We start from the raw sequence: 72,089 nt of genomic DNA, 5'->3' as shown, positions 1-72,089 counted from the left end.
CAAATGCAGACTTTGCAAAGAAGCTGACGAAACTGTTGATCACATACTCAGCTGCTGTAAAAAAATCACGCAGACTGATTATAAATTGCGGCACAATTCAGTAGCACAAATGATCCATTGGAATTTGTGCAAAAATTATAATATTAAAACAGCAACAAACTGGTGGGAACATCAGCCTGAAAAAGTCACCGAAAATCAGATGGTCAAGATCTTGTGGGATTTCCGTATACAAACCGACAAAATACTGGCGCATAATACACCAGACATCACACTGGTTGAGAAAAATAAGGTCACAATCATAGACATCGCAATACCAGGTGATAGCAGGGTCTCCGAGAAGGAACATGAAAAAATCGCAAGATACCAGGACTTAAAAATTGAAATTCAACGACTATGGCACAAACCAGCAGTGGTAATTCCAGTGGTAATTGGCACACTGGGTGCTATTCCAAAAGCACTGGAATTACATTTAAAACAGTTAAATATTGACAAAATCACCATCAGTCAAATGCAAAAAGCCGCACTGCTTGGATCTGCACGCATATTATGAAAATACGTTACGACGTCCTAGGCCCCTGGGTGGGGCCCGACTAGTAACCAATGCCAAATCCGGCGAAACAACTGGCCGCTGTGATACAATTGTATAATAAAAATAATACTGCATGGCCAATTTTTGGAAAAAATAAAAGATAAAGTGGACAGTGAACAAACTTGGTTATGGTTAACAACAGGTACATTAAAGAAAGAAACAGAGTCACTAATCCTGGCTGCGCAAGAACAAGCTATCCGCACAAATGCCATTAAGGCCAAAATAGAAAAATCCTCTGATGATGCCAAATGCAGAGTTTGCAAAGAAGTTGATGAAACTGTTGATCACATACTCAGCTGCTGTATAATAATAATACAATTGTATCACAGTGGCCAGTTGTTTCGCCAGATTTGGCATTGGTTACTAGTCGGGCCCCACCCAGGGGCCTAGGACGTCGTAACATATTTTCGTAATATGTGTGCATATCCAAGCAGTGCGGCTTTTTGCATTTGACTGAGGGTGATTTTGTCAATTTTTAACTGTTTTAAATGTAATTCCAGTGCTTTTGGAATAGCACCCAGTGTGCCAATTACCACTCGAATTACCACTGCTGGTTTGTGCCTTAGTCGTTGAATTTCGATTTTTAAGTCCTGGTATCTTGCGATTTTTTCATGTTCCTTCTCGGCGACCCTGCTATCACCTGGTATTGCGATGTCTATGATTGTGACCTTATTTTTCTCAACCAGTGTGATGTCTGGTGGATTATTCGCCAGTATTTTGTCAGTTTGTATACGGAAATCCCACAAGATCTTCACCATCTGATTTTCGGTGACTTTTTCAGGCTGATGTTCCCACCAGTTTGTTGCTGTTTTAATATTATAATTTTTGCACAAATTCCAATGGATCATTTGTGCTACTGAATTGTGCTGCAATTTATAATCAATCTGCACGATTTTTTTACAGCAGCTAAGTATGTGATCAACAGTTTCATCAGCTTCTTTGCAAAGTCTGCATTTGGCATCATCAGAGGATTTTTCGATTTTAGCCTTAATGGCATTGGTGCGGATAGCTTGTTCTTGCACAGCCAGGATTAGTGACTCTGTTTCTTTCTTTAATGTACCTGTTGTTAACCATAACCAAGTTATGTCCACTTTATCTTTTATTTTTTCCAGAAATTGACCATGCAGTGCTTTGTTCTGCCAACTCTCCATTCTTGATTTTATCACTTCTTTTCTGTATTCTTGTTTTGTCTGTTGGGCCTTCAGTAGATTTTTGTTCTTTACTTTGATTAATAGATGTTCTTGACTTTCTTTTAAATAATCAGCCAACCTCCCTTTTAGTTTACATGGGCCTTCATCACATCAGCATACTTCCTAAACCCCAATGCCATGTCCTCCCCATTACTATGGCAGCTGATAGGAAGCATGCATCAAAAGGAAAACCCATGCTGGAGACCCGGCTGACGGAGATTTGGAGATTTATTTGTTTGTTTGTTTGTTTGTTTTTGTTAAGCATGTATAAGATAATAGATATAAGTATATACAAGATTATGAATACATGAAATGGATATGAATAAATGGGGTTGTTAGGACAAGGAGGGTAGGCATGTTGGTGCGCTTATGCACACTCCTTACAGACCTGTTAGGAATGAGGTGAGGTCAAGAGTAGACAGTCTAAGATTAAAGTTATGGGGGTTTGGGAATGTAACAACAGAGTCAGGTAACTCATTCCAGGGATTGACCACTCTGTTGCTGATGTTGTATTGCCTGCCATCGAGTTTGGTACAGTTTACCTTAAGTTTGTATCTAGTGTGTGCTCAGGTATTGTTGAAGCTGAAGTATTCATTGACAGGTAGGACATTGTAGTAGATAATTTTATGACCAAAGGCAGTGTAATTCTAAATTGTCTAAGCCCGAAATTGCAAGTCTGGTGGCATAAGACATTCTATTGTGAGCAGTGGAGTGGAGGACTCTTCTTGGGAAATATCTTTGGTTCACTCAATTGTGTTAATGTCCGATATGCAGTGCAGGTTCCAGACAGATGAGCTGTATTTGAGAATTGGTTTAGCAAATGTTTTGTATCCCCTGGTTAATACTACAGTGTTACGAAAGAAGAAGGGATCGTTAGCGAGAGTCTTTTGTTTTATACTTATTTTTTTTCACTTAGTAAGATCTCTCTCACTGATTGCCACATGTGGCTTTGTTAAGCCACATGCTTAACAAAAACAAACAAACAAACAAATAAATAAATCTCCAAATCTCCGTCAGCCAGATCTCCAGCATGGGTTTTCCTTTTGATGCATGCTTCCTATCAGCTGATTGCCACACCACATCTATCTGCTAAGTGTGTTTTGAATAACTTCTCATATTTGATTGTCATAACTGTTGGATTTCACATGTAATTTTCTCAGCTCACGTATGGCTCTGCTCCGGTGATAGATGTCAGCACACAGGCTGTTTTCTTGCATCAGACATTTCCAAATGAAGATCTTCAAATTAAGGGGATGATCCAATTGTTGCTCTATTTTCAGTGGGTATGGATTGGGCTGATTGTCCAAAGTATTGAGAAGCGAGACAGGTTTCGACAGAACAGGCTTGCTCTATTTTCTCAGGAAGGTATTTGCTTTGACTTTGTGGAAGAGTTACCAAAAGGATCTGTTTCCACTGAAATTGTAGGCTCACTTACACACTATATCAAAGTTTACACGGTTACCATGAGGAGCAGGGCCAACGTTGTCATCATCTATTGTGAAAACCGGGAAACATCTGTATTGAGAATGCTGCCCTATATTTCAGAATTTGAATACAATGTAGTGAAGAGAAAAGACAAAATTTGGATAATGCCAGCCCAGATGGAATTCTCTTCTGCCCCTTTTCAGAGATATCAGAGCATGGACTTCATCCATGGTTCTCTGACTTTTCAAGTGTCCTCAAAGGATCTCTTAGGATTCAAGAGATTTCTTCAGATGAGAAAAGTTAGTCTCGCCGAGGAAGACAGTTTGATCAGGATATTTTGGGAAAGTGCCTTTCAATGTTCTTTCTCCAATGCCAAGTTAGAGGAGGATGCTGTGAATCAATGCACAGGTGAGGAGCAGCTGGAGACACTTCCTCAGTCAGTGTTTGACACCAGGATGACTGGACAGAGTTACAGTGTCTATAATGCTGTCCATGCTGTGGCACATGCCTTGCACGCCCTGCTTTCATCAAAATACCAACTCAAGGCAAGAGGAACTGGCTCAGACCTTAGGACATGGAATCAATATGTGTGGCAGGTAAGAGTAAGAAGTTGAATGCTCTTTGTACTTTAAGTAGGAACGATTAATACAACTAGATAGAATCTTTTGCTACTATGTTTGCTTTGCAAACCCTGCTTTCACCCCAGCACAAATGAATGTCAACCAGAAAAGTTTCCAAAGTGAGATTTTTGAATAAAAATGTGTGGCAGTTAAGAGGGGGATTAATTCCCTTTCCATGTTAAGCAGGAACTATCAGAACCATAAGATAGAATGCTCATGGAGATGCCCAGTCACCAGATCATAGTTTCTCAAAGATGCTTTTTCAAAAGGCAACTGAACTATGTTTTTTTTTTCCTCGAGGAAAATGTTTCGCTTCAGAACTGAAGAAGTTCAGAACTGAAGAAGGATGATTAGGGGACTGGAGACTAAAACCTATGAAGAATGGTTACAGGAACTGGACATGGCTAGTCTAGTGAAGAGAAGGGCCAGGGGAGACATAATAGCAGTCTTCCAATATTTGAGGGGCTGCCATAGAGAAAAGGGGGTCAAGCTATTTTCCAAGGCACCTGAAGGCCAGATAAGGAATAATGGATGGAAACTGAACAAATAGAGATTCAACCTCGCCATGGCTAATCTAGTGAAAAGAAGGACCAAGGGAGACATGATGGCAATGGTTCCAGTGTTTGAGAGGCTACCACAGAGAGGAAGGGGTCAAGCTATTTTTCAAGGCACCCGAAGGCCGAACAAGGAATAATGGATGGAAACTGAACGTGGAGAGATTCAACCTAGAAATAAGGGGAAACTGACAGTGAGAACACTCAAGCAATGGAATAGAAGTTACCTTCAGAAGTCTTTGGAGCCTCATCACTGGAAGCTTTCAAATGGAAATTGGGCTGCCATTTGTCAGAAATGGTGTAGGGTCTCCTGCTTAAGTGGAAGGTTGGACTGCAAGACCTACAAGGTCCCTTCCAACTCTGTTAACCTGTTAAATCTGTCTGTTATAATTTTCTTGGATGAAACATCTTCCTCAAAGAAAAAAAAAGTCATAGTGCAATTGCCTTTTGAAAAATCATCTTTGAGGCATCAGGTCAAACACTTTGATAAAATTTTGACCGTTATTTTCAATAGGATCACAAAACAGCAATAAGGATTGTATCAAAATATTCAACCTGATGTTTCAAAGGTGCTTTTTCAAAAGGCAACCAGATTATTATCTCCAATATAATCACACAATGTCTTATTTAAATTAAATATGTATATCAGCGAGACCAAGACTTTTGTAAATGCTATATGCTAATTAAATTAAGTTAAATTAAATTAAATCACACTGTTTGAGAAACCTGCAAAGGAAGAGAAAGGAAAACAAAGAGAGGGTGAGTGGAAAGGAGGAGAAAGGAGATATTGAGCTGAAATTGCATCTGGAACGTAGGAGGAAAGAAGGAAAGGAGGGAGGGAGGGTGGAAGAAGGAAGGAAAGATTCCATATAGGTACTTGAAATGAATAATGATGAATACCATTTGGCAACCTAAAATAAATAACGATGTAACATGCTATAATGACTTAGCTATTATTACCCTATATTAAATTAATTTTATATATTCTTACCACTTCTAATTTATTTTTCTTTAGGTTCATAAGTACCTGAGAACTGTTTCCTTTAACAACAGTGCTGGAGAAAACATTTTCTTTGATCAAAATGGGAAGGCTGCAACTGGTTTTGATGTTATCAACTGGGTCACTTTCCCCAACCAATCCTTCCATCGAGTCAAAATTGGGAAAGTAGATCCATTTGCTTCCCCAAACAATCTGTTCTCCATTTCTGCAGACAGTATTATCTGGCCCACTACATTTAATCAGGTAGACTTTGAACATAATGTTGGAAATGGTTTTCTCCTTATTCATATCATTCTTCAATTTTCATACTTTTGTTCTAATCGTTGTGAATGTGTCCTGTACACCAAGTTATGGAATGGGTCCTACTGTCCAAATGAACAAGGAGTAAAAGAACTTTAAAAAAGTATTCAAAAAGCATTTATTTTAATTGCATGAAAATTAGTGGGGAGGGCAGTCAAACGGTTATACTTAGAAATTGTATATTCCATGCTATTAATCAAGAAATTCAATAAAATCCCCTATTCAAGAAACTTATGGTATGTTCTAATACTAATATTAAGACATTCTGAAATGCCCTATCTGTTCTGACCCCCAATCTGTATGGTGAGTCATGCCAACACAAGATTACTGCTAGACAATTTATTCACAGTAAATTAACACACTGACAAGACTTTGGCAGCAACCCAGGCTTCCACAGATAAGAAATACACATGAGAGCTTCTCCAGCTTTCGTATATTAGTTGTGTCCTGCAAACAGCCTCCTCCCAAAGTCTCTTCTTATATACTCTCTTGGAAGGAGCCTAATCACAACCACCTAGTCCCAATTATCTTCTGTATCTGCGTAATTGCTGTCGGTGCTTATCTGCCCGCCTTTGCCTGGCGTCTGGGACTAACTCCCTTAGCTCCTGCCCACTGCTCCAGGGCCTGGTGTCAGGGACACACTCCCTTTGGCTTTCACCGCTGCTCCATGCCTCAGGCGCCTCCTAGTGGCCAACCAGCCTCTCTGGTCCCTGCTTGGAGTCTGAACCCTGTCCAGGGTCCTCCACCTCTTCCAGAGCTGACTCATAGGGTCCCTCGCTATCGGAGTCTGTTTGCAGCTCCAACAGCTCCTGCTGGCCACAACATCTATCTATCTCCATTATAAGATAACATTAATCTCTCTTCTAATCTTAAAACATTCAGATACAAACAATTCAATAAATCCAGATTGTCTACAACAAGGAATGATGCACTTCCTATTAAATGAGAAGGCAGAGTCTGTTATAAAGAACCCAAATTTGGTGTTTATATATACATATACATACATAGGTACATACATACATACATACATACATACATACATACATACACACACACACACACACACACACACACATACAGTACACATATCCATAATATATATAAATGGCTCTTTGTGTGTGTGTGTGTGTGTGTGTGTGTGTGTGTGTGTGTGTGTGTGTGTGTGTGTGTATTCCAGCATAACTCTGGAATGCCTTGAGCAATTTCAACCAAACTTGGTACAAAGATAACTTACTCTCTGGAAACAAATACTGTGGGGGTAAGAAACCCCTAACACCTGTGTGTGTGTGTGTGTGTGTGTGTGTGTGTGTGTGTGTTACAGCATAACTCTTGAATGCCTGGGCTGCTGAAACGAAAAGGTATACATTATATCTATATAGTCAAATATAGTCACAGTATTTTTGACAATAATAGTGTGCATTAATGTTATAGTGTTAGGATACAGCCTGTTGTGCCTTATGATGGTGTCTACTGTGCAGCACAGTGGAGTTTCCATGGTAACAGTTTCACAGTATTCCACAAGGGGTCTCCAACCTAATACAGAATTAGAATAAATACCTGGGCAATGCCAGATTATCAACCTGCAAATAAATGCAGGTTCCCATGTCCATATCACATGGCAAGTTTTCAATCTGTTTGCTTATCTTTGTGGAATAAGGAATGTAGTGAAAATTGTAATATTACTCCCCTTTTAAAAACTCTATAATCCCTTAATTCAGGGAGGAGTCAGGACAACTGAATGGAGCTCTAGCAAAAATCATAATGTTATATATAATTAATGCAAAATCTTAGTGAAATGTAGTGAAAGTCATAATAACAGTCTTTGCAAGTATTTATGATTACAATAGTTATGATCCATGGTGGAAGAGTGGTTAGAATGCAGTATTGCTGGCTACCTCTGTGACTGCTGCCTGCCAGAAGTTTGGCAGTTCGAATCTCACGAGGCTCAAGGTTGACTCAGCCTTCTATTCATCCGAGGTTGGTAAAATGAAGGACCCAGTTGGTTGGGGGCAATATGCTGATTCTGTAAACTGCTTAGAGAGGGCTGGAAAGCACTGTGAAGCGGTATATAAGTCTAAGTGCTATTGCCAATAGAATGGCATTTTTAGCAATAGCAATAGCAGTTAGACTTATATACTGCTTCATAGGGCTGAAAGCCCTCTCTAAGCGGTTTACAGAATCAGCATATCGTCCCCACAGTCTGGATCTTCCTTTCATCCACCTCGGAAGGGTGAGTCAACCTTGAGCCGGTGAGATTAGAACCGCTGAACTGCAGATAATAGTCAGCTGAAGTGGCCTGCAGTACTGCACCCTAACCACTGCACCACCTCGGCTCTTTAGATTAAGATGAACATTGATTTCAGAAGATGTGAAATAGAAAATTTATTTCTTGTACAACTTTGGATTTGCCAAGTGACTAATTTATTCATGACATACCCAAATAGAAAAAAAAATCTGAAATGTATAAGAAAAACTGTGGGATCCATGTACCTGAAATGCAGGGATTTCTGAATATTAAGAAATAGTTTCTGAATATTCCATTATTGGTTTTCAACAGGTGCAACCCGTTTCTGCCTGCAATGATCATTGTGTTTCAGGTTACAGTAGGATCAAAATAGAAGGGAAACCATTTTGCTGCTACAATTGTCTTCGGTGTCCAGAAGGGAAAATCTCAAATAAGGCAGGTAAGAAATATCATAAAAGGAAAATCCTAATATGATTTCCAGAAATCAAATTATGTTTAATAAGAGTCGTAATTTGAGATAGGCAAGCCTACTATCATCATCATCATCATCTTCTTCTTCTTCTTCTTCTTCTTCTTCTTCTTCTTCTTCTTCTTCTTCTTCTTCTTCTTCTTCTTTTCTCTCTCTCTCTCTCTCTCTCTCTCTCTCTATCTCTACCTCTACCTCTACCTCTACCTCTACCTCTACCTCTACCTCTACCTCTATCGGTCGATATAGATATAGATATAGATATAGATATAGATATAGATATAGATATAGATATAGATATAGATATAGATATAGATATAGATATAGATATAGATATAGATATAGATATAGATATAGATATAGATATAGATATAGATATAGATATAGATATAGATATAGATATAGATATAGATATAGATATAGATATAGATATAGATATAGATATAGATATAGATATAGATATAGATATAGATATAGATATACAGATACAGATACAGATACAGATACAGATACAGATACAGATACAGATACAGATACAGATACAGATGATATAGATATAGATATGTAGGTCTTTGGTTATTCGGGTTTTCTCCCGTGTAAAATTGGAAGTGTCTGGGCGACGTTTCGACGAAGTCTCATTCGTCATCTTCAGACTTGTTTGCTCGGCTTGGTGCTTCCAGGAACAATGTGAGATCTCGGCTGTTTCTTCCTTTTAACTGCCAATGGGGGTTTGAGCTGATTCGGTGGGAGCTTGGCTGTGTTCTGATTGGGTGGAGGTGTGTTCTGATTGGTTGGGGGTTTGTGTTTCATGTAAGGATAGGAGGGGTTTAAAGTGGCTAATGGTGCAGTTGCGGTCTGGCTTCTGGTCCTTGGTCGTGCCTCATCATCAGTGTGGGTTTTTGTCTGCTTTCTTTGTGGATGTTTGGTGGTGACATCCTGTGTGGCTATTGTGAGTGTGGGCCTGGTGTCATTCCTCATGTTAGGGACTCGTTTGTCAATAAGGGCGGGCTTCCAAGTGGCTGGCAAAGATCTCACATTGCTCCTGGAAGCACCAAGCAGAGCAAACAAGCCTGAAGATGACGAATGAGACTTCATCGAAATGTTGCCAAGACACTTCCAATTTTATGCGGGAGAAAACCCGAATAACCAAAGACCTACATACTAACACCCGCGAAAACCTCAGAAAACAGATATAGATATAGATGTAGATGTAGATGTAGATGTAGATGTAGATGTAGATGTAGATGTAGATGTAGATGTAGATGTAGATGTAGATGTAGATATAGATATAGATATAGATATAGATATAGATATAGATATAGATATAGATATAGATATAGATATAGATGGTAGCAGGGCAGTGGTGAGTTTCAAAAATTGTTCAAACCTACTCTGTGGGTGTGGCCTCCTTTGTGGGAGTGGCTTGCTGCCCATGTGACCGGATGGGAGTGGCTTGCCACCCATGTGACTGGATATGAAGATGCCGACGACACTTGTCAGAACCACCTTAAATTACCTCACACACAGCACTGGCAGGCATAAGAATATGATGTAAACTTGTTTTTTAAAAGGCATATTTGGTTTGCGTTAAAACAACTTCAACACACGCAATGTTCTGATTGCACCACAAATGCAGTAGTCATCTTACCTTTCACAGAGGCACTGAGTTTTATAAATATGAGCATGATAGTGTAGAATAATCATATCCAAGGACCAGTGGTAGGTTTCAAAAAATTTTGGAACCAAACTTTGTACCTCTTCTGTAGGTGTGGCCTGCTTTCCGGGTCCACTGGTGGAACCTCTTCTAACCGGTTCAGTAGATTTGATGAACCGGTTCTACCGAATAGGTGTGAACTGGTAGGAACCCACGTCTGTAGCAAGGGGATAAAAGGCCCCACTTTGGGGCAAAGTGCCAAGAACAGAGGGCAGGAAAGAGGAGCATATGGGAGGGGGAAGGGAGAAGCCAGGGATGATGGGCATGGGAGTAGGGGGAAGAATGGCCCCTCTCAATGGCTCCCTATCAGACAAACATTGCAATATCTATAAATACCCAGGCAATGCCAGGTCATCAGCTAATTTTAAAATAAAAAAGTTCTAAAGTAGGCCGAGTGCAAGAATTCTTTTTCATCTAATATTATCTTCTCAAATCACCTTTCCTCAAGGGCATGCTTGATCATGACTTCCTCAGAATACAGCAGTGAATATTCCTAACTTCACGCACAGGGATTTTTCTACATAAAGATCTCCTAGTTTGTGTAAAGGAAGCTGAACATGGGGAACAGAAAGCAACAATTAGAGGACTAATGGGAAAATAAACATAATCAAATCTAGTATTTAAAAATCTTCCTCCTACTCTGTTTATCAAATAAAGTATTGGCCAGCTGCAAAGGAATTTTGAAAAAAAAATTATAGTACAATTTCTTAATCATGAAAAAGTAGTTGCCTTCAATCATACAGAGCAGTGATGGTGAAACTTTTCAGCACTGAGTGCCGAAAAGTGTGTGTGTGTGTGTGTGTGTGTGTGTGTGTGTGTGTGTGTGTGTGTGCCGGTCACCCACGCAACCTGGAAGAGGAGCTGCAAAGGGGGCATGTGTGTGCATGCACATGCCGGGAAATGAATTTCTGGTTTCCAGCACATGCATGCACACTGGCCATCTAGTCTTCAAGTTACCAGCATGCATGCATGTGCAAGGGTCAGCTGGCCAGCCCACATGCCATCAGTTTCAAGCAATGCCGCATGCAAGAAGGTCAGCTGTTTTCACCCTCCCCAGACTCCTATAAAGCCTCTGGAGCCTGGGGAGGGTGAAAAATGCACACCAAAAATGGGGGGGAGCACTGGTCATGTACGCATGTGCGCTTTGGTCATGCACACAGCATTATGGGTGTGGCACGCCCATGCACGACCCCCCTGCACTCCCCCTGCTTTTTGGCATGTGAGCCAAAAATGGTTCACCATCACTGCCCAAATGGCTGTCTATTTGTCTTCTTAAAGACTAGACATACCCAATTCCTGTAATCATTGTTTGAATGTTTTAGCCTCCTTTATCAGAAAGACTATAAAAGTATGTAAACAACCAGACTTCATTATTTATTTATTTTTTTAGGGTTCAAAAGTTTTATTTCTTTTAAAACAAACATTTCATCATTCCTCAATCAATAAGACATCGAAGTACAATTTTTTGTGTGTCAAAATAATTCTAGTTTACCACCAAATTCTTGTCTAGCCTAATGCATACCCCTCGCTCCCTCCACCCAACCCCCAACCCCCCTCCTCCTCCCCCCCCCAACTTCCCAGAACCCATACACGGTATGGATTTTTAACAAACACAGTCTAAAATCTATTGAAAAAAAGAAATAAAGAAATTAATGACATTTTACATTGACCTTAGCTTCTTCTTGCTGAACTAACTTTAAACAATTTAAATCATTTCTGATCTTAAGCATAGGCTAACCGGAATTTCTTGGTCCCGTATTTATTTTGTATATAGTCAATACATTTTTTCCAGTCTCGTTTATATCTCTCATTTGAGTGATCTTTAATATATGCTGATATTTTAGCCATCTCGGCTAAGTTTGTAACTTTCAATGTCCATTCTTGAGTTGTAGGCAAGTCTTCCTTTTTCCAGTATTGCGCCACCAACAGTCTTGCTGCCGATTTCAGACTTCATTATTCAAAACACATCAAAGTATAAATGAAAAGAGCTCATTTGCTTGTTTTTATCATTTATTGTAGTGGATCGTGCCTACAAAGAGAGAGGTGGTGTGATGGATTGTAGTGAAATAGGGAGTGGGACAAGATAAAAAACAGGCTGGAGTTGGATCAAAGAAAGAGAAAGAGGTTTATGATAGCCACTTTCTAGAATCTCCCAGGTTATATCCGTGGAATGTGTAATATTCTTTCTACATGGTATAAGCAAATAAAGAACTGAAGGTTTGCTGTTCTCTGTCATTCCTGGACTGGTCATGACACTTATAAACCTTTAAATATGACTGAAATTATTTATTTTTCAGATGCAGATGACTGTTTTTGGTGTTCAGAAGATCGATATCCAAATAAAGCTCAAAATGCTTGTATTCTGAAACAGATCACATTTTTGTCATATGAAGAAATCTTGGGAATCACATTGACCACTGTTGCATTCTTCTTTTCTTTCATCTCAGCTGTGGTGCTGGGGATTTTCATTAAACAGCGGGACACTCCCATTGTCAAAGCCAACAACAGGAACCTCACCTATGTTCTCCTCATTGCTCTCCTCCTCTCCTTCCTTTGCACTTTCCTCTTCATTGGGCAACCAGAGCAGGTGAAATGTCTCTTGCAACAAACTGTTTTTGGCATCATCTTTTCTGTAGCCATTTCTTGTATATTGGGGAAAACAACCATTGTTGTTCTTGCTTTCATGGCCACCAAGCCAGGCTCCAAAATGAGGAAATGGGTGGGAAAAAGACTGGCTTACGCTATTGTCTTGGGTTCCTCCCTGGTACAAGCCAGCATTTGTTGTCTGTGGCTGGCAATTTCTCCTCCATTCCCAGATTCAGACACATATTCTGTATCAGAAGAAATTATTTTGGAATGTAAGGAAGGTTCATCCATCATGTTTTATACTGTCCTTGGTTTTATGGGGTTCTTGACTATTATCAGTTTCATGGTGGCTTTCCTTGCTAGGAAGCTGCCTGATAGTTTCAATGAAGCCAAATTTATCACCTTTAGCATGTTGGTCTTTTGTAGTGTCTGGATATCATTTGTTCCCAGCTATCTGAGCACTAAGGGGAAATATATGGTGGCTGTGGAGATCTTTTCCATTTTGGCTTCTGCAGCTGGATTACTGGGTTGCATCTTTGCCCCTAAATGCTACATTATTGTTCTGAGGCCTGATTTGAACAGAAAGGATCAGCTGATAAAGAAGCAACACTGACTCTTTTAGTCCAGTGCACTATAATTTCTCCAAATTATGACAGAAACTTCATTTGTCTCATTAAGTGTCACTCACTAATAACTTGCATAGATCATAGAAAAACTTTTGGTAGATGGTAAACATCTAAAAGAGACTTGAATGGAATCAAAAAAGGTTGCATATTTAAGTATTTATAGGGATAGCTTTAAGGATTGTGTTTAAACAGAAATTGAATACAGTCAGTTTAATGTAAGAATACAAAGAAATGCAACAAATAAACCAATTGTAAATAACAAATGAGAAAGTTCTTTAAAATGTGTGTTTGTGTACATATATTTATATATCTCCCTGTGTGCACACATAAAGTGTGTTTCTTTCTGTGCATGTATACACTCACACACATATGAATAATGAAATAAATAATAAAAAATAAATACTGAATTGTCTGGTTATTTTTGGAAGCATCAAAACATATTCTCAGAATTTCATTCCCAAATTTCTAATATATCATATTTAATCTTCATTATGGATAGCATGCATACCATTTCAATAAATTTTACTGATGTATAATTTTGTTATGCAGAAGAAAGTAACAGAATGGGAAAAAATTCAAAACTAGCCTTCTTCCCTCTTGACTTTCTAAATCATTGAGATTTTCCACAATTTCACTACAAATGATAAAATGTTTCTAATTCTTTTATCACATATCACAAGGAATGTTGATGTAATTGGGATTCAGTTTGCCAATCATACCTGGGATAATATAGTAATAGATACCACTGTTATCTATTTTTAAAATTTATAGTAAAACTCGGTCATTCATTGATACTCCCCTTGTTGCATATCAATTGTCAGTTGTATCCTAGGTATCAAACGTACACGTTGGATGAGACTTGATGAAACATACATTTCTGTTTCAGAGTACAATTCATAAATAACTTCTAGTGAATGTCTGCATTTCTGCTTCACAATATTTTCAAATTCTGCTAAGGCTCCTATGTGCAAGATAACTGGTCCACTCCACTGGTTGGTTTCAAAAATTTTAGAACCTCTTCTGTAGGTGTGGCCTGTTTTGTGGGAGTGGCTTTCTGGCCATGTGACTAGGTGGGAGTGGCTTGGCAGTCATGTGACTGGGTGGGTGTGGCTAACTTGTAAAATGTGATGAAACTCACTTAACAACACTCTTGCTTAGCAACCAAAATGTTGGCTTAGAAACTCTTTGAAGGATGCAAATCTTAAAGCTGTCAAGTTGCAAGACCCTTGCACCCCTAACCCTTTAGAAAAAAACCCAGGGGTGTTCAAACTTGACAGCTTTAAGACTTGTGGACTTCAACTCCCAGAATTCCTCCCCTAGTTATGTTGGCTCAGGAACTCTGGCATTGAAGTGTGCAAGGCTTAAAGCTGTCAAGTTACAAGATCCTTGCACCCATAACCCTTTAGAAAAAAACCCAGGGATGTTCAAACTCGACAGCTTTAAGACTTTAAGGTTTAGATACGACTCTTAGAGGCAGGTGGGGTGATTGTTGAGCCAGCCAATCAGTGAGCGGCAGGCGGGGCAAGTGTGGTGCAGAAGGGAAGGGGGAGGGAGCAGGAACTGGTTCTAAACAGCATGGTAGATTTGTGGAACCTCTTCTATAGAAGAGGTTAGAACTGGCAGGAATCCACTCAATAAAATAATGTCTTCTTTATTGAAATACCTGTCTTCCAGAACAAAGATCCTTCTAGAGATCCATTCAGGCCTAGTTTGTGGTGGTAAGTGTGTGAAATCATGGTGACATTGTTTTGAGCAACTCATGTCCCTCTTGGTTAGCCAAGGCTTCTTGGGATACAACATGTGATTAGGTTCAGACCATGGGTGGAATCAACTTATCTTTGCTACTGATTTAGAAATGTGAACGCATGCGCCACCTCTGTGCATGCACAGAACATCAAAAACAAATGTGATGACATCCAGGCGGTGGGCGGAATCTGCTACTGAGTGCGCCTGCAAAAGTAAGTAGAACAGTAAGGGGGAGGGGAATCCGCTGTGCCACACAATTTAGATTAGCTAGAAAGCAGGATGTCCTGCTTTCTAGCTAATCTAAATCCCACATCACAACTGATTGTCAGATATACTGGTTCACCCAAACTGGTACCATTTTTTACTACCGGTTCGGGTGAACTGGTAACATTTTTTGCTACTGGTTTGGGCGAACCAGTCCAAACCGGTAGCATTTCACTCCCTGGTTCAGACAGTGGCAAATTTAATATTTAATATTTAATATTTAATATAATTTAATATTTAGAACATGGATGGTCCCACTGTTGCAGGAAACCAAAAATGGACCCAATCATATTTGGTAATTTTTGCTCTGTGTCCAATTTCCCTCTTTAGAAAAGGTTGTAGTATAACCATGCTGTAACCTCAGGAAAATTCTAGAAGAAATTGCTTTCAGTGAGTTTTCAGACTTCAATATGAAAATGAAACACTGATCATGTCTATGGATAATCTCTGGTGGGAGCAGGATAGAGGTGGTACATCCATTCCAACTTTCCTTGATGCCTTACGAGCTTTTAATATCAAGATTCATGGTATCATTCTGGACTAGCTCAGGGGGTTAGGAGTAGAGGATCCAATGATGCTATGGTTGTCACTGAAACCACAAATGACCCGAGTCAAACTATCATACTTTTGATTAATTATATAAAGAGTCAACTCTCTGTAGAAGTGTTAAATTTTGGGAATGGTGGAAGGAAAAATAAGAAGAGAACAATCAGTAAATGAATGGATACATGTTGTGGCCCGGCAGGAGCCATTGGAGCTGCTGCCAGACTCCGACAGTGAGGGGTCTTATGTGTCGGCCCTGGAGGAGGTGGAGGACCCTGGACAGGGTGCCGACTCTGAGCAGAGTGAGGAGAGACTGGGTGGCCACCAGGTGGCAGCAGAGCCTTGGGTCAGAGGGAGTGTTCAGGAAAACATTTGTGAGTTGTTTCGGGATGCACGCCGTCAAAGGGATACTCGGCGGAAGGAACAACTATGTAATTATAGGAGATAATTGCGCTTAGCTGATGCTTATTAAGATCCTCTCCTGATTATAAAAGAGACTGTTTGTGCCACGCCCTGTTTGCAGAAGTCAATGTTCACGATTCAGAGAAACCAACTTGGAGAAGTGGTTTGCTGTGAGAGCTTGTTTGCATTGCCTAGGTTTATAGGACTTGCTGCCAGAGTGCTTATCTCTTTGTTTATTTTGGGCTTGCAGCCAACGAGAGTCTGGACTGATTAAAAGTATTCTTATTTATGTTTGCTTTTGGCTTTTGTTCCTAGACGGAGAAGGGGGGTCAGAACAGATACACATACAATGGTGATGAGTGCTCTATTTGGGAGACTGGGAAAGAACACTTTTGAGATAGTTTGTCATGGACAAGGTCTATCGGTATGTTCACTAGGAATCAAACATTATAATTATGACACATTTTTTTTTTTTAAATCCCATAGTTTCACAAAAATAGCAACTGTTGATTTTTGGAAAACATGTCAAGTATTTTTCAATGACATCATAGCAACACCTTCCCCAAGTATATAATGATTATCTTTCTGCCATTATGAAAATTTCCATAATTATTTCAAGTCCCACTGGAGACACAAGGAACCAAACAAAATAATGAAATAAAATTGTAGGATATTAGTGTTATCTTTACTTCCCCCTGCCTTACAATGCAAGTGGAGAACCTAAAGCTTTTTCAGTCTGATTCTTTACATGATACATTTTACCCAAAAGAACGTCTGTACTTCAACATGATTTTGTTCCTTGCAACATTATTAATGTTGTTGCCTCGTATTACACATTTTATTCCACTCAGTAAATGCAATGTGGGAGACCCAGTCCTTATTAAACACAAGAAATATCATTCAGAAGATCTGGTTATTGGTGGAATTACTTCTCAATTTTCCATGTTTTCCAGCTCCATAACATTCATAAGGCATCCATCAGAAGAAAAAGTTGATGATTTCATGTAATTATTATTATGTATATAATTTATTACTTTTTTTACAAAAAGAGAAACAAGAACTAACATAAAGAAAAGAGACAAAGAGAAACAAAGAACAAAGAAAATGCTGAAAGTGCAAAGGGGAAGAATAAAATAAAATAGAATGAAGAATCTTCCAAATTTCCTTACAGCAATTATAGGTACAAATATAAAGTTACCTCTTGATTCATGTAGTCCATTTTTTAAAGGAGGAAAAAGGGAGGAACCCAAGGTATTTATTATGTCAAGATATTTGACAGTTTCTTCAAGGGGAAGGCAATATTTATTTTATTTAAAAATGTATTGTCTGTTTGCATTTGTGATAATTATTTATGACATTTTTGTTTTCATTATTTGAGTTACAATCAAATAGATTCTCTTTCCCGATTATAGCAACATTACATAGATATTCAAAGACAGATTATTTATCCTAGCTATAAGTAGGAAGTTGCTCCTCCTCCTCCTCCTCCTCCTCCTCCTCCTCCTCCTCCTCCTCCTCTCACCATGACTTCTGAGCTATGATGGTTCCTCTCCTCTTGCATAAAAGTTCACTTCTTTTAGTGGTGTGAGTAATCCAATTATGCCTAATTTGTATTTCTCTAATTTACAAAAGGGAAATATTAAAAATAGGAACAGGGGTAGGAAATTCCATTTCAGTGTTAAGAACCGTTGAGACAATTTGAATTCCAAACATCTGCTCTCTACATGATTTACTGCTCTCAGAAAAGTCTTTGGTTGTATTATTAATCTATTTAGATTTTTCTTTATCCTAGAGTGATGAAATCATGTCTTCCAAAGTACAATATTGCCTTTCTAAACCAGAAGAAATGTAACAAGTTTCTAACACTCATTTCAGAATTCATCTTCAGAATTTTCAGCATATCCTGGCCTTGGAATTTGCAATCAAAGAAATCAATGAAAATCTCTGCATTTTACCTAATATCACACTGGGCATACATGATTTCAATAGCTATTCTCTGGCGAGATGGACTTATGTTGCTTCCATGGAACTTCTTTCTTCAAAGGGAAGATTCATCCCAAACTACAAGTGTGATCTCAAAGACAATGCAGTAGCTGTTCTTGCAGGACATAATGCTTTCATTTGTCAGTTGATGTCAAACATTCTGAGCATTTACAAAATCCCACAGGTAACATTTTCTATTCCAGAAGAAGGGCATGTAAAAAATTTGGACATAGACACTGGTAAAAACAAATATCAATATCAATTAATAGTGTAGCACTCCCTAGATTTCTTTTGTCTTCCCATAGAAATATAACTTAATTGAGGTATTATTATTATATATAGTCAATAATTTTAATTTAAACCCACACTTGGAATACTGCATCTAGTTTTAGTCACCATGATGCAAAAAAGATGTGGAGATTCTAGAAAGAGTGCAGAGAAGAGCAACAAGATGATTAGGTGACTGGAGATTAAAACGTAATAAAGAATGGTTACAGGAACTGGGCACGGCTAGTCTAGTGAAGAGAAGAACCGGGGGAGCCATGATAGGAGTCTTCCAATATTTGAGGGGCTGTCATAGAGAAGCGGGGGTCAAGCTATTTTCCAAGGGACCTGAAGGCCAGACAAGGAATAATGGATGGAAACTGAAGAAAGAGAGATTCAACCTGGGCATGGCTAGTCTAGGGAAAAGAAGGATCGGGGGAGACATGATGGCAATGGTTCCAATGTATTATTATTATTATTATATATATTCAATAATTTTAATTTAATTCTACACTTTGAATACTGTATCTAGTTTTGGTCACCATGATGCAAAAAAGATGTGGAGATTCTAGAAAGAGTGCAGAGAAGAGCAACAAGATGATTAGGTGACTGGAGATTAAAACGTAATAAAGAATGGTTACAGGAACTGGGCACGGCTAGTCTAGTGAAGAGAAGGACCGGGGGAGCCATGATAGCAGTCTTCCAATATTTGAGGGGCTGTCATAGAGAAGCGGGGGTCAAGCTATTTTCCAAGGGACCTGAAGGCCAGACAAGGAATAATGGATGGAAACTGAAGAAAGAGAGATTCAACCTGGGCATGGCTAGTCTAGGGAAAAGAAGGACCGGGGGAGACATGATGGCAATGGTTCCAATGTATTATTATTATATATATTCAATAATTTTAATTTAATTCTACACTTTGAATACTGTATCTAGTTTTGGTCACCATGATGTAAAAAAGATGTGGAGACTCTAGAAAGAGTGCAGAGAAGAGCAACAAGATGATTAGGTGACTGGAGATTAAAACATATAAAGAATGGTTGCTAGAAGTAAGTATGTCTATTTTGATGAAAAGAAAAACTAAGGGTGACATGATAGCAGTATTCTGCTATCTCAGAGACTGCCTCAAAGAAGAGGGAGTCAAACTATCCTCCAAAGCACCTGAGGGTAGGACAAGAAGCAGTGAGTGGAAATTAATGAAGGAGAGAAGCAACTTAGAACTAAGGAGAAATTTCCTGACAGTTAAAACAATTACCCAGTGGAACAGCTTGCCTCCAGAAGTTGTAAATGCCCCAACACTGGAAATCTTTAAGAAGATGTTGGATAGCCATTTGTCTGAAGTGTATCCTGCCTAAGGGGGTTGGACTAAAAGACCTCCAAGGTCCCTTCCAATGTTCCTATTCTATTCTATTCTAGTCTAGTCTAGTCTGGTCTGGTCTAGTCTAAATAATAACAACAACAACAACAACAACAACAACAACAACAAATAGCAGCATGTTCTCTACACTTTTCCAGGCATTTAATATGCTTATAGTTTTAAAAACATTAAAAAACCTGAAAGACCAGGTTAGGGAAAGATTGTTACAGAGTAAATCTATGCAGTAGCTAAGAGCCAATGATTTAATGCCATTTATTTGGGCAGTCAATGGTCTTTTAGCACAGTCATACTAGAAAAAAAAATAAGGAAAAAGACATGCATTTTATATTCTGTTTTTAGAATACAAACAGAAACTAAAGTTTTGTTTTCTTGGTGTTTTGTACAATATAGCAGTTGATTCTGCAGAAGTCTTTATTCTTAGACACATGTTCTATTCTCACCTTCTTTTTAAATTATTCCTTATAATTTAGAATTCTTATAATGATTTTAAATTATATTAGGTGACATATGGCTCTGCTCCAGTTTTGGATGTCAGCACCCAGGGTGTTTTCTTGCATCGGGCATTTCCAAATGAAGGTCTTCAAATTAAGGGGATGATCCAATTGTTGCTCTATTTTCAATGGATATGGATTGGATTAATTGTCCAAAGTGCTGAGAAACGAGACAGGTTTCTACAGAATAACCTTGCCTTGTTTTCTCAGAAAGGTATTTGCTTTGACTTTGTGGAAGAGATACCAAAGTCATCAGTTTCCAATGAAATATATAATCTTGTCACAAATTACATAAAAGTTTACAATGTTATGATGACCAGTACGGCCAATGCTTTGATTATCCATAGTGAAAACCAGGAGATGGTGGTTCTGAGAATGTTGCCCTATATTTCTGACTATGAGAATGTAACAGTGAAGAGGAAAGACAAAATTTGGATAATGCCAGCCCAGATGGAGTTCTCATCACTCCCTTTTCAAAGATATCGAACTATGGATTTCATTCATGGCTCCCTGTCTTTTGAAGTTTCCTCAAAGGATGTCCTGGGTTTCAAGAGGTTTCTTCAGATGAGAAAAATTACTTCATCAGAGGAAGACAGTTTGATCAGAGTCTTTTGGGAAAATGCATTTGAGTGTTCTTTCTCCAAAGCCATGTTAGAGAAGGATGCTGTGAATCAATGCACAGGTGAGGAACAGCTGGACACACTTCCTCAGTCAGTGTTTGACACCAGGATGACTGGTCAGAGTTACAGTGTCTATAATGCTGTCCATGCTGTGGCACATGCTTTGCAAGCCCTGCTTTCATCAAAATACCAACTCAAGGCAAGAAGAACTGGCTCAGACCTCAGGATGTGGAATCAATATGTGTGGCAGGTAAGAGTAAGAAGTTGAATGCTCTTTGTACATTAAATAGGAACGATTAATAGAACTAGGTAGAATTTTTTGCTACTACTTTTGCACTATGTTTTAAGCGTGACTCCACCGATAGCAATAGCAATAGCACTTAGACTTGTAAATCATCTTACAGTGCTTTACAGTCCTCTATAACCCGTTTGCATAGTCCGCATGATGTCCCCAACAATCTGGGTCCTCATTTTACCCATCTCAGAAGGATGGAAGACTGAGTCAACCTTGAGCCTGGTGAGATTTGAACTCCCAAATTGCAGGGAGCCAGCAGTCAGCAGAAGTAGCCCGCAGTACTGCACTCTAACCACTGTGCCACCACGACTCATGGTATGGGAGATGTAGAAACAATGAAGGATTTATTTCCTTAAATTTGAAGAAAATACAGAAAAAAAGGAGAGAGAGAGAGAGAAAAAAACAAGAAAAGGAATAGATACACTCTACAGAAGGAAATGCTTAGCATACATAAGTTGAAAAAAGTTAGATGAAGCCCGTCAACCAGAGGATGAGAAAGAAGCCTCATTGTTATTCCTGACAACTTGGAGAGTAGGAAAAGATGGCCAAGAAGAGACAGCGGGAATTTAAGAGGAACGTTATGCTTGGATGATGATGATGATGATGATGATGATGATGATGATGATGATGATGATGATGATGATAGGTGATATTCAGCCAGTTCAGACTGGTTTGCTCAAACCGGTCATAGTGACCTATGAGTGGGGTAGCCCCACCCCGCCCATCCGCCATGGTGCTCTGCTGTCCTATTTAGGCATGTTTTCAAACTGCACACATGTGTGCAAGCCACGTGCACAAGCAAAGTGGGGTGTGCGAGCAGAGCATGCTCACATTTGTGAATCGGTAGGGAAAGTAAGTGAATACCACCCATGATGATGATGATGATTACTATTACTAATATGGTTATTAATGTTACATTTATATGACACCTATCTGCCAGCTCTTTGGTGCCAGGCATCCAGGAACAACTCCCTTGGCTCCTCCCCATTGGTCCAAGCTTCAGGCACCTCTTGGTGGCCAACCAGCCTCTCTGCGACCTGCTTGGAGTTGGAACCCTGTCCAGGGTCCTCCACATCCTCCAGAGCTGATTCATAGGGCCCCTCGCTGCCGGAGTCTGGTGGCAACTCTAACGGCTCCTGCTGGGCTACAACACTTATTAATGTTACATTTATATGCCACCTATCTGGCCATGAGTCTACTGTAGGCAAGAGTAATGAGGAAGGGCAGTGATATAGAAAAGAGAAGAAGAAAAGAAGTTTACAGTGGTGTGAGATAGGTAAGAATGAGGAGTAAATTGGTGTTGGACTACACGTTCTACTACAAGAAAAGTAGGAATGAATGTCTTGCTACTGCTTATAAACTCATGTCAAGCACTAATACAGATTACTATATGGATTTAATCATTCTCCAGGGAAAATATAATTGTTTGAAATTATCTTTAAATCCATTAAATTTACTATTTTTTGTCTTTTCTTCAAATACATTCTCATTCTGATTGGGAGAATTCACTTTACTTCAATGAATTTTCCCAACATTTTTTGGCTTTAAACTGGGAAAAGTAAATGTAATCTGTATTCTACAATGAATCTCCAATCCATGGTAGTCTAAGCATACCAGATGCTTTGATTTGTAGGCAACTGGTTACTCACTAAAACAATGTCTTCTCCTCTGTTCCCTCCCACAATTGTATTTTATGCAAATAATAACAAAAGGTTCCTTCCTTCCTTCCTTCCTTCCTTCCTTCCTTCCTTCCTTCCTTCCTTCCTTCCTTCCTTCCTTCCTTCCTTCCCAAAGCTGCTTTTTCAAGATGAAACTCTTCTTCAGCTTTGAAGAAGCTTTTGGGATGAGAAGCAAAACATCTTCAAAGAAAACCAGAAAATCCAGTTGCCTCTTGAAAAAGCACCTTTGGGACACCCATAACCTGGATCACTGATAATCTCTATAGACACCTTCCTTCCTTCCTTCCTTCCTTCCTTCCTTCCTTCCTTCCTTCCTTCCTTCCTTCCTTCCTTCCTTCCTTTTTACTTTTTTATCAAATTTGTTTTCAGCCCAACTCACCAGAAGGCAACTCCGGGCTGCTTACAACATTAAAATAAAATATATGTATAAATACATAAAACAACATTAAAAATTACAATAACACATGTTATAGCTAAAGATGGGGAGGGAGGGAGGGAGGGAAGAGAATATATTCCTTCCTTCCTTTTCTTCTATTAATATACATGAGAATTTTTATATAATACTCTATTATGATGTATTTATCCATACTGGTCAAAAAATCCTTAGCTATACATGATCACATTTTTATTACTTTTCCCCATTACTTTTCTAGCTTCATAAGCACCTGAGAACTGTTTCATTTAATAACAGTGCTGGAGAAAGGATTTTCTTTGATCAAAATGGAGAGCTAGCAATTGGCTACGATGTGATCAACTGGGTCATTTTCCCCAACCAATCCTTCCATCGAGTCAAAGTTGGGAAGGTAGATCCGTTTGGTCCCCCAAACAAGCTGCTCAAGATTTCTACAAAGAAAATTATCTGGCCCACCATGTTTAACCAAGTAAGTTGTATCTACATCAATTTCAGAATTGGTGAAATCGGTATCCCATTATTTAAATAGATCCATGAGAATTTTTTGTATATGTGCTCAAGTAATCTCAGTGGCTAAGACACTGAGCTTGTCAATCAGAAAGGTTGGCAGTTTGGCGGTTTGAACGCCTAGTGCCGTGCAATGGAGTGAGCTCCCATTACTTGTCCCAGCTTCTTCCAATCTAGCAGTTTGAAAGCACATAAAAATGCAAGTAGAAAAATAGGAACCACATTTGGTGGGAAGGTAACAGCGTTCTGTGCACCTTCAACATTTAGTCATGCCAGTCACATGACCACGGAGACGTCTTTAGCAGTGTTGGCTCTTTGGCTTTGAAACGGACATGAGCAACATGCCGTAGTGTTGGGAATGACTTGCACATATACGCAAGGGGAACCTTTACCTTTTTAATCATGATGATGAGTCCTGGTGGAGCCCTGGTAAAATATTGTTTGATCCTGAGAGGACTCAAGTTTACTCAGCCTTCCATCCTTCTGAGGTCTGTTAAATGAGAACCCAAACTGTTGAGGAAAGTATGCAAATAATGCTGACATTGTAACCCACCCAGAGAGTACTGTTAAGCATCTTGGGGCAGTATAAGTCTAAATGCTATTGCTACTTCTATTGCTAATGAAGTATTTCAAGTATGTATAAAAAGAAAATCTTTGTTTAATGCCCCATCCAGTAATTGATTTCATCCAACCAGTCAAGTCAGATTCTGCATCAACTGAAATATCCTAATCTTCCTATATCCTATGCATTATTTCTAGGTGGACTAAGTCTTTTGCTTCTCACAATATGGCTGTATCCCAGCTTAGTTTTTTCTGCTGGTGTAATCAGCAACTTATTGAATGTTTGTCATAAGGGTCTCTACAACTCTCATGGCTACAAGTGAATGTCACTTTTGGACAGAGGTGGGATTGAAAAACAATTAGCAATCGGTTTTCTGCCCGGTTGCTGGATGGATGTGGCCGTGGGGGGCTTTGTCTCTTTGGCTTTCTGCACCATGGAAGGAGGCAGTTTTTGCCCTCCCCAGGCTCCATAGGCTTTCCTCGAGCCTCAGGGAGGGCAAAAATGGCCTCCTCCAGGCTCCACAGGCCCATTTCCAGACTTCCACAACTTCCAGGTGGCTTGTGTTTTGCCCTCCCAGAACCTCCATGTGGGTCCTGCACTTACCTCGCATGAGGAATGGGTCACATGGAGACTTCTGGGAGGGGAGGGGAGGGTTGGTGCAGTCAGTCCTTCCAACTACTGGTTTGGTGAACCAGATGTAAAATTAGCATCCAGTTCACCTGAACCGGTATGAACCGGCTGAATCCCACCCCTGCTCTTGGATTAGGAATTTTACAAAAGGATTGACCTGAGATTTTCAGACTGGCTTAAAATGATGTGGTACATTGTGCTAAGTGAAAGCAATATTCATATTATATCTCGATAGAAATGATCAATATGTATATCAGATCCAGGGGAATCCAAAATCTTCAGCTGTAGTAATTCTGAATATTAAGGACAAATTCATGAATATCCCATTATTAATTATCAACAGGCACATCCCTTTTCTATATGCAACTACCATTGCTTTTCAGGGTATAGCAAGATAAAAAGAGAAGGAAAGCCATTTTGCTGCTATGATTGCCTTCGGTGTCCAGCAGGGAGAATTTCTAACAAAACAGGTAATGGTGGTAATAATAATAATAATAATAATAATAATAATAATAATAATAATATACAGAACCTACCTGATATATTTCATGGAATCTCAATTTATACTTTGAGATAGTTATTCACTACTGGTAGAAGGATTTTTTGAACTATACCAACATAGGACCAGTGGTGGGATCCTCCTGGTTTAACAACTGGTTCGGTGATTGCACGATTTTGCGATCAATGAGCATGCAGTGCAGGGGTGGGTTTTGACTGCTGCTACTTCCAGTTCACTGAGGGATACACTGCATGCACTTCACACTTGATGCACGCTATGTGCGCATGCACAGTACTAAAAAATGCTTCTGCGCATGTGAAGAAGCAAAAAATAAGATGACGGCACCTATGGCAGCACCGAGAGAACTAGTTCAAGGGCATGGCAGGCCGAATTACTACCTACTTGGCCAAACCGCTCTGAACTGGTAGGAACCCACCTCTGGTGCAGCATGCACAATATGAAGAAATCTTCACTTCCGGGTATCTTTGGAGGAGTAACACAGCTGATTCACATGGCAATCCACTCTTCCACGTGAATGAGCTGAGAAGATAAAGGTACAAAAGTAGCACGGGTGGGTGGGTTATCTGGATGAACCCGTTTACTCCCAGCTGATTGTCAGAGCTACCTGTTTGCCCGAACCAGTCTGAACCGGAGAATCCCACTCCTGCATAGGATTCAGAGTGCCATTTAAAATCATGATTATGTCTTCCAAAGGCTACAGCAAGGAATATGTAGAATCCCTACTGGACGGTTTTGTTTATAACTTCCTTTGCTATATGACACGAAGCAACTGTCCAATTTGGAACAAAATGGAGATCCATGTAAAATGTTTCCAGCTTGGATAGCTTATAGTATGCATACAATGATGCAGAATGGAATAAAAATTTTCAGTAGTAAATTTATATCAGTCTTGTGACATCTGCCTCCGACTGAGCAAGAAGAATGGAAAAAGAAGGATTTAATTACATGGAAGAGCTATAGGACCAGTAAGCTGAAATGAAAAAAATCTAATCTAAACAAATATTACCCCTGTTATTTTCATCAAAGAAAGTTATTCATAAAAAGTAGTGAACTATTTGGGGTTACAGTTAAACAGGATACTGCTTTGGATAAGGATAAGGATATTTCAGGACCTAAGGTTATTACATCTGCCTCTTTGAGGAAGATGGGCAGTTCAGGACTGTGAAATATTAATAAATATTTTAATATTTACCAATACCAAGGAAAATCTTTGTCTGATGAAAACAACAAGTGGCAAGTCATGTGTTTAAAAATTCTTAAATCCATTCTTAATACCACCTTTATTGAAATTTTATGTAATTTTGGTAGATGGACTACAGAGACTTCATTATTGAGGAGATGCAAAGATGAGCAACCTTTCTTTCCCATTTTCCACACTATCTCATTTTTTTTCTTCCTAATAAAATTTTAGGCTACATATCTAAATTCTTTAGTCTGCATTTGAACTGCATTTGAATTAGTTTCTAGACCAGGGAAATTAAACTCGATTTCATTGAGGGCCAAATCAGGGTTGTGTTTGACCTTGGAGTGTGTGGGGTGGCCAGGGTAGACATGAACAACTCAATGTCACTTGTGTCGGGGGCATCTGTGGAGGCCCGGGCACTCTGCCAGGAAAAACAGGATCTTGAGCTCCGTTTTTGGTTTCAATGCACTTCTGCAGCCATCCACCAGTGAAAACTAAGCTTTGAAGGGCCATCTGCACTGCGGGCTGGTTCTTTGCTGTTTCCAAGGTGGCCCTGTGGACCAGATCTAAGTACCCTATGGGCCATTAAGCAAGCATATGCATCTTTTTACCACCTCTATGGCCAAAAATGATTATTCGAAATATATATCATTGAAATTATTTATTTTTCAGATGCAGATGACTGTTTTCAATGCTCAGGAGATCAATATCCAAATGAAGCTCATAATCGTTGCATTCCCAAACGCATCATATTTTTGTCTTACAAAGAACCACTGGGTCTCACACTGACAACCATTGCTTTATTTTTTTCCATCACTTCAGCTTTTGTGCTTAAGATCTTTATCAATCATTGGGACACTCCTATAGTAAAAGCCAACAATAGGAACTTCACGTTTTTTCTTCTCATAGTTCTTCTGCTCTCTTTTCTCTGCACTCTGCTGTTCCCTGGGCAGCCCAACCAAGTGAAATGTCTCACACGACAAACTTCTTTTGGCATCATCTTCTCTGTAGCCATTTCTTGTATATTAGGGAAAACAACCATTGTTGTTCTTGCCTTCAAGGCTACCAAGCCAGGCTCCAAAATGAGGAGATGGGTGGGGAACAACTTTGCTATTGCTATTGTCCTATTTTGCTCCCTGGTGCAAATCACCATTTGTATAGTGTGGGTGGCTATTTCACCCCCATTCCCAGATTCTGACATGCACTCCATGCCTGAAGAAATTGTCCTGGAATGCAATGAAGGTTCAACCACAATGTTTTACTTAGTCCTTGGTTTCATGGGTTTCCTGGCTGCTATTAGTTTTACGGTGGCCTTCTTTGCTAGAAAGCTACCTGACAGCTTTAATGAGGCTAAGTTTATCACTTTCAGCATGTTAGTCTTTTGCAGTGTCTGGATATTATTTGTTCCCACCTATCTGAGCACCAAGGGAAAGTACATGGTGGCTGTGGAGATTTTCTCCATTCTGGCTTCTGCGGCTGGATTACTAGGCTGCATTTTTTCTCCCAAATGCTACATTATTGTTCTGAGGCCTGATTTAAACAGAAAGGAACAACTGATAAAGAAACAAAATTGATTTCTTCCTTTTATTATGCTATAATTTCTCTAAGCTGTGACCTCAAACATATTCTGTGGTTAAGACAGTGTTCATTTTCTTTTGTTTTAATCATAAATAAAGTTGTGAAACATGCAGTTACTTTATAAGTAAGATATCTTATAGGTGGATTTTTGTGAGAAATAGATAAGTGCAATGCAACTACCATAAGAGCTGTTGAAGGTTATGCTAGAGAAAAAGGTTTCTACAGGAAAACAAAAAGTGATAAGCTAGAGAGAAGAGAAAGAAGAAGAGAGTTAAAAGAAAGAAGAGGAAGAAGAGGGATAAAGCTTAATATGTAAAATTTCAAACTTTTTTTCTCATAGTGCATCAAAGTCTATTTATTTGCTTTAAATTCGTAGACCAAAACAGGAAAAAAATAGAGAAATAAATCTTATAAAAACTGTTGACAATAATTTCTAAATTTAAACAAGAACCGTGAAGTGAGGAAAAATGGATTTATAGGCAAATATTAATTATGTGGTGGGCGTAATATACACATGATTCCATCAAGATTTTTCATTTAAAGTCATTGTCTTCTAAATAAAATTGTAGTAGTACAAAACTTTATGAATTTTGTAGCAAAATTATTGGCCTGATCTCCCAGTAGAAATAACCATGATTACAGATATTGAAACATCAGGCAGTGAGGGGTGATATCTCTAAGTATCCATATAAATTACAGATCTAACTCAGGAAAACAACTGAATAGAATCTCGACTTCTATATTTGAAGAGATTCAGAGGTTTTCTTCAAAATGGATGTTGTTAAATTTCACTTTAACAATTTGGAAAACAGAATCTCAAACCTTTCCAATTACCTTAACAGTCTTATACTTGAGCATGAAAATTATTCATTGTCTATTTAATTCTTCTAGAAATTTTGAAATGTACCAAATTTTGCTTGTCTGTCAACATGCATTTCATAAACAAAAAAACAACAGCTAATGAATAAAAATGGAGTTTAAAAGCAAAAAGGGTATGTATGAAAATACATAGTAAAACACATGCATCCATGATTTGTATGTGATAATTTTCTTGAATGTTAGAATCAAGAAATGTCAGGCTTTATTGAACTATTGTAAGGGATGCAGTGACTCAGTCATTAAGATGCTGAGCTTGTCAATCAGAAATATCAGCAATTCAGCAGTTTAAACCCCTAGCGCCATGCAATGGAGTGAGCTCCCATTATTTATCCCAGTGTAGAAGTTAAAAACCACGTAAAAATTCAAGTTGAAAAATAGGAACCACATTTGGTGGGAAGATAAACAGTGTTCCGTGCACCTTCAGCATTTAGTCATGCCAGCCACATGACCACGGAGATTTCTTCGAACAGTGCTGGCTCTTTGGCTTTGAAATGGATGAGCACCACCCCCTACAGTTGGGAATGACTAGCACATATGTGCAAGAGGAACCTTTACCTTTACCTTATTGAACTAGTAAAGCTGTTACAATGCATTTTTAATACTGAATTACATTTTCATAATATCAATTGCCAGACTTCAAAGAAAGGCCTCCAAGGTCCCTTCCAGCTCTATTCTGATTGATAGATCAATAGCCAGGAACCCAGGAAAAATCTCAACTTAAAGTCTCCCACACACTCAAATCTTAACCCAAGTTAAGATTGCAACAGAAAAACGAAACAACAAGTCAGCCTTTCTAAGATTTACCTTCATTACTTTTCACATCTAGTTTCTCATAGTCATAGGCATTGGGCCACAACAAAATGACAACCACACTTGTGTTTGATATAATCACCTGGATAGGTTTGATCCAGTTGAGAAAGGGGTAAGGATAAAACCTCACATATCTCCAGTCTACAACATAGTCCTTTTAACAATTCTAAGAAAGGCCTACACCCATTTGTACTACTCAGTTGACCCTGAGGACACAGATAAACCTCCAGGTGACCTCAATGACTCTCTAAAAATGCAAATGACTAGCTGTCTGCAAGGAGCATAAACTGGGTGTTGGTCTTACCTGAGACACCTGTTCTCTGTGCAGGTGGAGATAGCATCCAGGAATGGGTTAACCCCATCTGTTATCCAGTAGAACTGAGTCTGCAAACTTCAATGTCCCACCTCTTCTGGTAACTCCTCCAAGTGTTTGATGAAGGCGTTGCTGCAGACTGACATGTGATGAGTGGATAGTCTCTCCTGCTATCTCCACCTGCCCAGAGAATGGGCATCTCAGGTAAGACCAATACCCATTATCCATTGTTGGTGAAGATAGAATCCAGGAATGGGACATACCAAAGCCTGGACTGTGGCTGGAGACAACCACCTAGGGACCTGGTGACTTCTGGGGGTACCTGTACCATGGTCGAAGAGAAGCTCCTTCTGGTCTTCTGATGCAGTAGAAGAAACCATTGCAGGGTTCTGCTGTGCAGGTGGGTCCAAGGGACGATCATGAAACAGGACATCATGTTCCCCAGCAGTTGAGAGAGGATGATCAGTTGAACTCTCCGCTGAGATCTCACACTGCTGGCTAAGGCTCAAAGGCTGTCCTGTCGCTCCTGGAAAGGTAGACCCTGTCCTCTGAGGTATCTATGATTGCCCCCAGGTTAAGAAGGTGGGTCATGGGACAAAGGTGACTTTTGTCTAGGTTCACTAGGCACCCACTTTTGACACTGGAGGGGATGGCCTGCTTCACCCCTGAAGGATCACTTGGACAGGTAACAGTGCCCACTCCTGGCTGTCCTATCTTGCTGCTGACCCTGTCTAAGGGGAAACTGTCATTGCGGACAAGGGAGGTTAAATCCCCCATCCTACCCTCGAAAGGGTGACCTTTGGTAATATGGGAAGAAAGGTCCCTCTGATCTCCTATAGGGGGAAGGTAAAATTTCCCATTTGTCCTTTGATTCTATGAGTGGGAGTTCCAAGGGAGCTCTGAAAAGCTGGTCACCCAAAAAGGGAGCCACCACTTGTTTCTGGCATTGGCCTACCTTTGCCTAAGCCAGAGTAGGCACCTGGTCATCACTTAAGTGGCTGTGGCCTTAGAAGCAAATCTGACCGCATTCAAGGAAACATCAGTGGAAAACTCCACTGCCGCCTTAAGCTTATTGAGATCCTCGTGGGACCTAGTGTCGCTAGTGGGGATTCTACTCTATAGCTGTTTCAATCATAGCAGGGAAGTCCTGTTAAAGATAGATGAAGCAGTAGAGGCTCTCACAGCCCAGGCGGCAGCCTGATGGCCTTTCACCAAGGTCTGTTCAGATTTCTTGTTTTCTGGTTGAAGGGACTCCTCAGAATTACCTGTGATGACCAAAGGGGAGGACAGTTCCACCATAGGCACATCCCCAGCAGTTATCTCTAATGCCTTGACCAAGTCAGGACCTATGTTATAGAATTGTTCATCCTGGCTGTTGGGAAAAGGCCCCAATCATGGGGAGATCCACTGCCTCTGAACCACATCTAAGAATAATTTAGGGGAAGGGACCACCTGCTTCTCCACAGCAGGTTCAGAAAAGAGAGGGTCTGTAATGTCTCTTGATCCGAAAGGAGTTACCTGTGTGGACTGACTGGTCCCCATGTTGGCCACCTTTTGTTCCTTAAACAACAGAGACTGAAAGTCTGAACAGGCCCACAAAGGCCAGTTGATTGGGGATGAGGCTTTCATACTCAGAAAGGTCAGAATCCCTGTGGGTGTCCTCCTCGCCTGAGAATGATTATTAGCTTGGCAATCTAGCTTCCCTTCTATTTGGGCGGGTCAAAGATCCTTGGGAATCCCAGCCTTCCCTGTGGCCTGGGACCCTACTTCTCTCTGAGGGAAGCTCTCTGTTGTAACCCTGCTGCTATCCCCTGTCGGATGGCCTCCATAATAAGGGCCGCCATATAGGCTGGTTGAGGTTCAGTAACCTGCAAGGATGCTGTGTTAGGTGCAACCAAGGCCTTGGGCAAAGGGATATTGTGAGCTGACTAAAGGACTCTGGACAGTGGGGAATCCAGGGCCAAACCCACTTCCTCAGGAAGTGACAGGGAAATATTCTCATCAATGTCTGGGGACATTTCCTCTGACTGGAGTGAGTCCCAAATCAAGGTCATCTCTTCAAATTCAACCAGTCAGAGCTGAAGAAGCTCCTTAGATGAGAAGCAAAATGTCTTCAAAGAAAAACCAGAAAGTCCAGTTGCCTCTTGAAAAAAGCATCTTTGGGACAATCATGATCTGGATGACTGAGAATCTCCATAGACATTTGATCCAGTCATTCCCACTTGGCCAGGGGTATGTTCCAGATTCTTTTATTACTGGTTCACTCAGGGACGTGCTTTAGGCATGGGCATGCTTGATGCATGCTACGTGTGCATGCGCGGTAGTGAAAATATTGCTTCTGCACATGCGCGGTGCCTATGGAACCACTCATGGAATCAGTTCAGAGCTGTGGGTAGCCACTTTACTACCTACTCGGCCGAACTGGTCTGAACTGGTAGGAACCCACCTCTGGTTTTGGCCCTAAGAAGAAAGAAACCATTTATGAAAATATCAATATAAATTTATGGACTTCTTGTAAGCACCACAAATCAAGATTGAGTCAATCAACCATAACAACAGCAATGTCCATACATTTTGTAAAACAAATCAATTTTACCATATTTGAAGTACTTTTTGCCAGAGAAGAATAATTAAATCTTGGTCAAAATATTTTTGATTGAATATGGCTGTTTTCTCATTTTGGAAGCCTACTGCAAGTGCAAAACTGAATTCTATGTCATTACATATATTCCATATATATATAGAAAGATTGTTCCTTTTCATTTTAATGTTATTTATTTGAGTATTTATTTCCCTTGGTTTTCTTTATTTTTGATTGTGATCTTTGTTTCCTATTGCTGTTACACAGAAAGCAACAAACCACATCAAGATTAGATTAATTATTATTGTTGCAATTTCATGAAATGGTTAATCTACAATGGTTTTGCCTTTTAATTGACCATGTTTAATTCTACTTTACTGAACCTTAGGGAATTACAAACAGCACAGTGAATAGAAATCCAAATCAGATTGATGTTATTAATAGTCTTTGTTGCTAAACATATTCAAAGATAAGGCATGAAGAGCAAGGCTGTGTGAGTCTAGTTTTCCTACACTTTTCTTCCTTCAGATCATCCAAGAGAAAAAGTCAGAATGTTAGATTGCCCTATAAGGGGTAGAAGGCATATCAATTATCATTTGGGCAAAGCACAACTGAGATTTGCTCTGTTGCTCTCCAGACTGTGGCTATTCATATGGTTTCCTTGGGTTACGAGCCAGGATGCTAAATGCACCATCGACAGCCCTAGTGTTAAATACAAGTCTTACCATTTAGGTGATCTCATCATTGGTGGCATTATTTCGCTGATCTACATGATATCTAACCTAATTACCTTCCAAAAAAATCCATCTGAAGAGTTACTTGATGATCCTTTGTATGTAAACATTTTTCTTAACTTTACCAGATCTGAAATGTGGCTGATGAAAGAGCAAATGTATTTTGAGAAGGGCATAAATGATTGCAAGAGAACTTTCACCTCCTTTCATTTAATCTTTCTCTGACTAGAAGAAAGACAGTACTTGGCTTCAGCTTTATAACATTTCCCACCTGTCTTGGTCTCATTTAACAGATATATGACTTTCCCCAAACTCTCTGCTTTCTAGATTCCTTTAGCCTGGGTGCCAAACCTCAATGGCACAATAAATCTAGCATAGCATATACCATCAGCTTTTCTCTAATTCAATCCCTTTGACAATGAAAAATGAATCTTTGAAGCTGCAAATTCGTTATATGTTTTAGATACTACTAAGTCCAACAGTGGACTTTTAAAAATCAGATACTACACAAATATAAAATACTATAAAGATGTTATCTGCCAAATATCTAACTTGCTATTTCACTCATGAAACTGAGCACAAGTATTTTCTACACACTTTCTTTGAGGGCGTAGAGTTTATTTTCCTTGCTGCTAACAAATATCATTCATTTGAAATCCTCTGTGTGGAAATGCAACTGTTATGATAGAGGCATTATCCTCTTTTGAAGTTTGTTTCTGCAGAACTATCTACATATCTTGTCCTTGATCTTTGCTGTAAATGAGATCAACGCAAGTCCTCAGATCTTGCCAAATATCACTCTGGGCTTCGGTGTATCTAATGGCTATTTCATGGACATATCTTGCTTCTATGGAGCTTCTTTCTTCGCATGACAGTTTCATTCCCAACTACAGATGTAATATCCACCAAAATTTAGTATGTGTTATTGCGGGACCCAATTCTCATAGCTGTCAAGTTATGGCAGACATATTGAGCATTTACAAGATTCCACAGGTAAGATCTAGCCCAAGAAAACAAGTGAAGTATGCCTTCCTCTTTAATGAAATTTCCTCGATTGATTGTCATTATTGACAATCTGAACCTAAGTAATATTTGGTCACACAACACTTTCAAATTTTCCAGTCCTAATTTATGGAAATTACTCAAAGCATTTTATGAAAAGATATCTTGTCTCCATTTGTCTCACTTTGAGGAAGACGAAGATATCTCACTTCTCATCCAAGAAGCTTCATCAGTTTTGGTGAGGTTGATCTGATGAAGCTTCATAAATGAGAAGCAAAACATCTTCATTTTCTCATTTTCATTTTCATATCCAGTTGCCATTTGAAAAAGCACTGTTGAGACAACTATGACCTAAGTAGACACTTGTTTCTGCTTTGCAAAATGGGAAATAGGACAAATCCTCTTGATCTTACAACAGACTTTTCAGATTTAATTTGAAATATTTCTCTGTTGCTTTCCATGAAAGTTTCATTTAAGGTTGAAAAAAAGACTGTCTCTTGGAGTTAGGGGTGTTCCATCACTGTTTTTAAGAAAAGTTGGACAACTATGTGTTGGCTTTCTACCTTTCATAGGGGATTGGAATATATGATCACTGAGGTACCTTCAAACCTATACTCCCTGGTTGTATAAAAAAAGTTTATCTAATCTACTTGCCACTGGCTATGTGAAATGGTTATGATTGCTTAAGAAATTTCTTTTCTTGAACCTGCAGTTTTAGAAAATGATGGTGTCTCTTACCATTATTATACAGTGGTGGTAGATGGATCTACTCTTATATAATAAACTCTGTGAAATCATGAGAGAATGAGATCTTGCAAGATATTATTAGTATAATCTTACAATACAGCTAGAGCTATTATTCATTGTTTTCTTTCTTGTATGGACTACATCAAAGGGTTAACATCAAATTTAAAATTCTACAAGTCCTCCTCCATTCCTTTGACTCTCCTTAAAACTAGGCATGGTCTATTGCTCTTCTAAAACATTCCCCATACCGTCTCTGCTTTTGTGGATTTTGTGAAAGAACATCCAAAGATTTGTTGCCAAAATGCACTTCTTTTCTTTTTCTTTTTAGATTACATATGGCTCTGCTCCAGTGATTGATAACATAATTCATGAAGTCTTCTATCATCACATGTTTCCCAATGAACGTCTGCAAATTATGGGAATTCTCCAATTGCTGCTGCATTTTAGGTGGACCTGGATCGGGATAATTTTTCAAGTGAATGACATTGGTGAAAGATTTCTGAGGGAAGAGCTCATTATGTTTTCCAAGAGTGGAATCTGTTTTGATTACATTCAAGAGTTTCCAACAGAAACTTTTTCAAATGAGATGGGAGAAGTAGTGGATCATTTTCTTGAAATGTACAAAGTCATTATGACCAGTACCTCCAGTGTTGTTGTTCTATATTCTGAAAACCAAATGATGGCACCTTTCAGAATGATCTCCTCTGTTTCAGAAATTGTGGATACGGCATTGGAGAAAAAAGACAAAGTGTGGATTTTGCCCGCCCAAATGGAATACACTTCTATTCCATTTCAAAGAGACAAAAGTATGGACTTCATCCACGGGGCTCTTTCTTTAGCAGTTTCATCAAAAGAATTATTAGGATTTAATAGATTTCTTCAGATGGGAAACAATGTTGCAGATAAGAAAGACAATTTTGCAAGGGTCTTTTGGGAACAAGCCTTTGGCTGTTCTTTCTCAAAATCCACTTTAAACCGAGAGTCAGGGAAAACATGCACAGGGGAAGAGAAGCTGGAGACTCTTCCAGATGCTGTTTTTGAACTGAGCACGACTGGGCAAAGTTACAGTATCTACAATGCAGTCTATGCAGTGGCACATGCTCTCCAGGCCATGCTTACATCCCACTCCAAACACAGAGCAGGGACTGATACTAGTAGTAGAAAAAGGAAGCTTCTCAATCATCAAGTATGGCAGGTAATCTCCTGTACTTATTAATTGAGCAGGTGATGTTGCTTCCATATCTACAACTGTACATACAGCATGTAGAAACCCATTTTAATATATGGTGGAAAAAGATGGATCAGAATGTGCACATTTCCCTATCCTATATCAAGTGGTTGATTTCTCCCAGAAAGTTTCTTTATATGTGATCCACATAATTTGTTAATTTTATCTTCTTGATTGATGTGGTCTTTTCATAACATTATAAATAAGTGGAACAAGTACTGGTTGATAAATTTACAATCCACTGTAATATCTGCTGATCAAAATGGGTATGCCTTCTCAGTGGCATTTTTTGATTACATTCTAATTAATCAACGTGGAAGCACTTTCTCTCCTTGGAAAAATTAAGGGAATTGATGTACACACTTTTTCTCTTAATACTTAGAGAATTTTGAAAGAATATAAGTATTGCAGGCTAATTGATTGCTCACTGCCAGGAGTTCAGACTCAAGTTTACTCAGCCTTCTATCCTTTTGAGTTCGGTAAAATGAGGATTGTTGGGGGCAATATACTGATTCTGTAAACCATTTGGAGAGTACTGTAAAGCACTATGAAGCAGTATATAAGTGCTACTTCTAGTGTGATGCATGAACTATGAGAGAGTAGAAGAGGAAAAGGGGTTGGTAGTTTCAGACTCTGAGAATGAAAATTGCTGGTAATAGAGACATATATCTTTAAGTGATTAAAAAAACAATGAAATTTGGGTTGTTGATATTTCCCTGACTCTTGTGATACTTCTTCTGGCTGCTGTGAATGTAGCCAATGGCTCCACCATTTAAGAGGGCAACAATATCTTTTGAAAAAGTATTGCTGTTTATTTTTCCGATTCCATCATATTAACTTCAATAATGTTCTTCCCTTGAGCTTCATCACTACCTAAGAAAAGTCTCATTTAACAACAGTGCTGGAGATAATATTTTCTTTGACCAGAATGGGAAGATTGCAACTGGCTTTGACATTATCAACTGGATCACTTTCCCAAATCAATCTTTTCTTAGGATCAAAGTTGGAAAAGTAAACCCATCGGTTCACCGAGAAAGCCTTCTCTCTCTATCAGCAGATAACATTGTGTGGGCCAACCTTTTTAATCAGGTATCTTCCATACATTTTTCAAGGGTTGCATTGATGCTGCAGCTATGTCTGGATAGTTTTTGAATAGTTGAACAAATTAATAAATAAGCTAAATGAAAGCAGTATTCCTGATGCAGAGGACTTTAAAGAGAATTTTGTGTTAGAAATAGTAACTCATGAACTCCAAGCTCTGTGTTAAGTAGACCTAATCTTTGAGATCTATGTGTGGATCCAGATAATTTTCCCTTTACATCTCATTATGCCACTAAGATATTTTATGAAATAAAACCAGTCACGCACATCAGAATGGAAAGTTTCAAAACTCTAATGCAAGAATGGCTCTTTCATTCATTAACAGACTCAACCTGTTTCTTTGTGCAATGATCCTTGCTCCTTGGGTTACAGCAAGATCAAAATTGAAGGGAAACCATTTTGCTGTTACAAATGCCTTCGTTGCCCAGAAGGGAAAATTGCCAACCAGACAGGTAAGAGATTCCATGCAAAACAGTTGATGTCTTCTAACTCTGAAGATGAGTATTTTTCTTTTAGAATGGAAAATTCAAGAGCAAAACCCAGAAATAACTTTGAAAATTCATTTTGTAATAGAAAACATCAAAAATAAAACAGAGTGTGTCCATTTATTTTTAAAAGATGATTCTATTTCCATGTTTTTTGCAATGATTGTGAAAGACTGTGGCCCCTTTTGTCCAAGAAAGTTAAAGGAGTCACATGAAGGACATACATTGGTTTTTGAAAAATAGATAAATTTAAGGGCATTTTTTTGGAAATAAAAAACTGCCCTTTATACTAAAGTATGGCTAGTCTGTGTTTGTGTGTGTGTGTGTGTGTGTGTGTGTGTGTGTGTGTGTGTGTGTGTGATAGTGTGTGTGTGTGTGTGTGTGTGTGTGTGTGTGTGTGTGTGTGTGTGTATGCTGGTCTTGTTGTATTCAGGTCTTTTCCCATGTAAGATTGAGATTGTCTTGGCAACATTTCAGTGAGGTCTCACTCGCCATCTTCAGGCTGAGTTTTGAGCTTAAAGTGTGATCGGAGCTGCCGTCTTTCTATAAATCTTGGTGGGGATGTGTGGAGTGCTGGCTTTGTTTCAGTAAGTGGAATGATTGGTTGTGTGGTTGTATCATGATTGGTAGATTGATGCTGATTGGTGCTGGCTGTGTGTCCATTGTTGTTTTGTGTATATATATATGGGAGTGTCTACTCAATTCACATGTATATTCAAAACAGTATATATATATTGGTTTTTTGGGAATTTTTTTTATTTTTATTAAACAAACAACGCACACAGAAAATAATCATCTTACATTACATCTTGTAGAAAGTGTGTCAGTTGCTTAAAATTAGCTTTCGTGCATCTCTTCCACAGTCATTACTTACATTCATATCAAATGTCAAAAATTCTTTATGAGTCTTACTATCAACATATCATAGTTCTCATTTGACTGAGATTGTTTTAGTGTCCTTTTGCCTAAAATAATCCATGGTTAAAAAAAATGCCTAATGGCATTTAATTAATTATTACAAAGTCATCCAATAGCCTTAAACCTTTCTAACATATTCTAAACAAAGATTAGTTGACAAAGTTTCTAAGCCTTTTTCCTCCCCAAGTCACTGTTTATAATTTGTGTCCAGGTTCCTTTTGTTATGATAATACATACATACATACATACATACATACATACACACACACACACACACACACACACACACACACACATACACATACACATACACATACAAGAGTCCTCACAAGAGTCCATCACGACAGAAACCCAATATTTTTTACTGTTGCCTTTGTTATATTTGTGTTATATTTGTGCTGATAAATAACCAGGGCATACCAGGGGTTGTGACACTAAATATATACTTACCTCCCTGGACTCAGCTGATAAGGAGAAGGACCTGTGGCTTAATGGCTAAGTCATTTGCCTAAGATGTAATATAGCCCAGGTTCGAATCCCAGTAAGGGTATGGCTAGCTGATGAGAGCTAAATAGCTTGAAATAGATCTATACTAGTCTCCCTTTATTTATTTATCAGCACAAATATAACAAATGTAACAAAAAGGCAACAGTAAAAAAAAGGGGGGTTCTGTCTGGATGGTCTCTTGTGATGAGCCGAAGGACAGAGAATGGAAGTAGTGATCTTCCTCCCATATTTGGGCATACCGGGGGTTGTAAAATCTAAATAGATACCTTTCACCCTGGCTGGCTGATAAGGAGTCGAGCTCTGTGGCTCAATGGTTAACACATCTGCCTTAGAGGCAATACAGCACAGGCTCGATTCCCAGTGAGGGTATGGCTAGCTGATGAGAGCTAAATAGCTTGAAATAGATCTATACTAGTCTCCCTTTATTTATTTATCAGCACAAATATAACATATATCCAAATTCCTTATATTAAACCAGTACATATATATGTCATTAACTATATCTCTTATCATTTCATTATTATTGCTATTAATATTTGTTAACAAAATCATGTATTACTTATATCCAGCTTCCTCACCTCCAGCCAACATAGAAATATACCTTGTTACCATTATCAACTATTTATTTAACCAAGCAATCTAAAAATTACTAAATTCCTACTTACTAATCATCAAACTTAGCTATTATTTTTTATTATAAATTTTCATATATCAACCTGTGTCTTTACAGAAGGCATATAGTCTTATTTCTTTTGCCATTTGTGAAGTTAATCTTCTGTTTATTTCCTTGGTAAAGTTTTTATGGACATCTCTCCACACCTTGTTGCCTTGTTGTTTGTTGGATCTCTCAGGTAATCTCGGCACCCTTTTTCTACTTTCATTGATTTATCTTTGATTATGAATCCTGCTTCTGATAATTTTTTTCTCTTTGAAACCATCCTTTTTTCTCTTTTTTCTTCTTTTGTGCCTTGAAATTTGGGGTAGAGCTCTGGACCATCGAATTCCCCTCTCTATACTCCCATTTTTTCGCTTTCAACCACTTTCACTTCAGAAATCAAATCATTAGTTTTCTTATCTTTGTGTTCATTTTTCTCTTCAGTTTTTGGAGCTCCATCTCCCTCATTTTTTTCTGATATAAACTCTATCTTCTTATCAATTCTCCAAGTTACTTCCAATAACTTTTGAATTGCGTCCCAAATCTTTTGCAAAATTAAAGTTTTCTCCTCTGAAAATTGATCCATGTTTCCAAATTGTAAATTACTGCCACTCTAGCTTTCAAGACTATACATACATACATACATACATACATACATACACAAAATCATTTGCAATCTTCACAAGAAATAGTTTCCATTTTTCCCCCTCTCCCAGTGCCGATAAGGTTCTCAAAGGACAGTTGTGGTAAACACTTTGTGCCCTTGGCTCTTATCACTTTTAGTTACGGAACTTTGAAGTACAAAGACAGTGAAATCAAAGGAGAAGCAGGAACAAATGTGTAGTTTCAAAAAAAAACCTCTAGCCTCTAGCTTCCAAGTAGCAGAATTCAATTATCTTCCTTCACTCTCTTAAATTATCTGAGATTTAAGAGGGACAAAGTTCTTAAATGGAGTTTAATAGCAAATAATAGACATTTTTTGTTAGAGTAGAGAGCGAGATTTTGATCCTTAAGTTGATAAATAAAGCAAGAAAAAGCTGAAGAACAAAAACTGGTCTGTTCACTTTAAGAAGAGGGGAGAGAGAGAAAAAAATTGTGAGGAGCACTTCAATCCACAAAGTGTAGTTACAAAAAGAAAAGCATACTAACCAAAACAATCTAATGAAAATCAATTCTGCCGCTAATTTCTTCTGCTTAAGCATTTAATTTAGCATAAAAAAGAAGCTCTTTTGGACATTTTTTTTTTCAAAACAGAAAGGATTCACCAGATGATCACACTTTCTCTTTCCATTTCCTTCTGTTCCTTAGCCCCACTTCATCAGCCTAGGCTGCCTTTTGTTGCCAGCTGAAGTCCTTCTCTTGTATCAATCAAAGACTTGCGTTGTCCCTGAGATCAGCAAGACATGGTCTTCCTGTTCACCATCTCTTCAGGACAGTTTAGGTCCAACTGGACCACCCAGTGGCAAAAGTATCGGCTGCAGTCTCAGAACATCGAGACAACATGTCCGTACTGGAAGGACGATGGCTCCTCCCTCAATATGTATATTGTTTTGAAACACTGTACCAGTATCCTCAACTTACACCTTATTATTTAGTCACAATTGAAAGTAACAACACTTAAAAGAGAGACTTATTATTGTTTTCCACACGTATGACCATTGCAACATCCCCATGGTCACATGATCAAAATTTGGGTGCTAGGCATGTATTCATGGTGGTAGCAATGTCCCAGGGGCATGTGATCACGTTTTCAGACCTTCTGACAAGCAAAGGCTACAGGGAAGTCAGATACACTTAACAATTATGTTACTAATTTAACAGCTACAATGATTCACCTATCAATTATGGCAAGAGTGGTCATATAATGGGAAAAAACCCACTTGACAATTATCTGTAATGTGCTCTACATGGGCCTTCTCTTGCACATTATCTGGTTTGTTCAAAATGTGGTGGCCCACATGGTTTTATGGAAGTCTACATTCACACATGTGTCACCTCTGATGTGGGAGATCCATTGATTACCAATGTGCTTAAGGAAATCCATGATAAGATAAAGAGCCTTTTATAGTGGCTCATTTCTTGAGGAACATCATCATGGTGGAGATATGACTGGCCCCAACTGTGATGTTTCTTGAAATGCCTTGAAGACATGACTTACCAGCAAGCCTAGGGATCCAGGCTGATGCCGAGCACATCAAGTGGTTTCTCTGAATAGTGTCACCAAGGGGTAGTATGTATTAACTTTTTATATGGGGCCTTATCTTTGGAAGAAACCCAGCATTACCATGAATTAGGAAGAATTATGGATCTTTGATAAATAACTTACTAAGTAAAGTCAGAGTAATTACTAGGAAACCCTTCTTACCAAATTCAGTTAAACAACTTCCCTGGTCTTCAACCTTAGATATAGGTTAGATATCAAATTCCCAGTCTGGAAATTCTAGGCACTGAAATAGGCTTCATCTGAAAGTTGGGTAAGGGTGAGATAACTCTGAATTCTTATGTGTTTGACAACTCTGTTTCCTCTTCTAGATTCAGATGACTGTTTCCCATGTCCTGAAGAAAGCTATCCTAACAAGGACAAAGTGCTTTGCATTAAAAAACATATGACCTTCTTGTCTTACAAAGAACCCTTGGGAATCACCTTGACAAGTGTGGCTTTCTTCTTTTCTTTCATCTCAGCCATGGTCCTGGGGATCTTCATTAAACAGCAGGACACTCCCATTGTTAAAGCTAACAACAGGAACCTGACCTATAGTCTTCTAATTGTTCTCCTTCTCTCCTTCCTTTGCACGTTGCTTTTCATTGGACAACCAAACCAAGTAAAATGTCTCATGAGACAAATTGCTTTTGGCATCATCTTCTCTGTAGCTCTTTCTTGTATATTGGGGAAAACAACCATAGTGGTCCTAGCTTTCATGGCCACCAAACCAGGCTCCCAAATCAGGAAATGGGTGGGGAAAAGGCTGGCCAACACTATTATCCTGTCTTGCACTTTGGTGCAAATTACCATTTGTAGTGTGTGGCTGGCAATTTCTCCCCCGTTCCCAGATTCAGACATGCACTCCATGCCTGAAGAAATTGTCCTGGAATGTAATGAAGGCTCAGCCATCATGTTTTACCTTGTCCTTGGCTTTATGGGGTTCTTGGCAGCCATCAGTTTTACAGTGGCCTTTCTAGCCAGGAAATTACCTGATAGCTTTAATGAAGCCAAATTTATCACCTTCAGCATGATGGTGTTTTACAGTGTCTGGGTGTCATTTGTTCCCACCTATCTGAGTACCAAGGGAAAGTACATGGTGGCTGTGGAGATCTTCTCCATTTTGGCTTCTGCAGCTGGATTACTGGGCTGCATCTTTTTCCCCAAATGTTATATTATTGTCATGAGGCCTGATTTGAACAGAAAGGGAAATCTGATAAAGAAACAAAACTGAACTCCTGCCTTATTTATTTATTTATTTATTTATTTAGTTAGTTAGTTAGTTAGTTAGTTAGTTAGTTAGTTAGAAAGCTTTGCTCTTTAGTTCAAACTTCACGTTGCTTTCAATTTGGTAATGTTAGTTCAGCATCATTCCTTCTTCCCAAAATAATCATGAGTAACATATGCACTCCAAAAGAAAGACAATCTCATTCTTAATTGTAGTGGTAGTACATTTTGTTTTTAAAATGCAGGGAACGTCATATATATTTTCCTTGAGTTACTTGTAATTAGATGCCCAATATTCAGGGTCAAAATGTTATGCTTTGTTATGTAGAAAAGACCAATTTTCAGAAAAACCTTATTTCTACTGCAATAGCATACAACAACATACAGGTGAATATTTTGGTGGAATTCTGAAAGTTGCTTTTTCAAAAGGCAACTCGACCTTCTTTGTTTTTCCTTGAAGTCCAGTTGTCTTTTGAAAAAACACTTTTGAGACAACCATGTCCAGGATTCCTGTGAATCACCATAAATGTTGTGGTGGAATGGCTTTTTTTTAAATAATGAAATAATTGGAATAATTAGACCAGAGGTGTCAAACTCGATTTCATTGAGGGATGTATCAGGGTTGTGTTTGATCGGGGGGGGGGGCAGAATGGGCATGGCCAGCTTGATTTCACTCATGTCGGGGGCACTTGAGGTGGCCCAAGTGCTCTGCAAATGAAAATGGTCTTCTGAGCTCTGTTTTTGGGTGAGATGGTGGGCCAGTTTTTGTTGTTTTCAGGGCGGCCCCTGCAAGATCGAAGCACATTGTGGACCACATCTTGCCTCCAGGCATTGAATTTGACACCCCTGAATTAGACTTAGCACCACAACAAATAGAAGAGAAGTGAACAGTATCTTTGCACCAGTCCAGATAAAAAACCCTATAATGTGGCTAATAATATTGGGAGAAGAGTAGGAGAAAGGGGTGATATTATGAAATAAAAAGAAATAGAATCCCACCAAAGATTTTTATATGAACAATGTAAATACAATAACATAAAACTCAACTTAGAGTCTCACAGATCCTCAAAGGGAAGATGTATCACCCCAGGGTTAAGATTGCAGCAAAGAGATTAACCAGCCAGTCAGCCTCATTCCATTTCATATGGTCCATTTTCTCATAGCTGTAGGCCCTGGGTCACAAACAAATGACAAACACACCAGAGTGTGACATAAATATCACCTGCATTGCTTTCAGCCAGCCATTCCTTCTTGGCCCTAAGAAGAACACAATGGCAAACCACTTCTGAAGATTTCAAGAAAAATGCATGGATTTGTTCCTGTAAGCACCACAAGTCAAGGTTGACTCAATCAACCATACCAATAATGCTGACCATAACATTTTATAAAATAAACCCATTTTATTATATTTCAAAGATTGTTGGAGAGAAAAGAGTAATGAATTCTTGATGAGATAAAGCCATTGACTTTTTTTGACAAATGATGGAGCTTTTTGACTTAACATACCGTATTTTTCAGAGTATAAGACACACCTTTTTCCCTCAAAAAAGAGGCTGAAAATCTGGGTGTGTCTTATACACTGAATACAGCATTTTTTCCCTCTGAAACCCTGCCCTCTTCACAACTGGCCATGCAGAGCCTCTAGGAAGTTTTTTGAGAGCTCCTGGTGGCTGGGGAGGGCAGAAATGAGCAAAAAATGACCTGGTTTTTTGCTCAATTTTACCCCCCCCCCCAGCTCTCAGGAGCACTTTATAAGCTTCCTAAAGGCTATCCATGCCCTTTTTTAATGAAAAATATTTTTGTGAAAAATGGGCCATTTTTTGCTCATTTTTGCCCACCCCCCACTGCCCCAGGAGCACTCTGCAAGCCCCCTAAAGACTATTCAGGGGGAATAGGCCCATTTTCATGAAAAATGGGCCATTTTTGAGAGTTTTGCAGAGTGAAAAAACTTTTTTTTATTTGCCTCTTCAAAACCTTGGTGCATCTTATACTCCGGTGCGTCTTATACTCTGAAAAATACGGTATTTGTTTTCTCATTATGGAAGCTTACCTTTCTGGAAAGCATTTGCCTTGATTGGAACCTATTTTTCTCTTGCTGCTACACAGAAAGCCACACACAATTTTCATTGAGGTGAGATCAATTATTTTCTTCTGCAATTTCAGAAGAGTATGAGATGTTCTGCATCATAATTGATCACATTTAATTATATTCCTCTGGACCCTTGGAAGTTCCGAGGAGTAGAGCAAAACACTAACTCAAACAAGAATGCCTGTTCTTAATTATATGCTTATTGTTCCTTATTGTATTCAAATATGAGATTTGATTAGTAAGGCTGTTTGGGTCTGTTTTTCCAATACATTTTTGCATTCAAATCATCTAAGGGAAATAACAAAAATATTAGGTTGTCTTGTCTTCATAAACCACATCAATAATCATTTGGGGAATGACCATCTGTTATTTGTTATGTTATCCTTCATGCTATGGGAGATAATATGGCTTCCACAGATCATGAGCCATGATGCTAAATGCACCATCAATGACCCTAGTATTAAATACAAATCTTATCACTCAAGTGATCTCAACATTGGTGGCATTACAGCAAAAATAAATTTTAAGCCTGCAAAAGATATTGTTAGAAATTCAGAAATTATCAAACACATTTGAAAGAATGGGGAAGAAGTCAGAAAACCTATAGCATCTAACTGTAAAATATGATGAAGAAGTTGGAGATGTTTATCAAGTGGGAAAAGTGGAGGTTAAAGTCCTAAAAACCAAAGAGAAAAATGACCATAAATGATATCTATGGTGATTGGCCTGTGTCTGAAAATGGAAAGAGTGGAACACTGAAAGAGGAATTAAATGGAGGGGTACTCTACCCCAGATGGCAAGATACAGAAGAAGAAAAAACAAAAGAATTTATGGATTTAAAGAGAGAAATTTTATTAGCAACATTATTGATAACACCACTGACAATTAAAGCTGATTAAGGAAACAGAAGAAGGGCATCAAAATTACATGAGAGACTTAATAAGCAGTGAGTTGCTAAGAGGAGTCCATACAAATTTGATTAAGGAGATGATTAGAGGATTGATACCACAAATGGCAGAAGACATGAGACTGTTTTGCTACTGGAAAGATACAGGTTGAAAGAAGGAAGTGCATAATTTAAAACCAGTTAATCTTAGTGAAATTGGTTCACCGACAAAAAGCCCGCCCGACTAAACCGCACTCCGACGAATGAGCGCTGAATCGCGCCGACAACAGCGTGGCAACAGAACCGCGCTGTAAACCTAACACTAACCCTAAACCTAAACTTAACCCTAAACATAACACTAACCCTAAACTTAACCCTAAACCTAACCCTAACCCTAACCCTAACCCTAACCCTAACCCTAACCCTAACCCTAACCCTAACCCTAACCCTAACCCTAACCCTAACCCTAACCCTAACCCTAACCCTAACCCTAACCCTAACCCTAACCCTAACCCTAACCCTAACCCTAACCCTAACCCTAACCCTAACCCTAACCCTAACCCTAACCCTAACCCTTACCTTCTTCTGTTGACATGCTGTTGTAAATCACCCTTCTGTCGCCGTGCTGTTGTCGCCGCGCTGTTGTCGGCGCATTGATGATGTCGCGGTTTTAGCGATGTGGTTTTGTTGGCGCACTTTTGTCGGGTCATGAGTGAAATTTAGTGACAATAGATATAGTCAAATAAATAATTGATAATGATAATAATATATACATATGTATTGTTATGATAAGTAATAATTAGATATGAATATTTGAATGGTACCTATGAAAGGAAGATTAGAAATCTTTTTGGTTATATATAAAAGCTAATAAAAAAGAACTAAGTTAAATTTAGTTAAATTTTGATTATTGGGGGGAAATGTTATGATACATGATACAGTTAAATAAAGGAAGAATAATGATACAAAGGAAAATATATATGTATGGGTACTACATAAGGAAACTGGATGTAAATTGTAAACAGTGATTTGGAAAGGAGGATTAGAAATTTTTGTTACTAGATATTATGGATGTTTAGCTAGAATAGGCCATAAGGATTCAGTGTTATTGGAGGATTTTAGAAATAGCAAATGAAATGCCAGTATGTGGTTATGTATTAAATCTTGATATATTTTATGATGAAGGATGTTTAAACAATTGGAGTCAAATGAAAATGGAGGTATGATGATGGTAATATGACTGTGGAAGAGATGCACAAAAGTTTTTTGCAACCAACTAATACACTTTCTACAGTATGTAAAGAAGGAGGATTCTTTGTGTTGTGTTTGTTTTGAATATATATATTCAATATATATATTCAATATATATATATATATATATATATATATATATATATATATATATATATGTGTGTGTGTGTGTGTGTGTGTGTGTGTGTGTGTGTGTGTGTGTGTGTGTGTGTGTATGTATGTATGTATGTATGTATGTATGTATGTATGTATGTATATGTATATGTATATGTATATGTATATGTATATGTATATGTATATGTATATGTATATGTATATGTATATGTATATGTATATGTATATGTATATGTATATGTATATGTATATGTATATGTATATGTATATGTATATGTATATGTATATGTATATGTATATGTATATGTATATGTATATGTATATGTATATGTATATCAGGGGTGGGTTTCAACCGGTTGGTGGCGGTCCCCGCAAACTGGTTGGTCGGCGAACCCGGAAGTAAGTAACTTCCGGGAACGGCGAAGGGCCCACCCGCCCGCCTGCGTTGCTTACCCGGTTTTGACTAGTTCTGCGCTTCCACGCATGCACAGGACGCATACAGTGCCTGTGCGATCCTCCAGGAGCAGCTGGAGCATCGCACAGATGCCAGTATGCATGCGTGCGCTGCGCGCGTGCACGAGGACACCGCCGGCCCCGTTCCAACCAAACCGGTTGGAACAGGGCGAGAAACCCACCCCTGATGAATAGGAAAAGGAATAGGAATAGGAATAGGAATAGGAATAGGAATGTGAATGTGAATGTGAATGTGAATGTGAATACGAATACGAATACGAATACGAATACGAATACGAATACGAATACGAATACGAATTTGAATATGAATATGAATTTGAATTTGAATTTGAATTTGAATTTGAATATGAATATGAATATGAATATGAATATGAATATGTGCGTGTATATCTCTTGACAGATAATGGAAGCTGTTAGCTTCCTCCCATAATTGCGGCTTACCAGGGGTTGTGACACAATCTATCTATCTATCTATCTATCTATCTATCTATCTATCATCTGTCTATCTATCTATTCCAGCATAGTACTGTATGTCTGTCAGATCAGATAATATTTTAGATAAAAAAGAAATTTCTGTGAGGTAAACCCAAACTCTTAAACTCTCAGCCCAATACACTCACATAATTTGTTGTGAGGAAAAAATAGGAGAGAAGAATATTATGTGCATTTGCCATCTTTTCTTATTTGTAAAAATAATAAAAGTGGAAAACAAATTAGTAAATAAAATTGACATTTTATTTTGCAGAATCAATACATGTTATATTTAAGTGATTACTAGAGGGGGCATGCATAAGTGCTTATCATCTCTGTCACTGTATTTTTATTCTTTTATTCTTGTTCTCATTTTGGTTTGACAAAATCTAACAAATAAATAAAGCAAAATAAATAAATGTTTAATGCAAAATAATTTCTATTGTTTCCATTAAGTGGATATCTTTTTCACCAGGTATCTATTCTTTATTTTTAAGGGAGGGGGGTCAGTCCTCATGGATCTTTGAACACTTGTGCAAATTAATGAATCAAGCACAATCAAAACAATATCCTGGACATGCACAACTTTGAATAAGATTTTACAGAAGAAATTTTTCCCTCTCTCTCAGATATTAGGCCTAATATTTGAGATCTATCAGATGAATGAGAATTTTTCCATTTACATGACTTATTATGCCAAGAGGTTATTTTAAGCAATAAAATAAGTTTTTTAAAGCTTAGAATGTTTGATAACTCTGACCAAAAAGAAAGAAAGAAAATATCAAAGTTGATGATTTCTAGAGTGACATTCTTGAAATTCTAAATGCATTATGCTTTCAGTTATTAACAGACACAATCCCTTTCTTTGTGCAATGCTCATTGCTCCTTGAGGTACAGTAAGATCAAAATAGAAGGGAAGCCATTTTGCTGTTACAAATGCTTACGTTGCCCCAAAGGAAAAATCACCAACCAGACAGGTAAGAGATTCCATGCAAGAAGTGCTAGAATAGAATGTGGTAATAATGCCCTCTGGGAAAGAGGGGGAAAGATGCTGCGCCCAGTAATTTAAGGATCAGAAAAAGAAACTTAAAAAGGATCTGCCTTAATGGATGAATCACTTAAAAGTGGCAGAAAATGGTTTTGTACAGTGGTGGGATTCAAATAATTTAACAACCGATTCTCTGTCCTAATGATTTCTTTCAACAACCAGTTCACCAAACTGCTGAGAAAGTTAACAACTGGTTCTCCCGAAGTGGTGCGACTGGCTGAATCCCACAACTGGTTTTGGACTTTTGGACTTTCATCATTCTTTTAATGTAGCTTGTAACAATGTAGAATAAGATCACCTAGTTGCTTTTTTCTACCTGGTTTAGGGAGTGTTGATTGAGATTAAGATTGAGATTTATTAGATTTATATGCCGCCCTTCTCCCAAGGACTCAGGGTGGCGTACAACAATTAAAAGAAACACATGATATAAAAGTTAAAAAAAAATTAAATGGAATATCCCAAACCCAATTAAAATTGACAATACATTTTTTTTTAAAAAATTCGAATTAAAATTAACAGTGATCAATACTGTATTTTGTTTTGTTCAGGCCAGGCTGGGTTGCTGGAAAAGCCAACTTTTTAGGGCACATCGGAAGGACCGGAGGTCAGGGATTATGCGAAGCTCCGGGGGCAGCTCATTCCAGAGGGAAGGTGCTCCCACAGAGAAGGCTCTCCCCCTGGGGGTCACTAGCCGACACTGTCTGGCCGATGGCACCCTGAGGAGGCCAACTCTGTGGGATTGCACTGGATGATGGGAGGCTACCGGTGGCAGTAAGTGGTTTCACAGGTACCCTGGGCCTAAGCCATGGAATGCTTTAAAGGTCATAATTAGTACCTTGAATTGCACCCGGAAGACAACTGGCAACCAGTGCAGGCCACCTAAAAGGGGTGTAACATGGGAGCACCTAGATGCCCCCATAATAACCCATGCAGCTGCATTCTGGATCAGTTGAAGCTTCCGGGTGCTCTTCAAGGGCAGCCCCATGTAGAGAGCGTTGCAGTAGTCCAGTTGATAACATTTGATATCTGTCTATTTGTCTATTTCTATCTATCTATCTATCTATCTATCTATCTATCTATCATCTATCTTTCTATCTGTTATCTATCTATCTGTCTGCCTGTCTGTCTTTCATCTACCTCTATCTATCTATCCATCTATCCATCCCCTTCTCTCTTTTTCTTTCTCTCCTATGTATAACATGGAGAATTTCATGATTTTATTTTACAAATAATTGAGTTCTCTAATGATATTGATGGGAATGAGCAAGGTTTTAACAATGGAGGAAAAAAAATCAATAAAATGCATCTCAGATATACCAAATACTATTATTACATATGAAAATAGGACAGCTCTAGAGGAGAATCACTGAAAAGAAATGGCCACTCTGAAAGAATTTGGTTCCAAGAGAAAAAATTGTCGCACATGACCCAACAAAGATATAATTTGCCTCCACTTCATATAAAACTCAGATTGATGAAAAATTTCATGAAATTGATAAACAAGGGGGGTAAAGTTTTTCATTATTTGATATAGACGTTTCCAAGAATAATTGATGCCAAGGTTAAGGAAGGCATTTTTGTTGGTCCACATATTAAATATGTCACCAATCACAAGCAGTTTGAAGAAATGTTAATGGGGCCATAGAATCCACAGGAAAGCTTTCAAAGAGCTCATTGACAATTTTCTTGGTAACTAAAAAGCACTACATTCAGCTGGTTGACAAACGTTTTACAGCATACAACATCACAAAGTGAAACATGTCACTGAAGACTCATATTCTGCATTCACACTCCAACTTCTTTCCCCAAATAGTAAGTATAGTCAGTTACAAACGCAGTGAAAGCTTTCATCAGGACATTGACACAATGGAAAAACAGCATCAGAGCTACTGAAATCCATCAATACTGGTTGACAATTTGTGGACACTGCAGTGAGTTGCACCAGACACTGAGTAGAAATGAAAATCAGCAGCAAAACAGTTGCCTCTGTTTTTCTCATGCTGTATAATGCAAACTTTATGGAATTAAATACCTTATACTCATTAAACGTTCATTTCAAATTTCTCAAGATTCCTACAACATATAGTCATTCTGAAATTATATTTCTGTTTGATTTGTATGGGTCTATCATAATCACCAAATTTCACCCAATTTAGCAGAAGCAAAAAAAATTGAAAAAAGGTTCTTTGATATTATAATTAATATTGCTGCTACTTTGTAATATTGCAATGTATAAAGTAATAGAGTAAAAACTGGAGGCACAATCCAATTTCAAATGTGTAAATAAAATGAAATAATATCTGAATGAGTAACCTACTTTCAAAGGATCTCTTCTCAGACAAATTGGATTTAAAGTTTTTCTTGTTTATAACTTTCTAAATAAGTTGAATTTCAAATTCCCAAATTCCCAGACTTTGTGATGAATACCTAGAAATTGCAGGCAGTCAAATATTATATTTCTAAAAGTTGGGGATGGTTGATTTAGCTTTGAATGTTTCACAACTCTGTTTCTCTTCCAGGTCTAGATGACTGTATCCCATGTATTAAAGAAAATTACCCTAACAAGAATCAAGATCTGTGCATTCAAATATATACAACCTTCTTGTCTTTCAAAGAACCCTTAGGAATCACCTTGACCAGTGTTGCTTTCCACTTTTCTTTCATCTCAGTTGTGGTGTTGAGCGTCTTCATTAAACTCAGGACCCTCCCATTATCAAAGCCAATAATCTACACTGGTCTCATTGCTCTCTTCCTCTCCTTCCTTTGCACTTTTCTTTTTGTTGGACAACCTGGCCAAGTAAAATGTCTCATGAAACAAACATATTTTGGCATCATTTTCTGTATAGCCCTTTCTTCTATATTGGGGAAAACAATCATAGTGGTCCTTGCTTTAATGGCCACCAAACCAGGTTCCAAAATGAGGAAATGGGTGGGAAAAAGGCTAGCCAGCACTATTGTCCTGTCTTGCTCCCTCATACAAGTCACCATTTGTAGTGTGTGGTTGGGAATTTCTCCCCCATTCCCAGATTCAGACATGCATTCCATGGCTGGAGAAATTGTCCTGGAATGTAATGAAGGCTCAGACATCATGTTTTATGTTTTCCTTGGTTATATGGGTTTCTTGGCTTCTATCAGCTTCACAATGGCCTTTTTAGTCAGGAAGTTACCTGATAGCTTTAATGAAGCCAAATTTATCACTTTCAGTATGTTTGTCTTTTGTAGTGTCTGGGTATTGTTTGGTCCCACCTCTCTGAGCACTAAGGGGAAATACAAGGTAGCTGTGGAAATCTTCTCAATTTTGGCCTCTGCAGCTGGTTTTACTGGGCTGCATATTTTCCCCCAAATGCTACATTATTGTCATGAGGCCTGATTTGAACAGAAAGGAGCAGCTCATAAAAAACACATGTGAAATCTTCTTGTTTATATTTATTTAGTAGGGTTATTAGTCCAGTTCCAATTGGAGGTTCTTTCAGTTTGCTAAATTTGTTCAGAAACAGTCGTTCCCCCCTCCAAAAAAATAAATAATCAAGAACAATGTATGCACTACACACACACACACACACACACACACACACACACACACACACAGACAGACATACATACATACATACATACATACATACATACATACATACATACATACATATATATATATATATATATATATATATATATATATATATATATAGTATTTGTGCTATAAATAAATAAAGGGACACTAGTATAGATCTATTTCAAGCTATTTAGCTCTCATCAGCTAGCCATACCCTTACTGAGATTCGAACCTGTGCTATATTGCATCTTAGGCAGATCTGTTAACCACTAAGCCACATAGTTTGACTCCTTATCAGCTAAGCCAGGGTGAAAGGTATCTATTTATAGTTACAACCCCCGGTATGCCCAAATATGGGAGGAAGGTCATTACTTCCATTCTCTGTCCATCGGCTCATCACAAGAGACCATCCAGACAGAAACCCAATATTTTTACTGTTGCCTTTTACATATGTGTTGTATTTGTGCTGATAAATAAATAAAGGGAGACTAGTATAGATCTATTTCAAGCTATTTAGCTCTCATCAGCTAGCCATATCCTTACTGGGATTCAAACCTGTGCTATATTGCATCTTAGGCAGATGTGTTAACCACTAAGCCACAGAGTTCAACTCCTTATCAGCTAAGCCAGGGTGAAAGGTATCTATTTAGAGTTACAACCCCTGGTATGCCCAAATATGGGAGGAAGGTCATTACTTCCATTCTCTGTCCATCGGCTCATCACAAGAGACCATCCAGACAGAAACCCAATATTTTTACTGTTGTCTTTTAACTATATATATAATATAACTATATATATAATTACAAATAGAATTGAACAGTGTCTTCACACTGATCCAGAGGAAACACATTGTAGTATAGCTTAGAGTATTGGAGGAAGAGAAGATGGCAGGGGGCAGATTATATTAAAAATGACAGAAAAGAAACACACTCCTATTTGTCTAAGGCCTAGACAAATATTCTAGGTAGTTTTATGCTATGCAACAACATAACAGTGTAACATTTTAGAATAATCCCGTTGGTAGGATCTACTGCTACAAGAGAGAAGGAAAAGAAAACGTTTGTTTCATTTATGCACTATTGTTCTTTTCTGCAATCTCTTTCAGCCTCCCACATATATTTTTTTCTTACTTGCTCTTTTTTTATATATATATGCCCATTCTTCTTCTCAGCTGAAATGTAAGAACTTTCCACTTCCTCCAAATCAAACCCTCTTAACCTTGCTTCTTAGTGGTAATACATCCATAATTACTCCCTATCCCTTTTCTCTCTTTGTTTGTAACTCAGCTTTTCTAGCTGTTTCCTTTTCTTTCATATTGTGCCTTTCGTTTTGTTATTTTGGTTCCTTTTTCTATCATCTTAGTTCTGTTTCAGCATTATTTACTTTTTTTTAAAAAACGAAGTGGACATCTCAAATTCCTATTTCCTGTGTGTTAACCAAACAAAGAGAAAACTCTGAACCTTGCAGAATGGCTTTTCTTCCAGTAAAATTAGTGTTTAGTATCAGGGAAAGTTTTGGCTCAAAGTATTAATGGTTTTTAATGTCTCTACTGATAGGTGTAGAAAATGTACTCAAGAACTGGAGTACTTACTTTTGAAGGAATCAGTAGTTATTTTAGGGAGATTTGATGGGATGACTCTTTTGATTGGAATATAGCACTTAAAATACTATTAATCCACCAGCAAGTGAAGTGATTGAAAGGAGAATAGCAATACCAATAGCACTTAGACTTATATACCATTTTACAGTGTTTTTACAATCCTCTCTAAGCAGTTTTACAGAGTCAGCATATTGTTTCCTTATTGTACCCACCTCGGAAGGATGGAAGGCTGAGTCAACCTTGAGCCTGGTGAGATTCAAACTGCAAATTGCAATCAGCTGGCAGTCAGCACAAGTAGCCTGCAATACTGCACTCTAACCACTGTGCACTGTGGCTCATGATAATGAAAAGAAGTTGCACTATATGTAAAACTTTTCCCAAACTGAATATCTAATAGAATGAATGTGGTGATCCTAATGAAAGCAACTTGGTAAAATTAATTGGAAATGTGTAAAATATGTTGATGGTGGTGACTATTGCCAATTCTATCTCCAATTCATCCAATTCACTTTCAAAACCTTCTAATGTGCCTTAAAATGTTTCACCACACTGACCTTATTCTATAGGCAACATCTGCCAACTGTGGTCCTTCCAGAGAATTTATGATTTCTATTTTGACAATTGGTGGATGAGGTTTTATTGGTTTTAATATTTTTTATGACTCCCAACATCAAGTACCTCATGAGAAATTTTATACAGAAGAGAGAGAGGAAGGGAATGGGAGGGAGGGAGAGGGAGACAGAGAGAGAGAAAGAGAGAGAGAGAGAGAGATGATAGATATACGTATACATAGATATACTTTTCACTTGAGCAATGTCTCTTTCTGCTTAGAAGAGGGAGAAAGTAAAGTAAGTATTTGTCCACCATAAATAAGAAATAAGGAGTAACATAGCTTGTCACCCCTTTCCAAATTGGATTCTATGGCTGATCCTATTTTAATTACTTGATTATTCTCTTGTCCATGACTTCAGATTGATCACTTTGGAAAATATATTGGTGAGCTGAACACATTAATTAACCTTCCAAATATGGGAAATATTGAGGTTCTCCTTTTGAGAAAAGTACACAAAACTTCAGTAGCCAAGAGTCCAAGAGAATTCTCAACATAGACTATTATAACCTCAATAGAAATGAAATCTCACTTTAGATTTAGTTTATAGCAGAGAGAATAAGCACACAGCCAGATCTTCTTAGGGTTGACCTCAGGTTTTTCCATGTCATCCAGTCTCTCATAGACTTAGGCCTTGGGTCACAAGATAATTTGAGCCACTCATTCTCTATTGGCCATAAGAACAAGAGAATAGCAAATCACTTTTGAAAATATCAAGAAAAGTCCACAGACGTCTTCTTGAAAGTACCACAAGTCAAGGTTGATTCAATCAACCATAACATCTAAACTGACCATACCTTTTCTAAAGTACCATGAAAATGAAATATCCTTTTATGATATTTTAAGGACTGATGTCCAGAGAAGAGTAAGAAACTCTTGGTAATCTAAAGCCGTGGATATTTTCTGACAAATAATGAAGCTTTTTTGATTTCTCATTGTTTTCTCATTGGTAAAACTTACTCCAAGGTCAAACCTGACTTCTGGGTCATAGCATTGTACTACTACAAAGCTATGACAAACTGGAGAAGACTCCTGTGAGTTCCTTGGACTGCAAGACAACCAAACCGGTCAGTCCTCGAGGAGATCAACCCTAACTGCTCTTTAGAAAGCCAGATCCTGAAGATGAAACTCAAATACTTTGGCCACATGATGAGATCAAAGGACTCACTGGAGAAGAGCCTCATGCTGGGAAAGATTGAGGGCAAAAGAAGAAGGGGACGGCAGAGAATGAGGTGGCTGGATGGAGTCACTGAAGCAATAGGCGTGAGCTTAAATTGACTCCAGAGGATGGTAGAGGACAGGAAGGCCTGGAGGAACGTTGCCCATGGGGTCATGATGGGTCAGACACAACTTCACAAAAAACAATGACAAATTTATTCTGTTTCACACATTATATTATCTAGTTGGTTTTCTTGGTCTTCTTTGCTCTTCTATTGCAATATGCTTTTCTGTTGCTGCTATGCAGAAAGCCACAAACCATTTACTCCAACCTTATAGTTTTCCCATGCAATTTCAGAAAAGCACAACGTATGCCCCATAGTTGACCATGTTTATTTCTACTTCTCTATGCTCAAGGGAGTTCTAAAGAGCAGAGCAAAATAGGAACTCAACTCAGACTGACGGATGTTATTAACATTCATTATTCCTGAACATATTCAAATACAACGCATAAAAAGCAACACTGCATGAGTCTGTTTTTCTTATGTAGTTCATCATTCAGATTATCCAAGAGAAAGACGCGAAATATTAGGATGCTCCATATTCAGAAGCCATATCCATGATAATTTGGGCAAAACCCATCTATGATTTGGAATCTTCCTTTTCAGAGTTTGAGTGAAAAAATAGCTTCCTCGGATCATGTTCCATGAGGCTAAATGCCCCATCAACAACCCTAGTATTAAATACAAGTCTTACCATTCAGGTGATCTCATCATTGGTGGCATTATTTCTCTGGTCTACGTGACGTCTAACCTGATCACCTTCAAAAGAATTCCAACTGAAGAACTTCTTGATGATCCCATGTATGTAGTTGTCTTTCTTAATTATATCAGCTTCCAAATCTTCCTGGATCATTAGTCAATGTATTTTAGTGAGCCCATAAATGATTAAAATATAACCTTTATCTCCTTTCAGTTAGAGTTCACCTGCTTCGAAATTCTATTCTATTTCTCACATACTTCATTATTATTGGGTTAACTGCAAAACACTCTATTTTTTCCACTTTATTACATCTTCATAAGTTTGTAGCATTCTACTTAGAAGAGCCAAGGTGGCGCAGTGGTTAAATGCAGCACTGCAGGCTACTGCTAGATCAGCAGGTCAGCGGTTCAAATCTCACCGGCTCAGGGTTGACTCAGCCTTCCATCCTTCCGAGGTGGGTAAAATGAAGACCCAGATTGTTGGGGGCAATATGCTGACTCTCTGTAAACCGCTTAGAGAGGCCTGAAAGGCCTATGAAGCGGTATATAAGTCTACTGCTATTGCTATACTTAGTCCTTTCTGGTTTTCCAATGTTTATGTCCCAAACTTCCATGGCACACCAATTCCAGCAAAACTAATCAGATCACATCTTGCACAGAAGAGACATTTATGTGAGCTAAACCTAAAGTTAATCATTTCATTTCTGAAAATGTACTGCAGGCCACTTCAGCTGACTGCTATCTGCAGTTCAGCGGTTCTAATCTCACCGGCTCAAGGTTGACTCAGCCTTCCATCCTTCCGAGGTGGGTGAAATGAGGACCCGGATTGTTGTTGGGGGCGATATGCTGACTCTGTAAACCGCTTAGAGAGGGCTGAAAGCCCTATGAAGCGGTATATAAGTCTAACTGCTATTGCTAAAAAATAAATACATGCAGTTGCTTTCTTCTGTTTCCATTATTTAGTTATACTTATACTTCTTGGTTCCATGTCATTTTTAATTGATTGAATATGGCTTGAATTCATTACAGAAGAACAGGAGTAGACCTAACAGTGGCTCAACCAACTTGTTTTCAGTTGGTTTATGGCAATATAAAATCTAAGCACACTTTTATTTCACTACATTTTGGCCTTCACTTAATATGTAGGAAGAATTTTACATTTTACACTGAATGTCCCCTGGGTAGTTGATCAATCTAACTTATCTGTATAATTCTATTTTTTTTCCTACTGAAACATCTTTGCCATAAAAGAGAGGTTATCTCAGGAACTAAAAATGTTTCTTTTCTATCCTTTACATATTACCATGCCTAATGTGGCTTAATATACAATATTAGATCTTTCAAAATGAGATAGAAATATCTCAATGCTATCAAAATATTTTAAAAGAGATGATTTATAGTACTCAGAGAAATGGATATTAAACAAGTTGTCCTCCAAAGAGCTGATTCCATATATACTTTGATGGATCGGTGAGGACAAGTGTATTCTAAAGACTGTCTATCCTTGTGATCTTGGAATCTAATTTTGAATTTTTCTGTTAAATTAAAATATATCAAATTCTTGGTTTGGAAATTCAACTGTTGTGACAGAGGCATTGCCTTCCCTTGAAGTTTGTTTTTACAGAACTACTTGCATATCTTGTCCTTGATCTTTGCTGTAAAGGAGACCAACAAAAATCCTCAGATCTTGCCAAATATCACTCTTGGCTTCGCTCTATATAACAACTATTTCTTGGCAACATGGACCTACCATGCTTCTATGGAGCTTCTTTCTTCACATGGAAGATTTGTTCCCAACTATAAATGCAGCCTCCACCAAAGTTTAGTATGCGTTATTGCTGGACCAAACTCTCATTTCTCTCAGGTTATGGCAGACATTCTGAGCATTTACAAGATTCCACAGGTAAGGCCTGCTCATAAAAAAAGCAAATGTCCTTTTTAATGGAGTTTACCGTATTTTTCGGAGTATACGACACACCTTTTCCCCCCTAAAAGAGGGTGAAAATTTGGGTGCATCTTATACACTGAATGTAGCCCCCACCCACCCACCGGCCCCAATCCTTTGGCCTCTGCCTTCTAGCAATTTACTTCTTTGCAGCAAACGGGGCTTCAATAACCTATAGCAGTGGTAGGCAACCTTTTTCTACCTACCGCCCACTAATGGATCTTTCTTGATGGAAAAATTTCCTTACCGCCCACCAGTTTTTGCGCAAGTGCGGAATATTTTTTAGAAAGGAGGGTGTTTTTTAAAAAAGAAATGTACGTACATTTATCTTTTTATTTCTACTTTATGCATGTTTATAATGTTTTTAACTTTATAAAGTTTAATTAGAAAACAATAAAGTAAATTGAAATTAGCTTTACCAGTGATTAATGAGATCGTTGAGGCTGATGCTGCGAGACTAAATATTTGATATCTGGTTCGATTTTCATAAGGAACAAACGAAGGTCTCCTCTTTCGGTGATATTCAGAGGGTTTCTATGTTTGCTCATAATATGATTAACAGTACTAAACCCTGGTTCTACAAGATATTCTTCTTGTAGATTTTTCTTTTAATTTGTAATATTTTTCTGTTGATTTCTATGAAATTTCCAAATTAATTAATGCAATAATGTAACTAAAATAACAAGAAATCAAAACATATTTTATGTTTTGAAGGTAAAGATGGTGACCTTATAATAAAGAAAGAACATGACAGAATAGTGATTTGTTCCTACAAATAATTCAAAATAGAATTTTGGTTTGTTTGCAGACAATTATGGAAGCAATTGTTCTATTGAAGATAGGTGTTTTTTGTTTTTTTCTCTTTCTCTCACTGGAATCTGAAGTAGAAGCTTACATGAGAAGATGTTTGGAAATTACACTTAGAAGGCAATTACAATTATCCAGAAGTATTACTTGTATGCCAAATTTATTTGGTTGATAAGTAATAATAATCTAATACAGATAGGTGTAGTTCCAATAATCTCAGACACAATACTTTCTTCCATGAAAAAGTATAATTGCTTTAACTAATGTATTAATCCCATGCCATATGCCCCAGCATTTCTATCTACAAGAATATAGTTGCATTTATATTCTTACTAAGAAAAGGAAGGAAGGAAGGAAGGAAGGAAGGAAGGAAGGAAGGAAGGAAGGAAGGTTTACAGTTCTTAAACAAAAATAAATTGAATCAAATTGATACAAGTCATTTATTATGATGACAGAATAAAATAGAATAGAATAGAATTCTTTATTGGCCAAGTGTGATTGAACACACAAGGAATTTGTCTTTGGTGCATATGCTCTCAATGTACATAAAATAAAAGATACATTTGTCACAAATCATAAGGTACAATGCTTAATGATAGTCATAGGGTACAAGTAAATAATAAAATCATACTAGGAAACAATCAATAAAAATTGTAAGGATAGAAGCAATAAAGTTATAGTCATACAGCCATAAGTGGGAGGAGATGGGTAATAGGAACAATGAGAAGATTAATAGTAATAGTAATGCAGACTTAGTAAATAGTTTGACAGTGTTGAGGGAATTATTTGTTTAGCAGAGTGATTCTTTTGAACACTTTTTCTTCTTCAACTGGCTCTTTAAGAAAAAATTATAACAAAATAGTGCAATAAGGCATTATTGTTAAATTAGTACCTAATGGAACTTCGGTGTTACAAAACCTTACTGAGAAATTACCGAGATCATCAAATTCTGCCAATGGAATATTTTGCTAGTCATTGATATGTCCATTTTTTTTCTGGACAAATATGCAACTAAGATGTGCAAAACTTCACAGAAAACACAATATTAAATTGTTCAATTAATAATTATAGTCAAATTAGAAGAAAATTAGTTTTTGAAAGGTCTGAAATATCCCATTGGTGATAGAAAATAAGTAAAAAATATTGCATAAATCCTGAATTCAACTCTATCATTAGTTTAGACTACTCTGATTCACCATAGTAACTGGCTTGTTATAGTTTAATCTTCTCCCAAACCTAATGCATTCTGGACACATTGAAAATGGTCCCATTAAAAAACAATGTATTTCCAAAAATGGTGTAATTTTAGTGTCATTGTCTACAGAGAAATTAATGGAATATTCTTAACAAGTTATTATTATTCCATGACAGTTTAAAAAGCCCAATATGGATCAGTCGGATTTAATCATTTATCACTTTTATGAAATACATATGCCTATATTATAGGTTTCCTTTTTCTCCTAAGCTCACATATGGTTCCGCTCCAGTGATGGATAACATGATTCATACAGCTTTCATCTACCAGATGTTTCCAAATGAACATCTTCAAATTATGGGGATTCTCCAGTTGCTGCTTCATTTTAAGTGGTCCTGGATTGGGATGCTTTTTCAACAAAATGAGATTGCTGAAAGATTTCTCAGGGAAGTGCTTATTATATTTTCCCAGAATGGGATCTGTTTTGATTACATTGAAGAGTTTCCAACAATAGCTTTTTCAAATGATTTCGGAGAGAAAATGGATCATTTTATTCAAATATACGAAGTCATTATGACAAGCACTTCTAATGTTGTGATCGTATACTGTGAAAACCAGGTCATGATTCTTTTCAGAATTTTCTCTTCTGTTTCAGAATATTGGGATATAGCAATAGAGAGAAAGGACAAAGTCTGGATTTTTTCAGCCCAAATGGAATACACGGAATCCCTTGACCGGATTGCGCCACTACGGCCACTCCGAGGTGGCGGATCCCGGAGGCCTCCTTGGTTCACCGAGGAGCTCCAGGAGAGGAAGCGCCAGAGGAGACGCCTAGAGCACCTATGGAGGTCCGATAAGTCCGATTCGAACCGAGCACTCCTAACAACCTGCACCAAGGAATACATCAGGGCACTTAGGGCAGCAAAAAGATCTTATATTGCCACCTTGGTTGCGTCCGCTGAGTCCCGTCCAGCCGCCCTGTTTAGGATAACCCGGTCCCTCCTAAATGGGAGGGATACAGGGGACCCCTTGCAGGGTAGGGCTGAAGACTATGTCCAGTTCTTAGCGGACAAAGTTGCTCGGTTTCGGTCGGATTTGGACTCCACTTCTGCACATCCAGCCAAGGCACAGGTGGATAATTCGGTAGACCATCGCTGGGTTGAGTTTCAGGATGTTGCCCCAGGGGACGTGGACAAGGCCATGAGAGCTGTGAGTGCCTCCACTTGTGTACTGGACCCGTGCCCCTCCTGGCTGGTTGCCAACAGCGGAGAGGTGGCACGGGGCTGGATCCAGGCGGTTATTACTGCCTCTCTTCGGGAGGGGCACTTCCCCGCCGCACTTAAAGCGGCGGTGGTGAGACCCCTCCTGAAGAAACCATCTCTGGATCCAGCCGTCCTTAACAACTACCGTCCAGTCTCCAACCTTCCCTTTGTTGGGAAGGTTGTTGAGAAGGTGGTGGCCTCCCAGCTTCAGCGGTCCTTGGAGGAAACCAGCTACCTAGACCCATTCCAGTCCGGCTTCAGACCTGGTTACAGCACAGAAACCTCTTTGGTCGCATTGACCGATGATCTCTGGAGAGCCAGGGATGGAGGCCACGCCACCATCTTAGTTCTCCTTGACCTCTCGGTGGCTTTCGATACCATCAACCATGGTATCCTTCTGTGACGACTGTGGGAGGTGGGAGTGGGTGGCACTGTTTTGCGGTGGTTCTCCTCCTACCTCTCGGACAGGTCGCAGTCGGTGTTGGTTGGGGGGCAGAGATCGACCCCTAGGCCCCTAACATATGGGGTGCCGCAGGGGTCGGTCCTGTCCCCCCTACTATTTAACATCTACATGAAACCGCTGGGCGAGATCATTCGGAGGCATGGGATAAGATATCACCAATACGCGGACGATACGCAGTTGTATCTGTCCGCCCCATGCCAACTCAATGAAGCGGTGGACGTGATGAACCGGGGTCTGGAAGCCGTTAGAGACTGGATGAGGGCTAACAAGCTTGTACTCAACCCGGAAAAGACCGAGTGGCTGTTGTGTTTTCCTCCCAATAATTTGGCCAGTGTTCCATCACTCAGGCTGGGGGGTCAAATATTACACCCCTCAGACAGGGTTCGCAACTTGGGAGTCCTTCTGGATCCACAGCTGACTTTTGATTACCACCTGTCGGCTGTGACCAGGGGGGCATTTGCCCAGGTTCGCCTGGTGCGCCAGTTGCGACCCTACCTGAACCGGGAGGCTCTCACAACAGTCACTCGGGCCCTTGTGACCTCTAGGCTGGAATACTGCAATGTGCTCTACATGGGGCTGCCCTTGAAGAGCATCCGGCGACTTCAGCTAGTCCAGAATGCGGCCACGCGAGTGATTGTGGGTGCACCTCGGTTTGCCCACATAACACCTATCCTCCGCGAGCTGCGCTGGCTACCTGTTGATCTCCGGGTGCGCTTCAAGGTGCTACTTACCACCTACAAAGCCCTCCATGGTAGTGGATCTAGGTACTTGAGAGACCGCCTCCTGCCAATTACCTCCTCACGACCCATTAGATCGCATAGATTGGGCCTCCTCCGAGTTCCATCCACCAGTCAGTGCCGACTGGCGACTATGCGGAGGAGAGCCTTTTCAGTAGCAGTTCCGACCCTTTGGAACGATCTCCCCATGGAGATTCGTACCCTCACCACCCTCCAGACCTTCTGCACAGCCCTCAAGACCTGGCTATCCCGCCAGGCCTGGGGATAAGATCTTCATACACCCCACCCGAATGTTGAATGAATGTTGTGTTTTATTGCTATTTTTATTTGTACTCACATATTATTTTACGTTTTGTCTTGCACCCCCTTCCCATGAGTTGTAAGCCGCCCTGAGTCCCCTCAGGGAAAAGGGCAGCCTATAAGTGACAATAAAATACTAAAAAAAAAAAAAACTAAATAATCCAACTAGATGTGCAATTATTTTTTGTCATTTCTCCATGACATTTCTTTTATTAAATTGTAAATAAGGACCCTAAAGGGAACGTATCATTGAAGCTTTTGCATTAGTGGTATTGCTATCACTTCTCAGAGGAAATTCAGTTGTTTAGGAATGGTGGGAAAAGCTCTTTTCCTCCTGGTGAAATACATGGATATGGTGCATCCAACATCTCTCTCAGCTTGTAACAGAATTTTGAAAAGCCATTTAGTGCTTTGGAAAAGATGGACACATAGGGGGAGAACAGTACAAAAGATGGTGGCTTCGGGCACTGAAAATTAAAATTACAATACAGAGAGGACACAAAGGTGAGAAAGAAGATAGCAAAAGATGGCATGGTTGCCAAGTGACACTGAGGAGAAGGAAGACACGCTGTCACCCCACTAGGATTGGCCCATACCACTCATGCTGGTCAGTGGTGGGATTCCAAATCTTTTCCTACTGATTCTATGAGAAAGTGCTTTGTGCTCACATGCAACACTCAAAGACCACCCTTGGTGTCAGCCCTGGTGAGCTCAGCGGGTTTTTTTTAGCTCAGCTGAGGAACAGCAATCGGCTCTGCCATGTAAATCAGCTGAGCTCAAAAAACAAGGGAATATAAGACAAAGAATGTTGTGGGCAGGAGAGAGGTCCCAACCAGAGGTGGTATTTGCTGGTTCTTCAAACTACTCCAAATTTCCGCTACTGGTTCACCCGAACCAGATCGAACCAGCTGAATACCACCTCTGATGCTGGTAGAAGAGGCAAGTATTCCAGCTAGTGGGGTCTAGGAGGAGGGTCTTCTCTGCTGTTTGCTCCTGTCCTTTGGAACACCTTGCCCCCTGATGTGAGGATTGCCCCAATCTTCTTGTAAGGGCCAGTCAGATAGAGGTCCAAGTGGGGGATCACTGCAACAGAGGTAGTTGGTTGAATAATAACAGATCCCACCTCTCACACACTCCACCCTCATCCTTGCCATGTGTCTTTGTTTTAAAGGTTCAATTTTTACATTTTTGTTTTAACTAAGAGAGAACTGTAAGCCTCCCAGATAAAATCGGTGGCTAATACATTTCATAAGTAAATAAGTAGCCATTAAAAAGGGACTGTAAGGGTCCCATAGCATTTCTCTGTCTTTATTGGTGAGTATTCTGAATGCTGTTCATGTAAGGGATGAATTAAGGAATGAATTGTAATGTTATTATAAATAGGGAGCACAGCAATAACTTTTGAAATAATATTGCTGTATATTTTTCCCATTCTTGCGTACCTTTATTAATTACTGTCATGTTCTTCCCTTGAGCTTTATCACTACCTGAGAAAAGTCTCATTTAACAACAGTGCTGGAGAAAACATACTATTTGATGAGAATGGGAAGATTGCATCTGGCTTTGATATCATCAACTGGATCACTTTCCCAAATCAATGCTTTCTTAGGGTCAAAGTTGGAAAAGTACATCCATCGGCTCAACAAGAAAGCCTTCTCTCTCTATCAGCAGATAACATTGTCTGGCCCAACCTTTTTAATCAGGTATCTATTATTCATTTTTCAAGAGGTAGTTTACTGCTCATGCTACAGAAGATCTCTTAACATCCACATAAGTTATAGTATCAAATGAAAGAAAAACAATGTTTTTGATACACCAGACTTTGAAGAGATTTTTGCAGAAGGAAAAGAAATAGAATGTACTTCTATCTATTATAGAGATATTTCATTTACATGTCTCATTATGCTAGAAGGATATTTTAAGAGATAAGATAAGCCTTGCATACTAGCATTGAATATTTCATAACTCTGATTCTAAAAGGAAAGAAAACATTAATCAAAGATGAAGTTTTCTAGATTATTATTGTTTAAATTCCAAATGCATCCCACTTTCATTTATTAACAGACTCAACCTGTTTCTTTGTGCAATGATCCTTGCTCCTTGGGTTACAGCAAGATCAAAATAGAAGGGAAGCCGTTTTGCTGTTACAAATGCCTTCGTTGCCCAGAAGGGAAAATTGTCAACCAGACAGGTAAGAGATTCTGCAAAGTCCTCAGACTTATGAATGACAGGTCGGCAACAGCCAGGCGTGCCGGAGCCAATCAGCCGCAACCTGCGGTTGCCGGGCTGTCAAACACGTGGCTATTGGCTCCCTGTCTGACAGCTCCGTATAAATAGCTGACAGACAGGGAGGGGGTGCCAGTCTACTGCTGTTGTTTCGCATTGCCTGTTAATAAACGTTGGTTGACTTACCTTTACCTGAGATGCCTCCTGCCTGGTTCTTTCAGAGAACTTAATAGATTCTATACAAGAAGTGTTGGAATCCATCCCTCCCTCCATCCATCTATCATCATGTATCATGTATCATGTATCATGTATCATGTATCATGTATTATCTGTCATCTATCATCTATCATCTATCATTTATCATCTATCACCTATCAATCACTTAGAACAGGGGTGTCAAACTCTGTTTCAGTGATGGCCACATCAGGGTTGTGTTTGATCTCAGGGAGTGCCAGGTGGTGGCAGCCAGGGTGTCTGACCAGCTGAATGCCACTCATTAAGGCTCCATTTTTGGCTATGATCTCCTGCAGCCCTCTGCCAGAGAAAACGTATGGTCTCCCAAGCTCCATTTTTGTTGGCAGAGGGTTGTAGAAGGCCGTTGTGGCCAAAAACGGAGCCAGAGTGGGCCACACAAGGCCTCCCTGAGCTCCATTTTCACTCTCAGATGCCCTGTAGGCCAGTCATTTGCTGTTTCCAGGGTGGACCCACAAGCTAGATCTAACCACCCCACAGGCAGTGGGCGGCTGGCTGTGTTACAGTCGCCATGCCGCTTCCGGATGCCCCCTCCCCCCCTCTCTGTTCGGCTTGGCCTTTTCCTCAGTGTGGCTTCATTTACTTGTTACATCTTGCTCGACTGGACTTTTGCCTGGACTTTTCATCCTGGCGAACTTCTCCTCCAGACCACCTTTGGACCTTTTCAGATCTGCAGAAGAGGGGGATACGAGTTACTCCCCTGTATACCTTGTCTGGACCATAGCTGGACACCAGTTATCTCAACCACCTTGAATGCTGAGAGCCATTTGGCTCTGCCTGAACTCGCACTTTAACAGCTGCGCAATCTATCCTTTCTTTCTTTCTTTCTTCTCTCCCTCCTTTTTCTTTCTTTTGTATGGGATATGTATGCGATATGTATGTAATTGAGTGAATGATCCCACTTTTTATTGCCATTATTGTTGTATTTCTGTGTTTTTAATTATTATGTGGGACTGCCTGGGTGAGTGAATGAGTATGTTTGATTTGGAGGACCTGCCGGGGAATGCGGGGGTCATTGGGGTGGTCGGGGGCACTATGGACACGGGAGTGGGCCGGAGCATCACGGTCGTAACAGGGAGGGGCAGATATGGCGGGGACTTTAGGGCTAGCCATTACCGGGGAAGGAGGGCTCACTACGTTACAGAGATCCCTCCTTCCGGCCCTATGAGTCCCACTCCAAGGCCAGATGGCGCGAGTAATCAGGACCCTGGTCTCAGGCTGTTGTCGCTAAATGCCAGGTCTGTGGTTCATAAGGCTCCCCTCATCCGGGACTTAATTTTAGATGAGAGGGCAGACCTGGCATGTATTACTGAAACCTGGCTGGGCCCGGAGGGAGGAGTCCCCCTCGTAGAGATGTGCCCAGAGGGTTTTCAGGTGCTCCATCAGCCGAGAGTTCAGAGAAGGGGTGGGGGTGTGGCTATTGTTATCCGAGAGTCTCTAATACCTCGTAGGATCCCTGCTCCGGAGCTTGTCGGGTGTGAGTCCCTGCTGGTGAAGTTGGACCTCAAGGGTCAAGTGGGTTTGCTGTTAACGTACCTGCCTCCCAACAGCATTGCAGCAGCCCTCCCCTCGCTCCTCGAGTCGGTAGCCGAGCTGGCAATTGAGTTCCCCAGGCTTATGGTTCTGGGGGATTTCAATTTGCCTTCGCTCGGTGAACACTCTGATGGAGCGCAGGAGTTCATGGCTTCCATGACAGCCATGGGCTTGACCCAAGTAATTCGGGGCCCAACCCACTCAGCGGATCACACGCTCGACCTCGTATTTCTCTTGGAGCAGTGGACTTGTGATCTTGGTCTGAGGGGTAGTGAGATCATACCCCTGTCGTGGTCAGACCACTGCCTACTGAGGCTTGACTTTAGGAGACCAAACCCCCACTGTAGGGAGGAGGAACCGACCAGGTGGTTCCGCCCCAGGCAACTTATGGACCCTCTGAGGTTCCAGACGGAGCTTGGGGTTATTCCTGATACCCTCGCCCACAGTCCGGCAGAGACTCTGGTTGCTGCTTGGAACTCGGCAGCGACGGAGTCTCTTAACCGGATTGCGCCACTACGGCCACTCCAAGGCAGCGGATCCAGGAGGCCCCCTTGGTTCACCGAGGAACTCTGGGAGAGGAAGCGCCGGAAGAGACGCCTAGAGCACTTATGGAGATCCAATAAATCCGAATCGAACCGAGCACTTCTAACATCTTGCATCAAGGAATACATCAGGGCAATCAGGACGGCGAAAAGAACTTATATTGCCACCTTGATTGCCTCCGCTGAGTCGCGCCCAGCCGCCCTGTTCAGGATAACCCATTCCCTCCTAAATAGGAGGGATACGGGGGATCCTTTGCAGGGTAGGGCTGAGGATTACGTCCAGTTTCTAGCGGACAAAGTTGCTCGGTTTCGGTCGGACTTGGACTCCAATTCCGCAGAGCCAGCCGAGGCACTAGGGGATAATCTGGTAGGCCATCGCTGGGTTGAGTTTCAGAATGTTGCCCCTGAGGACGTGGACAAGGCCATGAGAGCTGTGAGTGCCTCCACATGTGCACTGGACCCGTGCCGCTCCTGGCTGGTCGCTAACAGCAGGGAGGTGACACGGGGCTGGATCCAGGCGGTTGTTACCGCCTCCCTTCAGGAGGGTGTCTTTCCCCCCACACTTAAGGCAGCAGTGGTGAGACCCCTCCTGAAGAAACCATCTTTGGATCCAGCCGTTCTTAACAATTATCGTCCAGTCTCCAACCTCCCCTTTGTGGGGAAGGTTGTTGAGAAGGTGGTGGCCTTTCAGCTCCAGCGGTCCTTGGAGGAAGCTAGTTATCTGGACCCATTCCAGTCTGGCTTCAGGCCTGGCTACAGCACAGAAACCGCTTTGGTCGCATTGACCGATGACCTCTGGACAGCCAGGGATGGAGGCCATGCCTCCATCCTCGTTCTCCTTGACCTCTCAGCCGCTTTCGATACCATCGACCATGGTATCCTTCTGCGATGACTGCGGGAGGTGGGGGTGGGAGGCACTGTTTTGCGGTGGTTCTCCTCTTACCTCTCGGACAGGTCGCAGTCGGTGTTAGTCGGAGGGCAGAGATCGACCCCTAGGCCCCTAACATATGGGGTGCCGCAGGGTTCGGTCTTGTCCCCCCTACTTTTTAACATCTACATGAAACCGCTGGGCGAGATCATTCAGCGGCACGGGATAAAATACCACCAGTATGCGGACGATACTCAGTTGTATCTGTCCACCCCGTGCCAACTCAATGAAGCGGTGGACGTGATGAACCAGGGCCTTGAAGCTGTTAGGGACTGGATGAGGGCTAACAAGCTTGTGCTCAACCCGGACAAGACCGAATGGCTGTTGTGTTTCCCTCCCAATAATTTGGCCAGTGTTCCATCGCTCAGGCTGGGGGTTCAAATTCTACACCCCTCAGATAGGGTTCGCAACTTGGGAGTCCTCCTGGACCCACAGCTGACTTTTGACCACCATCTGTCGGCTGTGACCAGGGGGGCATTTGCCCAGGTTCGCCTGGTACGCCAGTTGCGCCCCTACCTGAACCGGGAGGCTCTCACAACAGTCACTCGTGCCCTTGTGACCTCTAGGCTGGAGTACTGCAATGTGCTCTACATGGGGCTGCCCTTGAAGAGTATTCGGTGACTTCAGCTAGTCCAGAATGCGGCCGCGCGAGCGATTGTGGGTGCACCTCGTTTCACCCACATAACACCTATCCTCCGCGAGCTGCACTGGCTACCTGTCGATCTCCGGGTACGCTTCAAGGTGCTACTTGTCACCTACAAAGCCCTTCATGGTAGTGGATCTGGGTACTTGAGAGACCGCCTACTGGCAATCACCTCCACTCGACCAATTAGATCTCATAGATTAGGCCTCCTCCGAGTTCCATCTGCCGGTCAATGTCGACTGGCAACCACGCGGAGGAGAGCCTTCTCGGTGGCAGCTCCGACCCTATGGAACGATCTCCCCATGGAGATTCGTACCCTCACCACCCTCCAGACCTTCCGCACAGCCCTTAAAATCTGGCTATCCCGTCAGGCCTGGGGTTAAAGACCGTAACCCACCCGAATAGTATGAATGTTGTGCTTTTAATGATGTACTGTCCTATGTGTTAATTGTTTGTTTCCCCCCCTTTTTTCGAGTTGTAAGCCGCCCTGAGTCCCCCCAGGGAAAAGGGCGGCATATAAATAAACTACTAAGACTACTAAGGCCAGATCTGGCCAACGGGCCTTGAGTTTGACACCCCTGATCTAGAAGAAGTAGAACAGGAAAAGTACTGATGCTTTTATTTGTGGAGATTCTCAGTCATCCAGGTCATGGTTGTCCCAAAAGTATTTTTTTTAAAGGAGTACACTGTCTGGTTTTTCCCTTGAAGATGTTCAGAACTGAAGAATGTTCTTTGATGAGAAGTGAAATAGGGAAGTCCAGTTGCCTTTGGAAAAAGTACCATTGGGACTACTGATGGTTTTGAACTTTGGCATTGGAAAACACTTTTGAAAATATCATGGACATTTAAAAACATTAGGAACACAGATTCCTCATCTGAAACACAAATGACCACACTCAAATTATATATTTTGGTCATATTATGTGAAGACCTAGCTTTCTGGAAAAGGCTGCAGTGCTGGGAAAGATAGAAAGAAACACAAGAGAATGATCAGCAGAAAGATGGACAAATTCAAAGGAACAGTACTCCCCCCCCCCTTTAAAGGCAGAGAAAATATGGGGAACATTGGGTTTATAATCTTACTTGGAGAGAGAGTATCTACATTGGTTTAAGATTTGAGCTAAATGCCCCAATTCATGCATTTTTACAGAACACCAAATTACATTCAGTTGGCTGGCAAACTTCTTACAGCATACAACTTCAGTGTAATATGTCACTGAAGATTCGTTTACTGCATTCACACTCCAATTTCTTTCCCAAAAATCTGGGTATAGTCATATAATCTGGGTGGACATGTCAAAATGTTTAACCAGGACATAGCCACAATGGAAAAACTGAAATCCATCAATGCTGGCTATTTTTGGACACTGCAATGAGATAATACAAACATCATGGTGTTAAATACCTTATAGTCATTAAAAGTTAATTTCACATTTTTCAAGATTGTTACATCACACAGTCATTCTGAAATTACATTTGTAT

General features: G+C 39.6%; 3 protein-coding genes across 3 annotated transcripts in view; all 3 read left to right on the top strand.

Moving 5' to 3' along the window:
* Positions 1-13,302, top strand: part of LOC148046567 (vomeronasal type-2 receptor 26-like) — a 20,083-nt gene extending 6,781 nt beyond the window's left edge. Inside the window, exons 3-6 of the mRNA XM_087714847.1 lie at positions 2,940-3,800; positions 5,394-5,621; positions 8,236-8,362; positions 12,401-13,302. Of these exons, the coding sequence (XP_087570973.1) occupies positions 2,940-3,800; positions 5,394-5,621; positions 8,236-8,362; positions 12,401-13,302 (2,118 nt within the window). The remainder of the gene's footprint in view (positions 1-2,939; positions 3,801-5,393; positions 5,622-8,235; positions 8,363-12,400) is intronic.
* Positions 13,303-17,056: 3,754 nt separating this feature from the next.
* On the top strand, positions 17,057-28,368 carry LOC148046566 (vomeronasal type-2 receptor 26-like). The gene is made up of 6 exons (XM_087712058.1): positions 17,057-17,274; positions 18,260-18,437; positions 20,396-21,256; positions 23,634-23,861; positions 25,435-25,561; positions 27,467-28,368. Exons 1-6 carry the CDS (start codon positions 17,057-17,059, stop codon positions 28,366-28,368), a joined length of 2,514 nt encoding a protein of 837 aa, XP_087568184.1.
* A 5,138-nt stretch (positions 28,369-33,506) lies between these two features.
* LOC148046565 (vomeronasal type-2 receptor 26-like) lies at positions 33,507-43,766 on the top strand. The gene is made up of 6 exons (XM_087714846.1): positions 33,507-33,781; positions 34,496-34,682; positions 35,767-36,633; positions 37,528-37,755; positions 38,093-38,219; positions 42,865-43,766. Exons 1-6 carry the CDS (start codon positions 33,507-33,509, stop codon positions 43,764-43,766), a joined length of 2,586 nt encoding a protein of 861 aa, XP_087570972.1.
* Positions 43,767-72,089: the final 28,323 nt, after the last annotated feature.

The sequence above is a fragment of the Thamnophis sirtalis genome, unplaced genomic scaffold (genome assembly GCF_051295495.1).
Source record: "Thamnophis sirtalis isolate CommonGarterSnake01/CBP01778 unplaced genomic scaffold, rThaSir2_p1.2 scaffold_4, whole genome shotgun sequence".
In the NCBI taxonomy this organism is placed as follows: domain Eukaryota; kingdom Metazoa; phylum Chordata; class Lepidosauria; order Squamata; family Natricidae; genus Thamnophis; species Thamnophis sirtalis.
Note: the sequence above shows the minus strand (reverse complement) of the source record. Positions and strands in the feature narration are given on the sequence as shown.

Coding starts and splice junctions, on each gene's coding strand:
- LOC148046566 (XM_087712058.1), top strand. CDS start 17,057: ATGATTTTGTTCCTTGCAACATTATTAATGTTGTTGCCTCGTATTACA. Junction 18,438..20,395: donor GCATTTACAAAATCCCACAG/GTAACATTTTCT, acceptor AAATTATATTAG/GTGACATATGGCTCTGCTCC. Junction 25,562..27,466: donor GAGAATTTCTAACAAAACAG/GTAATGGTGGTA, acceptor TTTATTTTTCAG/ATGCAGATGACTGTTTTCAA.
- LOC148046565 (XM_087714846.1), top strand. CDS start 33,507: ATGTTAGATTGCCCTATAAGGGGTAGAAGGCATATCAATTATCATTTG. Junction 34,683..35,766: donor GCATTTACAAGATTCCACAG/GTAAGATCTAGC, acceptor TTTTCTTTTTAG/ATTACATATGGCTCTGCTCC. Junction 36,634..37,527: donor TCAATCATCAAGTATGGCAG/GTAATCTCCTGT, acceptor TCTTCCCTTGAG/CTTCATCACTACCTAAGAAA.